General features: G+C 44.4%; 2 protein-coding genes across 5 annotated transcripts in view; both read right to left on the bottom strand.

Moving 5' to 3' along the window:
* Positions 1-37,396: 37,396 nt before the first annotated feature.
* RDH14 (retinol dehydrogenase 14) lies at positions 37,397-50,608 on the bottom strand. The gene is made up of 2 exons (XM_075923446.1): positions 50,165-50,608; positions 37,397-44,329 (listed from the first exon to the last, which is right to left on the bottom strand). The coding sequence occupies exons 1-2, from the start codon at positions 50,519-50,521 to the stop codon at positions 43,712-43,714; spliced, it is 975 nt and encodes a 324-aa protein (XP_075779561.1). The 5' UTR covers positions 50,522-50,608; the 3' UTR covers positions 37,397-43,711.
* A 5,024-nt stretch (positions 50,609-55,632) lies between these two features.
* The window catches only part of NT5C1B (5'-nucleotidase, cytosolic IB), a 23,247-nt gene continuing 6,790 nt past the window's right edge, over positions 55,633-72,089 (bottom strand). The window contains exons 2-8 of one of the 4 annotated variants that reach the window (XM_075923443.1): positions 70,736-70,975; positions 70,115-70,282; positions 64,155-64,284; positions 63,134-63,256; positions 61,650-61,834; positions 58,357-58,753; positions 55,633-55,845 (exon numbers count right to left, since the gene is read on the bottom strand). In XM_075923443.1, the coding sequence (XP_075779558.1) occupies positions 58,391-58,753; positions 61,650-61,834; positions 63,134-63,256; positions 64,155-64,284; positions 70,115-70,282; positions 70,736-70,975 (1,209 nt within the window). In that variant the 3' untranslated portion in view covers positions 55,633-55,845; positions 58,357-58,390. Of the gene's footprint in view, positions 55,846-57,816; positions 58,754-61,649; positions 61,835-63,133; positions 63,257-64,154; positions 64,285-70,114; positions 70,283-70,735; positions 70,976-72,089 lie in introns of those variants that run through there. The other 3 variants (XM_075923444.1, XM_075923445.1, XM_075923442.1) reach the window with 3 other exon arrangements.

Below are 72,089 nucleotides of genomic sequence, written 5' to 3'. Positions count from 1 at the left end.
GGGAAAGGAGAGTGGGACTAAGAATCAGTGGGCAGTGGGAATATGGGTAGGGAGGACACAAAAGCTATGTCTACACTGCACTGTAAACTCAAAATAAGATATGCAATTTGCACTATGGGGGAGCCTCAAAATTAGTCTGAGGCAGGCTCTGTTATTGTGGATGTGCTACCTCGACTTATAGCCCCAGGAAGCACTGGGGAGTAATTAGTTTGAATTACTCTGGGGAGTAGTTATTTTGAAATAGCAGAAGTGGGGCATCCACACTAGCACTATTATTTTCCCCAGGGAAAGCAGAATTACAGATTTTGAAATAACCATCCTATAGTGTGGATGTCCTGCTTATTATTTCAAAATAAGGGGGATTATTTCAAAATAGCCCCCTAGTGTAGACCAGGGCTTAGATGTCTAGACCAACATTCTGGTTAGGATGCCTGCTCAACATTGCTGGCTAAGTGAGGAGTCCAGGCTGATAATATGAGATTTTGTTTGGTCTTCCCGTCATCTGTGAATTCCTTTCCATCTCCCACAGTCCTACATGAGATTCTAGGGAAACTAGGGAAATGTGGTCTATATGAAATTATTGTAAGGGGCATGTGTACATTACCAGTTGAAAAAATGTATTCAGTGGGCAGTTATGAATGATTTGCTGTCAAACTGATAAGACATGTCTAGTGAGAACCCAAAGAGGACCGCCCTGTGTCCTTTACCATTCAAAGTATTTTCATTAACAGTATGGATTATGGAATGGAGAGAATACTTATGAAATATGCAGATAACCCCAAGATGGGAGGGGTTGCAAACAGTTTGTGGAATAGGGTTAGAATTCAAAAGGACCTTGAAAAAAGTGGTGGAATGGTCTAAAATCAGTTAGATGACATTTAATAAAAGACTAATACAAAGTACTTCATGTAGGAAGGGAAAATTAAATGCCCTGCTACTAAATGGAGAATAACTAGCTTGGCAGAAGTACTGAAGAAATGAACATGGAAGTTATAGTAGATCGCAAATTGAATATGAAGCGCCAATGTGATGCAGCTGTGAAAAAGGCTAGTCTCATTCTGGGGAGACCTAACAGGAGTGTCATTGCTCAGATACAAGAGGTGACTGTTCCTTTCTACATAGCAACGTGAGGCCTAAGCTGGAGTATTGTGCCCAAATTGGGGAACCACACTTCAAGAAAGATGTGAACAAATTGGAGAAAGACCAGAAAAAAGCAACAAAAATGATACAAGGTTTAGAAAACCTGAACTATGAGGAAAGGTTAAACAAATTGGTGTGTTTAGTGTTGAGAAAAGAAGACGGAGAGGCAATTTGATAGCAGTGTTCAAATATATTGAGGGCTGTTAAGAGGATTGCTCTCCCTGGCTACTGAAGGGCACAGAAGAGAGTGATATGATGTCAATGGAGATTGTCTATCTCCTAGAACTAGAAGGGACCTTGAAAGGTCATCAAGGCCAGTCTGCTGCCTTCACAGCAAGACCAAGTACCATCCCTGACAGATTTTTGCTCCAGATCCCCAAATGGCCTCCTCAAGAAGTGAGCTCATAACCATGGGTTTCACAGGCCAATGCTCAAACCACTGAGCTATCCCTCTCCCATATATTATTTTAGTTCATCCATGAATGAATCTACTCCTTTTTCCACTATGTGGAAAACTGAGGCAAAGGACCACTGAGGAGAGGAGTTACTAACTGTTTGCATTCTATTGTGTCACTGGCCATGGCTAATTTCTAGATGGGAGTTCCATCTGGTTTTGTAATATTAAGAGGGAACCCTGGGTATGTAACTCAGCCCTTTTTGCTACCAATGGCACCTAGCTCAAGGATTACATATTAATTTTGTTTTCTTACCCACTCAAATTCAAAAAGGTGCATATTTATTTTTTATTTGCTTTCTCTTGTATATCCCTGTAACAGTGGGCCTCACTGCCACAGCACCTCCTGCTGGACAATCTGGGAACTTGCCTTTCAGCTCTGGAGTGTCCCCTTTCAGCTGGTGTCAAGCCCACTGTTACCTATTTCTCCTCCATCTCTGTGTTAGGACCCATGTCCTTCCCAGACTGTGGTGTCCTCCCCTATGAGTAGTGCCCTGCCACAGTGCCCCCACACTGTGGGGTCCCTCCCCCCTCAAGGAACTCCTAACTGCCTATACCCACCTTGCGTCAGTGATCCACTGTCAGTCTTCATCTAACCCCTGCCTCTGGGGCAAACTGCAGTCTGAAACGGCCACAAGTCATTAACAAAGAGGTGTGGACCTGCTGCCTTTGCCAACACTGGCTGCCTCTTCACAGCCCTAGTACACTGAGGCCTTGCTTCAGGCCCTGCAGCCTGGGCGCTTGTGTGGCCAGAGCTTTCCCAGATCTGCTTTCCTTTCCCCAGCCCTGCTCTAAGTCAGGAAGCCTCTTGCTTCCCTGGCAGCCAGGTCCCTCCTGCTTCTCAGCTAGAGCAAGTCTGTCTCCATCCCTCCAGGAGCTTGTATTTATTCTCTCCTCAGCTGGGGCCTAACTGGCTAATTCCTGCCTCAGCTGCTGGCTCCATAGCTTCACTGCTCCAGCCCTCTCCCATGGCTAGGTTTTAACCTTTAAAGGGCCAGTGCGGGGCAGATGCCCCATCACAATTGCAATCAATACATCTCCAAAGTTTGACATGAATTTTCTGGCATGTTTGCCATGCGACTAAGGAGGTCAGTGTACTCCAAATTCTCATTGGCTGTGTCTAGACTGGCAAGTTTTTCTGCAAAAGCAGCCGCTTTTTCGCAAAAACTTGCCAGCTGTCTACACTGGCCGCTTGATTTTGCGCAAAAGCATTGACGTTCTACTGTCCGAAATCAGTGCTTCTTGCGCAAATGCTTTGAGGTTCCCGTTCGGGCAAAAGCCCTTTTCCGGAAATGTTTTTGTGCAAGAGGGCCAGTGTAGACAGCTAAAAACTGTTTTGCACAAAAAAGCCCCGATGGCTAAAATGGTGATCGGGGCTTTCTTGCGCAAAACCGCGTCTAGATTGGCACGGACGCTTTTCCGCAAAAAGTGCTTTTGCGGAAAAGCGTCCTTGTCAATCTAGATGCTTTTTTCCGCAAATGCTTTTAACAGAAAAAATGTTTCTGTTAAAACCATTTGCGGAAAATCTTGCCAGTCTAGATGTAGCCACTGTGTTTAACTGTTTAATACTAATGGGATCAGTTTAATATCTTTGACTGTGCCCACTAATTCCATCAAAATTAAAATAATAGGTCTGATCTGCAAAAGTGCCTAATTATTACAGATGCCAGGAAGCTGATAGGAGCTATGAAGTATGATGCCAAGTTCTCTGAAAAATACCATCCTAGGCATCTCACATTGAGGACTCAAAATTAGTGACTGCTTTTAATTGTAAGTTTTCTGGGCCTCAGTTCTTATGTGTCAAACGAACATAGTAATTCCTACTCACCCCACCTGGGCTGTGTCTAGGATGCATCCCTTTTCCGTAAAAGGGATGCAAATTAGACACATCACAATTGCAAATGAAGTGGGGATTTAAATCCCCCCCACTTCATTAGCATAAAAATGGCTGCCGCTTTTTCCGGCTCGGAGCTTTGCCGGCAAAAAGAGCCAGTCTAGACACGGATCTTTTGGAAAATAAAGCCTTTTCCAAAAGATCCCTTATCCCTCATTTTAAAGGCTCATTTTAAAGGCTTTATTTTCTGAAAGATCTGTCTAGACACAGCCCTGGAGTTTCTGGAAGATATATTAATTAATGTTTGTGACTAGTGTGCAGTAAATAAGCAATAGGGCCACATACTAAACAATGTAGGACTCATTAAGTGAGACCTATCTACTCTATGTACTGAATGATGCAGAGGTCCTCTGGGAAAATAGTATGTGAATGCTCCTTGGATTTGCAATCTTAATATTCTTTTAACACGGTTTTTGTCTGTAAATGTATACATGACAGTAAATCTTCCATCCATAGGTTATAAATGTTATATAAGTAAAGAACTACTTATGTTTTAGTAGATGCACCAAAAACCACAACATTTTAATGGATTTTTTTTCCAAAATATAGTTCAATTTTTTCATATTTTTTTAAACAAAAATTAGCCAACCTGCTGTAATTTACAGTAACTACTGCAACAGATTATTGTAAAATATACACCTGCAGGGCTATGCAGCTGTTGCCTCTGTGGTGCAAGTTATTCTGTAGGGGTATGTCTACACTACCCCGCTAGTTCAAACTAGCGGGGGTAATGTAGTCATCTGCAGTTTCAAATGAAGCCTGGGATTTGAATTTCCCGGGCTTCATTTGCATGAAGCTGGCCGGCGCCATTTTTAAATGCTGGCTAGTTCGAACCCCGTGCCGCGCGGCTACACGCGGCACGGAGTAGCTAGTTCGGATTAGGCTTCCACGAGGAGTACAGCTAGTTTGGATTAGGAAGCATAATCCGAACTAGCTACTCCGTGCCGCATGTAGCCGCGTGGCACGGGGTTCGAACTAGACAGCATTTAAAAATGGCGCCGGCCGGCTTCATGCAAATGAAGCCCGGGAAATTCAAATCCCAGGCTTCATTTGCAACTGCGGATGACTACATTACCCCCGCTAGTTTGAACTAGCGGGGTAGTGTAGACATACCCTAGGTGATGTGCTAGAGAGTGTTGGTGGCTGCTAGAGGTCTTTTAATCTAGAAGCAATCATAGATTTCTCTGAAGCTGATGGTTTTGCTAATCACTTTTCACTCAGGCTAAATGGAAGAAGTAATTAAACTCCTTTATGGTGTAAGAAAGCTGAAACAATAGAACCTGCTGCCCAAGTTGCTGAGCCACATGAGAAGAACTGAGCAAGCAGTAATGCAGGGACAATAACAGGTTTCCCTGGGACTGCTTGACAATGCAGGGTCTGGGACACACAATGATGCAGCTGTATGTATCAGAAGCAGAAAGGAATGAGAAAAACCTAGAGAACGCAGGAGACGCACTGGCAAGCATGATCCCAAGAGGAAGCAGAGATAGAGCTCCTTGGACCAGAAGAGTGGTTGGAAAACAGTCTTGAATAATGAACAAGGAAACTGCCTCCTTGTACTTGGTTCTATTTTTGTTCTGGGAAACACGATTGTCTATATTTTTGCAAATACAAGGATTGCACCAAAGGAATACCAGGCTCGTACTAACAGAAACAACTCAGCAAGGTTCACCACTCATGCCCGTGGCAACAGTAACTCTGAGTACATGTTGACTCAATAACCTACCATAATGCTAGGAGTCACTACTCCTGAGCATTAAAAGACCCCATAACATTTTTGTAGAGGAGTAGATGTGTTAATGTTGGTGTCCTTGCCAGATTCCAATAAGAAACATATTTTTAAAGCTACGTGAGGCCAATATTTAACAATGAATTTTACAGGAAATTGAATGTATAATCAACTGTCTACAAGTCAGATACATTAGGTAATGATTACCACATACACAATAATAGGTACAAAAGAAGAGAAGTGCATCCCCTAATCTAGATGGTGGTGATGTCTGGGTGAAGGTTGCAGGATGGAGAGAGAAGCAGTCCTGCTCAGGTACCTATGAATAAGATGGGTTATGTTCTGACTTTCCCAGATAGTAAAGGTCAGCACAATTTTGTATTTTGGTATCAGGAAGGAAGTCTCAACTATTCTTGCATCAGGGTTCTCTGGGACCCTGATATACTAATGGGAGCCAGGGTCATGTTCATCCCTCTCCACTTACACTATGCTGAAGTCTCTTGCTCTTTACCCCCCTACTCCTGGGCCTTCAAAATTCTATTCTCCTTACACTGATCAGGCTACGTCTACACTGGCATGATTTTCCGGAAATGCTTAAAACAGAACAGTTTTCTGTTATAAGTTTTTCCGGAAAAAGCGTGTCTACATTGGCAGGATGCTTTTCCAGAAAAGCACTTTTTCCGGAAAAGCGTCCATGCCAATGTAGACGCGCTTTTCCGCAAAAAAGCCCTGATTGTCATTTTCGCGATCGGGGCTTTTTTGCGGAAAAGAAATCTGTGCTGTCTACACTGGCCCTTTTCCGGAACAGTTTTCCAGAAAAGGACTTTTGCCCGAACGGGAGCAGCAGAGTTTTTCTGGAAAAGCACTGATGATTTTACAGTAGATCGTCAGTGCTTTTCCAGAAATTCAAGGGGCCAGTGTAGACAGCTGGCAAGTTATTCCGGAAAAGCGGCTGATTTTCCAGAATAAGTGGCCAGTGTAGACACAGCCTGAGTGTTGCCTTCCAGGTTGCTTTCCCTGAAATCCAGGACTTCCTCCCAGGTTCCCTGCCCACCTTTCCTCCCTATAACCTCGTTGCTTCCTGCAGAACCTCCCTCAGCACCTCCCATAGGGGCCCAATTTGCTCCCTGTAATTTCTCTCAAAGCTACTTCTTAACTGGACTCTCTGAAACCTTTTTCTGAGTCCCAGGTATTCAGAATGCTAGTGCCTGACCTAGTTAGTCTATCCTCCAAGGCAGGGAGGCAATTTATCACGCTACAGATGGGGTCATTCAACAGGGCAGATTGATCCAAGGCCTCTGGCTATCAAAGCTACAGGTTGTCCTAGGATAGATCCCTTGAATAAGAAATTGGATTTTATAATTTTCTGTCCTCTAGTCCATGAATGGACATAGTTGTAGGTCTTTTTCTGTGGCCAATGACTGAGTTCAACATACTACCACAATACAAATATATAATAATATACCTACACTGGCATATCACAGAAGAAGTGGTAATGGAAGATGAGGAACCAAGGAACAGAAATAAAATACTGCATCAGGCTACTTTAAGGCACACACTGAGCTCTGTGTAGAACATTTGCCCACCCAAGTGTAACATAGTAGGAGTCTAGCCAGGTTTTCTTAAAGAAAAAATAAACAAAGACAGTTGAACCTCGCTTTAGGCAGAGGTAGGAACTAATAGACTTTTACTTACAATAACCCTGTTAAACAGCATACAGAGCAGAGGAGCTGTTGGGAAAAAAAGTAACATTTTCGTGGGAATTTTTAGAAATGCTGTAGCTTTTTTTTTAAATGAGCATTTTGAGGAAATGTTTCACTAGTTTAAAAATACAATCATTTCTGAAGCGAGTAGAAACGTCTCCAAAATGGCAAGAAAATGTTCATCAGCATTTTTCAGAGTGTTACCAGATTTGCCCAATACTCTGGGGGATGCTCATTTATTAGGGTTACTCTTATGGGGCTCGGGGGAGGTTAACAATTCTGTCAGTATGCTGCTTGTGCTTACTTGTGCTCTCATATTGAGCTAAATTCTCCCTGCTGCAAATTCCCCTTCCCACTGGAGTTCTCCTGCAGGAACTAGGTTCCTCAGGATGGAGGTTCTTCCCACCTAAGCAACACAAACAGACGCTCACACCCACTAACAGAGCACGCCTGAGAGGACTGGGTAATCAGCACTCACAAGTTGACCCCTCACAAGTTGACCTCCCATAGGGGCCCAATTTGCTCCCTGTAATTTCTCTCACAGCTACTTCTTAACTGGACTCAGCAGGCTGGATTCAGCAGGCTGGGTTAACAGCAATACCACACTGCACCCTCACGAGCCTTTGGAGTCCATGAGCTGGATTAAACAGCACTTTAAGCTGCCATCCTCATAAGTCCCCAGGTTCAGCACCCCCTATCCCCACTTTCACACCACAGTCATTCACTGGTAAACCACACGATGAGCAAACCCTACAGGATTTTGGGCACTACAGGGATCTTTAGCTTGGGTACAAGAAGCATTGTTGCAAAGCAAACGGGAAAGCCAAAACACTACCCCTTGAGGAAGAGTGAGTGAAAGAGAAAGAAAGAGAGGGTATGTCTACACTGCCACCCTAGTTCGAACTAGGGTGGCTAATGTAGGCATTCGAAGTTGCAAATGATTTTTAGATTACAATTTTAATGGAAAACTTGACATTTTGAAAATTTCATCCAGCTTTAGATTACGATTTTTTTGATATTCCGGTACCTCACTGACTAAGCACATGAGTTGTCTGGGCTGAGATTTAGGTTTTCCATTCAGAATTTAGCTCCCAGGATTAACAGTAGTTAATTAGCAGAAAAAAATGAAGGACTTTTGGAAATAAATTGTCCCATGTGTATTTTTAACATGCATAGTAATAGGAATGAGCATCTATAAAGAGCAATTGTGAATGTGTCAGGATGCTAGAGTGAGGGATTGGTTTTAGGAATAACAATAAACGATTTTCCCCAAGTGTAAGCTTTATATAAGCATAAGCTCTATCCCCAACAAGAGCCCCAACAAAGAATTCAGCAGATCAATATTCTTGGCATTATAGAAAACAATCCAATACTGAGTGATATAAAAGTGCAGGTGTACAGGACGTGCTAACATGGAGATACATATGGAGATTAATGAGAATATGCTTGAATTGCAAGAGTGCTGCCATCTGGTCCATATAAATGGAATAGCAGGAAAATGAAAGAATGATGGAAAAGAGCAGCATTTCTTTCTCTTAGCTCCAGGAATATTTTAAAGTGTTACAAGATCAATAGACATCATTAACCATGGTAACAGGGCAACATTTTAAGTGTGACTGATGGAGGAAGAACAGTATTTTCTGATAGATGAATGTCTTCCAAAGATTCCAGGAGGATCTTGTGTTAAAGCCAATCCAAGGCCATAATCCATTTGAGATTGTAAACAGGAAGTGTTTGACTCATATGGATTTTGAAGGTGTCTACATTCCTAATGAAAGTGAAGATGGAAAAGGCATGTCTCTGTATTGATATCAATCTCACAAGGAAGTTAACAAAACAGAGTTTTTGTGGGGACCATAGGCTGACCATATTAATAACTTAAGTATATGCCCGTAGTAAGTTTTATAGCATTGCCAGAATGATGGTTCTACTGCATAAAATAGTGAGGTCTGAAAATGCCCTAACAATGTAATTGGTAACAAAACTGGGTAAGTGTGAGAATGCCTCTGTAGATCCACTCCCATCACATCAGAGGCATTCCACCTGTGACACCTGATTTACCAGATAGAAAGGTGTCCACATGCAGCGTGGGTGGGACTTTATGAGCCTTCCTTGCTTTGCGCAGATCTTTCTGGTGGCTTAGAAAAAGAGCTGACAGGAGCATGACAGCAACATGAAGACCCCAGTGGGGCAGGTTTAATAAATTACTATTGTATAAATATCCAGCATTGTGTCTTTGACTAACTCCTAGAACTAGAAGGAACCTTGAAAGGTCATCAAGTCCAGTCCCCTGCCTTCACAGCAGGACCAAGTACCATCCCTGACAAATTTTTGCCCCAAACAGCCTCCACAAGGATTGAACTCACAACCCTGGGTTTAACAGGCCAATGCTCAAACCACTGAGCTATCATTCCTGATTCCAGTGAAGGGACTGATAGATGGACAATTTAGACTCTTCACCAAAAACAGTGCTTATAATAAAGTAAATTTGGAGCGTACAGACTGCGAGGGAGTTCTGTGAGGTCGGTAGTCAGGGCAAGTCATTCATCTTAACATTGACCCACCTTTTTAACTGCAGAATGAGTGCTTGCTTTTTTCAGATTATTTTATATTTCTGCCCAGTGATAGATAGTTTAGGTACACTGCTGCAACCCAGGAAATATGCCAGGGCTCCAGTTGGAGTTCAACACAACAAAGCATTGTTGCTGAGTTTTGAAATTCAGAGTTCCAAAGAGGAGGGATCAAGGATTGTGGCTCGGAAAACGATATGAAAGTGTCAGTAGCCTCCAGCAGTCTTCGTCTATCTTCTTAATCCCACATCTGTTGACAAAAGCGGATTGCTCATGTTTCCAGAGAGGTAACAAACAAGAGTGCAAAGAAGGGAATTCCTACTTTGTGCCCTGGATGAAAGTGAACTGGCCAGAGGTTAGGTCATTCACTTGGACAGTTATCAACATCTCTCTGCAAAGGTAATTCACTCAGGCCAATCATTCAAAACCATGAGGGTGAAAACAGTTGCTCCTGACTCACGCTAGCAAAGTCTTCCTCATTACTTGAGGAGATGCTGATTGCTATGACCCCGGGAAGTCTTGAGAGATGGATATTAGAGGTGAAAGCCTGACCTTCTCCTGGGAAACCCCCCACTGACTTCAGGGGAACCAGGATTTCTTTCTAGATGTATTGTCACAGATTGACACATTCTATATCTGTTTAAAAGAATCCATCTGACTATGCACATCAAATTGTCCACATGCTTCTGTGTCCACTTTTACTGTAGGAACTGAGTGCCACATAAGCCTTAGGAAATTATCCTTACCATACCAGCAAAGCATCATTACCTGTACTATACAAACAGGTTGTGTCTACACTGCACCCCTTTTCCGGAAAAGGGATGCAGATGAGACAAGTCGGAATTGCAAATGAAGCGGGGGATTTAAATATCCCCCGCTTCATTTGTATAAACATGGCTGCCGCTTTTTTCCGGCTCGGGGCTTTGCCGGAGAAAAGCGCCAGTCTAGATAGGATCTTTCGGAAAATAAAGCCTTTTCCGGAAGATCCCTTATTCCTGATTTTAAGAGGAATAAGGGACCTTTCGGAAAAGGCTTTATTTTCCGAAAGATCCCCGTCTAGACTGGCACTTTTTTCCGGCAAAGCCCCGAGCCAGAAAAAAGCAGCAGCCATGTTCATGCAAATGGAGCGGGGGATATTTAAATCCCCCGCTTCATTTGCAATTCTGACTTGTCTCATCTGCATCCCTTTTTGGAAAAGGGGTGCAGTGTAGAAACAGTCACAGAGAACTGAGGCACAACCAGATTGACTTGCCCACTATCAGACAGGAATTCTGTGGCAGAGTCATATCCCAGTCTTGTGCCTTAGCCACAAGACCATTTTTTCTCTCCGGGGAGAGTTCTCTACAGTCTCTGTAAATAACTTTGCATATATGTTAGTCAGTGTTGATTGATCATGAATATCGGGTGGTATCTGGCATACAGATCTGAGCTTTAGTGGTAATAAGACAGGATGGAAGACATTGTGGAAGATACACCATCCATTCCTTAAGACATATTAAATGTGCAGCAAAAGAGAGGCAACTGGTGGAAGTCTGTCAAGAAACTAGCATTTCCAGGAGCAATGCCAGATTGCGTGTTATGAATTACTCACAGCTGCTACCAGGATGATGGATCTCCAGCTTTCCTTGGTGATTCTCGGATATCAGATGGAGGATAAGGGGATCAAAGAATTCCAAAAGGTTTATCAGATTGGAGGGAGAACTGTTCCACAATATAATTCATCCCAGTGGGGGCATTAGGTGCACTTCACATTTCACAAAGGCTGCGTCTAGACTGGCATGGAACGACCAGCAATGGCTCCAGAATTTCTGCATGCGAAAGCAGACGTTTCTGGAGTTGTGTGCCTGCCTCGCCCCTGCGCTCCAGAGAGCCACCACCCAGCTGCGGGCACCCATCCCCGTCAACAAGAGGGTCACCATCGCAGTCTGGAAGCTGGCCACCCTGGACAGCTACCGATCGGTGGCACACCAGTTCAGGATGGGCAGATCCACCGTCGGTGTCATCGTCATGGAGATAAGTCCCAGGGGGAGTGGGGAGTGGGGTAGGGGGAGGGTGCTGCACTTCATGCCCAGGGGCAGCCAAGACTCCAGGCTGGGTCACCCAGGGGGTTGGGCCGTCCCTCCCTTGCACAGGCCTGCTGGTGGGGGGGGGGGGGGTGACCGTATGGCGAGGGGGCTGAGGTGTGTGTGTGCGTAAGGACAGAGGAAATCATGGGGGGGGGCAAGTGAGCGCAAACTCACCCCTGCCTTATATGATGTGTTCCCCTGTCTTTCTCTGCACCCTTCTGCAGGTCGTCCACGCCATCAACGATGTCCTGCTCCCAAGAGTGATCCGCCTGCGTGACGTGGACGCTACGCTGACCGGCTTCGCTGCCCTCGGGTTCCCCAACTGCAGGAGAGCCCTGGATGCAACCCACTCCCAGTCCGGGCCCCAGAGCATCGAGCAGCCCATTTCATGAACAGGAAGGGGTACTGCTCGATTGTTCTTCAGGCCCTCGTGGATCACTGGAGCCACTTCCTGGACATCTATGCGGGCTGGTCTGGAAAGGCACACGACGCCCGCATCCTCCGCAGCTCCGGACTGTTTCGCAGGCTGGAGGTGGGCACCTACTTCCCCCGGTGGGAGTTGACTGTCAGGGATGTGCCTATGCCCATCTGTATCGTCGGGGACGCCGCCTACCCCCTGCTGCCCTGGCTAATGCGGCCCTACACAGGGTGGCCAGACCAGAACAGGGCCCGGTTCAACGACCGCCTCAACCGGGCCCGCAATCAAGTGGAGTGCGCCTTTGGCTGCTTAAAACCCTGCTTCCGTTGTTTGCTCACCTGTCTCGAGATGGGTGAGCAGAATGCAATATAGGTACTGGCTGCGTGCTGAATGCTCCACAACATTGTGGAGCAGAATGGGGAGGCCTTTCTCCCTGCATGGATGGCAGCCGAGGCCCAGACTTATGAACAGCCCCACACAGCTGCCATTCGCCTGGCGCACCAGGATGGGGTGCGCATCCAAGAGGCCCTGACGGGCATGTTCGCACAGGCCCCATAGTAGGGTCACCTCGGTCTCCCCATACAACTCCCTCCCATCACCTCACCTCCCAATAAACACTAACACAGTTTTGTTTTCAACAGAAAAACATGTATGTTTTTATTTACAAGGGGGGAGGGGGAGGAGACTTTGAACTGGGAGGGGGAGGAGCTACTCCTGGGAGGGGTGGCCCCTGCGACCGCTCCTGCAGGGGCGGACCTGCACATGGGGGGCAGGCTGCACGAGGAGGTGGGTAGGAGGGGCAGGGGCAGGAGCAGGGGAAGGGGCAGGAGCAGGAGGGGCAGGAGGGGCCATTGCAGGAGGGGCAGGGACAGGAGCAGGAGGGGCGAGGGGCAGTGCTAGGGGAGGGATGGCGGGGGCGTGGGGCAAGGCCATGCAATAGTGGACAGCATGGCCAATGTGGGTGGTGAGGGTGGCAATAGAATCCGCCATGCGGACGCACTGGGCCTGGAAGGCGGCCCAGGCCTGCTGGCGCCACTGCAGGTCCGCCTCCATGCGCCAAGTGATGGCTGCCTCATGCGCTCGACGGCCTGCACGTGGCCGGTGGTTGGATGGCTTGTGGTGCTGCTGCTGCCACTGCTGCTGCAGGACTTGAGGGTTCCCGGCTTGTGCTTGGTCCTGCTGCAGGGAAGAGAAGAAAGGATGGGTCAGTCAGGCAGCCCAGCCACTGTCCCCACACTCTATGCCCTCCACCCCTGAGCCCAGGTGACACCACAGTAGTGTGGCTTGGGCCCACTCGGTTACCCCTCTGCCCCCCGTGTTGTATGTTTGCATAGAGGACCGCCCCTGGAGTAGGGTCCTCCTCCATGTATTGTAATCACTGGTGTGTGTCCTGGCCCCATGGAGGGTGGGAGGGCGCTTGTGTTGTGTTCACCTATGGAACTCCCTGCCGGTGGAGGCTGTGAGGCTTTGGGCTAAGCAATGGTGTTTGTCAGGGAGTGAGATGAATCCCCACACAGTGCCTGGGAGCACTTCCCTCCCTCCCCCTCCCGTTAGCCCTCACGCACGTAGCCCAGGGACATGTGTGGCCGTAGTGGGGACTTCCCTCGGGGAGCCAGCCAAGGCAACAGGAGCAGGCGAGGGGCTCAGTGGGGGCCACGTTCACAGGGCTGTGACGCTGTGGTTTTCCCAGGAGCAGCTGGCTGTGCCTCACAGCCAGGCATGGGGCAGTGTGCCGTTCTGAGTGCTGCACCCTTGCGGAGGTGCGGGCTCTGGCCTGAGTCCCTGGGGCCCTGGCTGGTTCCAGCCGGCATCCACCCTTCCCCCTGGTCCTGCCGAATGTGTGTGAGCAGCACAGTCTGAGGCGTGCCCTGGAGCTGCCTGCCGTGGCCACATGCCGCTCGGTCACTAGGTTGCACGTGCTGCCTCCTGCCTAATGCTACACAGCGTGCAGCTCACGCGGCCTGAGTGACGTGCTCTCCCCCTCCCCCTTCTGGGTGCCTGGCTCCCCTCCCCCTCACCCTTGTGAGTGCAAAGTGTAACACTCACCGGTGGATCCTTCCTTGGCCTCTGAGGATGCGCGGGAGACATCGAGGCTGCCGGAGAGGGCCTGCAGGGTGGCAGTGCTGGCCTCATCCTCCGACACACTGCTGTCTCCTTCCCCCACATCGGTGGTCCTGGTGATGGGGGGGGGGGGGGGCATGCTGCTGTCCACCAGGACATCCGGTGCCTCTGGTGCTGGCTGGCCCAGGATTGTGTGGAGTCGTTGGTAATGGGGGCAGGTGTCGGCTCCTGCCCCCTGGCCCTTTCTGGCCCGGATGTAGCCCAGGCACAGTTCTTTTACCTTAGCCCAGACTTGCTCCAGGGTCCGGGCTGGATGACCCTGCTGGGCAAGCGCCTGGGCCATGTGGGAAAAAATGTTGGCATTGCGGCGCCGGGAGCGGGTCTTGTGCAGGGCCTCTTTCTCCTGCCAGAGGTCTAGACGGCTTCCAGCTCCCCTGGGGACCAGGATACGGCTCTTCTTTTTCTCGCCCTGGGGGCCTCCTGTGATGGGGGTGCAGGTGGCTGATCCCCACCTGGAGCTGCCATCGTGCTTGGGGGGTGTCTGCTGGATGACAGGGGCCACGTGGCAGAGCTGTGGCCAGAGGTCTGAAAATGGCTCCTGCCTTGTGACCTCAGCAGCCTGCGTCTGCTTTAAGGAGGCTCGGGTTACCAGGAAGTCCGAGAGCTGATTGTGGCTACGGAGCCTCCGAGCGTCCACAGGGGCTTTTTTCCATTTAGACTGCTTTTGCGCAAAACGTCTTAGCTGCCTGTCTACACTGGCCCTTTTGCGCAAAAGCATTTGCGCAAAAGGGCTTTTGCCCGAACGGGAACGTCAAAGCATTTGCGCAAGAAGCACTGATTTCGGACAGTAGAACGTCAGTGCTCTTGCGCAAAATCAAGTGGCCAGTGTAGACAGCTGGCAAGTTTTTGTGCAAAAGCGGCTGCTTTTGTGCAAAATCTAGCCAGTATAGACGCAGCCAAGGTGTCCAGGTTCCTTCCTGAATTTGGAAGGCGGTGACTGCCTTTACTTTTGTGTAACAAACAGTGTTGAACAGATAGTTACTGCTAAACAACTAGTTAAATAATCCCTTTGTGCAGTGTTTTGAGATTCTTAGAAGAAAGACTAACCCTGTCCAGGGAATCTCTCTGGCTTATTATGGGATACACAGTGCTGTGGGTGAAATATGTTTGCACTAGGTACAACATTTGGACATTGGCATCACATGGAGATTGACTATGCCACATTAAGAACTGAACTTTTCACAAGTCTTAAATATATTAATTGAAATGTTAATATCTGCCCTATAAAGTACAAGAGCTAAGAAAGGACTATAGGAGCAACCAACTTCAATATATTTTTTTAACATTCATGTGACTTTTCCAAATTACTGTTCTTTGAATTTTACACATTGTTATAGCAGATGGTGTATCGCAATGGAACAAACTGAGCACAACTTAGTCATAGGGAAGCAAGTAATATCTGACGATGTACAATAAATTCTGCATGCATCACCTCTTGGTTATGAATGGCTTTGTTTACTAGAATATCTGGTCTGTGTTTTTCTGTCTTTTGTATCTACTGGCTTCAATGCTGCTGGCTTCATTGATTGTACTAATTTACAACATTCCTCCATGCCACGATATTTGTGGAAGGCTTTATCAAGGGTGACAATGATGGATTTGAAGAAAAATGTTTGTGTACATTTTGTGGTGAGGTTTGGCAAAAGTTTCAATTCCAACCTTGCTGTGTCCTCCAAGAAGGCAGGAATTTCATTTAAGAGGCTCTGCAGCTGTTTGGCATAAGATATTTGGAGCTTATTATTATTAGCCATTTGTGATGTCTGGCCAATCAGATTGCTTAGTTCTCTAAACATTTTCTACTTTATTTTGTCACAGTATATGTAAGACTTTCCTCTTTCACTAGAGAAGAAGGAAGGTGAAAACATTTTTAAATTTTAATAAAATGAAATTTTTATTATTATTTCAGAGCTTGGTTATAATCGTATTTATATTTTGCAGGTGCTTCCATACATATTATAGGGTGTTTTATTTGTGATGCAGTAAGGATAGAACAGTTCCATTAAATTTAACAGTTTAATACCTGACCCCATATTGTTTGCAGGACACTATGTAATATTAACCTAGGTTCCTCTGGGCTATGTATTCATTTCTGATTTTCCATTCTGAGGTAGGGATTTTACCAAGATAGATTTTTACAAGCTGAATCTCTCTAGTCCGGCACCCTCAGGACCTGACTGGTTCTGAAACAGAAAATTTTCTGGACCATGGGAGGTCAATATTTTCTAGCAGCACTACCCACTCTTCCACTTCTACTGGGCTCTTAGAGGACATTTAGGGATAAATTAGAGTTAAATAACAGCACAGAACACTGAAAGCTAGTACTGGTGGCTGTAAACAAACTATGGGTCAAAGGAAACTTGGCCACACCCATGAAAAGTGGACATCCGACTAACTAAAATTATTCCGGAAGATGGATGTTTCCGTACCAGAGAGTTCTGGACTACAGAGGTTCAACCTGTTTTTGCAAGATTATGAGTTATGTTCACTTCCAGCATAAACTAGTATCATTCCATTGACTTCAATTGAATTTCAATTTGTTGCACTGGCAAATGATTAGGTCCAATAATCTCTGTCTTTGGGTAAATTTTAGTGCTGGACTTAGTACATACAATTCTGATAATGTAATTCTATCATGCTGTTTCTGTCATGCTGTACACCCAAGCAAAATGCTTCCCTTTGTGCTGAATATTCTACATTGGTTGTATGTGGTGGACAAATAATGTAATCTTGGAACTGAACTGAGACCTACACACATATTTTCACAAATAAACTAGGGGTACATCTACACTTGCTCCCTAGTTTGAACTAGGGATGCAAATGTAGGTGACCAAAATTGCTAATGAAGCAGGGATTTAAATATCCCGCACTTCATAGGCATGATCTCGCTGGCGTGTTACTCTGCTCAACAGCTGTTTTGAAAGTGAACGTGTGCACCGAGACACGTTAGTTTAAACCAAACCCCTTGGTTCGAACTAACATTACTCCTCAAAAAATGATTTTTCGAACCAAGAGGTTTGGTTCGAACTAACGCGTCCCAGTACTCACTTTCACTTTTGAAACAGCTGTTGAGCGGAGTAACGTGCCGGCGAGATCATGCTAATGAAACGTGGGATATTTAAATCCCCATTTCATTAGCAATTTTGGTTGCCTACATTTGCATCCCTAGTTCAAACTAGGGAGCAAGTGCAGACATACCCTAAGACAGATAATGAACTCAGGTCTCCAGAAGAGGAAAGCTAGTATCATCATAACCACTGCATTCTCTGAAGTCTTGTACCTTTTACAATGTTGATCTATGAGGAGTTAATGAAATAAGCAGAGAAGTTACTTACACAGTATGTTTCTTAGGAAGATTCTTGACTACCAGTTTCCATTTTGTGACAGTACCACCTGTAGATGATCAGATTAAAAAATGACAGTTTGGAATCTATGATTCTATCAATCTTTACCACACATATAATAAATGTTGGAAAACAGTACTTCAGCCATTACAACTAATTTTAATTCTTTGCTCTTACTTACCACCTTTCATCAAAGATCCCCCAGCGTCTGTAAATACATTACATACATTATTTAATCTTGAGAACAACCATGGGAAGTAGGTATTATTTTCCCTATTTTACAGATGGTTAAATTAAGGCATAGAGATGACAGACAACAGTATTAGGAATGCAACTCAGCCATTTTAATTCTAGTTTCTTGCCCTAACCATAACTATACATCAAATTCTTTCTCACTTATATCTGTGTGATTCAATGGGACTGCACAGAAGAATCTGAATGGTAGTGTCAGACTACCCAGTGCATTATGCTTTTGTTCAGACATGCTCGCAGATAGATTTGCTGATAAGGAACTTTTCTATCTCATTCTTCATTTTGCTCCTTGGCTTCATTTCTGGGATTTTGTGTTACCTAACATGCATGGAGAGCTGCTCCTTTCAAGATGAGTCTTGAGCAAAAAACTGCTCAGGGCCTCTATTCAATCTTCAGTGGGCTTTTTGCCAATTTTGCCAGCCCACAGGAAAAGCAGACTAAGGTGAAGGCCATGGCCAGTTTTCAGTGGCCTTCTGGGAAAACCTAAAACTACTACAAGGAAATAGCATTACTTTAAAAATAAAGTTCTGAGCCCTTTCAGCTGAGGGTCCATTGCAAATAATATATGTGTGGGACAAAGGCCCCACTGACATCAGAAAAGAAACTGAATTGACTGAATCTATTTTAAAATTAATTAGAACATTGCTTATGTTAACAATGCTAAGAGAGGCACTGGAACTACTGCCACTGGTCTGCTGTGTAATCCTGGACTTCTCTTTGTTGGAGCTTTCGGTTTCCCTCGTGATATAAAATGAGGCAATTATGATACTTTATACAGGCAGTCCCCGACTTACGCGGATCCGACTTATGTCGGATCCGCAGTTACAAACGGGGCTGCCCCGGAGCACATGGACTGCAGGACCTAGCGGTCCCGCCGCCCGTGTACTCTGGGCGAGAAAAGCTGCTCCGCATCTCCCTGGTATGCAGACCAGGAAGACGCGGAGCAAAGCCGTGGAGGGGCTCGGGCAGTGGGGCAGCCCAGGCACGCCTGGGCTGCTCTGCTGCCGGCTTCCCCGAGGCTTTGCAAAGCCGCGGGGAGGGGGGTGGGGCTCGGGCAGCGAGGAGGCCAGGCGCACCTGGGCTGCTCTGCTGCCGGCTTCCCCGAGGCTTTGCAAAGCCGCGGGGGGGCTCGGGCAGCGAGGCAGCCCAGGCGACCCTGGGCTGTCCCGCTGCCAGCTTCCCTGAGGCTTTGCAAAGCCGCGGGGGAAGCCGGCAGCGGGACAGCCCAGACGCCCCACGGCTGTCCCGCTGCCGGCGTCCTCAGAGGCTTTGCTCCCCGTCTCCCTGGTCTGCTGGTGTCCAGCAGACCAGGGAGACGGGGAGCAAAGCCGCGGAGGACCCAGGCGGCGGGACCGCGGTGCGTCTCGGTCCGCCGCCCACGTCTTCCTGGTCTGCTAGGTTGGGGGGGTGCAGCTAGTACGCCCCCCCCCCCCCAGCAGACTATGCTTTTCTCTGGACGCCTGTGGCAGAGCAGCTGGGGCGCTGCTGGTTGGTCCCGCAGCGCTGCTCTGGGCGCTACTGGAGCAACCCAGCAGCACCCCAGCTGCTCTGGTCCTGATTCGGCCACTGCTGGTCAGTTTCAGCAGCGTCTGAATCAGGACGCCTGGGGCAGAGCAGATGGGGTGCTGCTGGGTTGCTCCAGTAGCGCAGAGTAGCCCCAGCTGCTCTGCCCCAGGCGTCCTGATTTAGCCGCTGCTGAAACTGACCAGCGCTGACTACAGGAAGCCCGAGGCAGAGTTGTTCTGCCCCGGGCTTCATGAAATCAGCTGCTGATCAGTTTCAGCAGCAGCTGACTTGGGGACGCTTGGGGTTCTTAAGTTGATTCTGTATTTAAGTCAGAACTGGTGGTCAGTTTCAGCAGCGGCTGAATCTGGATGCCAGTTCCGACTTACATACAGATTCAACTTAAGAACAAACCTACAGTCCCTATCTTGTACGTAGCCCGGGGACTGCCTGTAGAGCATTTTGAAATTCACACATAACAACTGGAGATTATTATTATAATCTATTGCTATTCTTATAGTTTACCTGTTGTAATGGTACGTGAGTGTCATCCAAAGTTAAAAATAAGCAAGGAGGCTAATGGCAATCAAATATTTTTTCCTGCCAATTCCTCCATCGTAAGGGGGGCATTAATGTTGGTTTTAATTCAATATTCACCAAACACATGTACCGTGTGGTGGTTCAGGAAAGCAAAGAAGAAGAAACAAGTTTTGCATCTGGACTGGAAAGTAATGAGCTCTGTGGGCACTATTAGTTCCTACAGGAGTGAATTCCATGGGCTTAGGCCAACCCCTAAGAAAGATTGCCTCGTAAGGATAGGAACTACCCTCTCCTGTGGGCTCAGTGCCAGCTCCTGCAGCCAGCCTCACCCCCTTGCTGCCTCCCCACCAACATGGACAGCTCATTAGGCAGCAGGGAGTGGTGTGAGCGCAGCCTGGAGGACTCTGAATTAGCAGGGGGAAGCCACGCAGCCAATGGCTGAAAAAAAGTGGTGGTTTGTCTTTCAAAGTGCTGCTTCTCTCTGCCCAGCAGTGCAGCCACTCTCTGCTCCTCCAGCCCATGCTCCTACCACTCACTGCCACCCAGACTGCCTGCCTGCTGCCCTGAGGCTGCAGAGGACCCTCCCTCCCTGTCCTGCTCCAGGATTGTCAACTCTCCTAGACAGGAGAGACCAGATGCCATTGCAGAAACATCGGCAATTCCCTGCCTCCCACAGCTTCTGCCCCTGCAGTCCCTCACCCTGTGGAGCAGCTGCTACCCCCACAGGGACAGAGATGAGGGTGTTGGGCTGCATAGGGCACCAGCGTTGGTAGGGATGAACCTGTTAATAGCACTCCTAATAAGAGCAAATATTAGAACCAACACTGTGTCTTTCATTAGAGTATTTCAAAATGCTCTATAAACATTTCTGTTAATTAAACCCCACATATCTAGTGCCTGTTATATAAACAGTATTATCCCCAAGGGGGAGTAAGGAACATGCCCCCCCCCATCTCCTGTCATCCAGCCTGTGCTCTATTATTAATTTTATTTGTACACTCCTCTTAACCCTTAGCCCCATACCATCTGTGAAGGATAATAATGTGTCACTTGCTGTATTTGAAAGAAGTAACTGCCATCAGAGAATTACTCCTCACTATCCCTTCTGCATCAGCACAGGAAAGACTTTTGACTATTTAGTTCTTAGCTTCTGCACCATCCTTTCTAGTGAGTTGGAGCACAGTGCTGGATTAAGGCTTTAACTAACTAAGCTACATCTTAGGGCCTTGCAAGATGAGGGGCTTCTGAAAAAAGAAAAAACTGACTCCACTTCCAATTTTATCAACATGGGTTGATAAGTAAAAGGAGATATGGGGAAAAGAATAGTCTCAGTAAATACAGACCTTTATTTTTTCAAATATGATACAAATATACACCGCTGTATATTTCCCTACACTTTCCTTTTCCTTACACTTACCATTCACTAATTGGTCATTATCAACAGGTGGGTAGCCAAGATGGAGAAAAAAACAATAATTAAAATTAGTATTACTATGAGTAAGTCTGATATCGGTCTCCTAAGGAAGCATTTTGTTGGCCAGCTGCTACTGGTAAAATTCTGACTATGCCTTTATAACTTACTTAAATACATAAATAATCTGGCTGTCGATAAAATCAGGAAAAATATGAGGTCAGAAAAGGCAGTGCTGTGAAGCAATCCTGCCAAGCTCATACTCATGTGGGACTCGTTCTAGGAGTGACATAATGTATAGTGTCCCCCTTGGCTGTTAATTGCTGGAAGACCTCCATCTTGGCTCGCTCCTATAGTGCCTTCAATCCTGCTTTTCTCCATTTTCGTAAGTGTTTGTGTGTTCTTTCTTCTTGTGATCTGTTCATGAGGGGTGATGTGTCAGGGGGTACACAAAGAGTCATGTGCCAAATGGTGTGGAGAGGTGGGGCAAAGGTCCAGCAGCCAGCATTAGAAGCCATTCCATCCATTAGATAGTTCAGGGAAACCACCCAAAGCCCCGAGCTTTTGAGGGCCCCTCAGGGCCTAGGGTGGGGGCTTGGTGCAAGGAGTAGGGGTTAGGCCCAACCCCCCCACACACACCAACAGCAGGAAACGGATCAACCTGTCTCCAACCCACTCCACTCTGTTAGCTCCCTGCTGCATTGCTTGGGGAGGGGCTCAAACATAGGTGATTACTGGGGAAGGACACAAGGGGGCCATATGACTGCCCCCCACTTGACTCCTCCCTGTGCCACCCTTAGCCCAGGGAACAGCCATCTCTCAGAAAGTGCAAGGCCCAGGAAAACCCCCCCTTCCCCAGACCCTATCTCTTCCTGTCCCTGTCCCTCCCCCACTCCACCCCTTCCCTCAAAGTCCTGCTCCTGTCCCCTAAGTGCAGAGCCTGGGGCTGTTGCCCCAAACCAACTAACGGATGGGACAGCTCTAACGCCAGCTGCTTGCCCCCCCACTTGGTGTTTGTGCCCCCCAACATGTGACCCAAGAGCTCAGGGGAAGGAATTGGACCACCCCCACACTCAGCAGCAGGAAGCAGAGCAATCCAGCTCTCCTTGCTCTGCTCCCCCAACTCCCTGCTGCATCACTCAGGAGAGAGGGTTTGCAGGAAGGGGTGGAACTGTCATGTGTATCACCAGCAGTGGGAAGCAGAGCAATATGGCTGGGGGCCAGAGCAGAGCACGCTGGAGCCTGGTCGCCCTGCTTCCTGCTGCAACAGTCCAAGAGTGTGTGGGCAGAGCAATCCTTGGGGCTAGCACTAGGTGCCCTGTTACTCCCCTGGGCCACATTGCTCAGGGAAGGAGGTTTTGGAGAAGAGGTGGAGCAGGGGCAGGGGCAGAGCAGGGGGGGCGAAGAGATGGGGAGGGGACAGAGCAGAGATGGGAACTTGGGGAAAGGCTTGAAAAGGGACAGAAAAGTACAGAGCAAGGGCTTGGGGTAAGGGGAGGAGTGGGTGGTGGAGTAAAAAGGTGGGGCCTGGAGTGGAGAGGGGAGGGTTCCAGGACCTGCACTTTCTTAGGGATGGCCCTCCCCCAGGCTAAGGGTGGTATGGGGGTGGTGTCATGTGAGGATGTGGTCACATGGCCGGTGCCTCCCTTGTGTGCCTCCCCAAAAGCTGTGTGAACATACATACAAATATGCAGCTTTCTTTTTTTAGTTTAATGGTAACAGACTGTTCCAAAGAAAAGCCATTTTGGCAGCTGAACTATATCAACAATGAATGGCAGACAACAGTGCTGCAAGAAAAGCTGTCTGCACTAAACATTCATGTGCATTGAAAGTGACAAACTCCAGCGCTTATCCTTTTAGGACATCATCAGTGACTTTGGTCTCCAAAAATCAAAAAAGAAAATGTTTCAACTGTCAGTGTTAAAGGTAATGTGATGTGCAAACAGACATACTACATGTTGCACTGCTTCTATTAAATAAATGGGTCTTTGTAACTGTTGCTGCTTTTGAGTTGTAGATAAAAAGTTTTCAAATTTACTAATTAAGAAATTATTGACAAAATATGTTAATTTGAAACTATTGTAAAATGCAAAAAGGCGTATCACAAGACATGTGTTTTAGTTAGATTGTTATTCTATTTGTACAACTTTGCTTTTGCATATTTGCAAATACAAAGCTTTTGTGTTTATACATTCAATGTCCTTCCTGTGAAAATAATAAATTAATTTTTATGGTATAAGGCTTCTTACACTTGATTTGAGACATCATCTCCTTATTCACTGTTATTAGTTTGGTTATAACTCTTTCCATGATGAGATCAAGCTGAAATCCAGTGTCTGCTCTATACATTTATTAAAACTCATATTATTTTTTGGGTGAGAAGGAGTAGATGGGCTAGAACCAATTATCATGGCCAAACACCCTTAAACTTTGGAGAGGTTTGTATAAGGATCTAAACAGGGGTGGGCAGTAAGTGTTCCATAGGCTGGACATGATTCTTCAGAATTATCCTGGTCACCACCAGATACTGTATTTACCTTTGTATCCACAGGTACGTTGTAGCTCATGTTGGCTGTGGTTCACCGTGCCTGGCCAATGGGAGCCGCAGGAAGCAATGTACTGGTCCATGCCACTTCCCACAGCTCCTTTTGGCTGGGAACAATGATCTGTAGCCAATCTTTGCACTTGTGTCAACTCACAGTGACCAGTTAACAGATGAAATATGAGCACTTCACTGAGCCTTTGAAAACTTTGGAGTAACACATTATCCCCTCGTTTGAGGCACCGTTTATAGAATTGTCTTCCTTTTTTCCCTCCAATCCACAATACTTACCATTCCTTTTAATTTTTTTTTAACTGGGCTTTTAAATGTCTCTTATCCAAAGGAATCTGAATATCATTTTCTCCGGTTTTTTTGAAGCATTTTTCACTCCTTTCTCTGCCATTTCAGAGATCGGCTGGGGAGGCTCTGCTCCGTGCTCCTCCACATATGGAGAAAAGGCTGACATCTACGTGGAGCAGGGCCTTTTCAGCCTTTTGCTCCCAGAATTCTCTCTCTCGGGACATATACCTGGCACCTATTCTGGCATTGTTTCAGTGCCAGGCTAAGGCCACTCTTTTTACCAATGTTTTTATTGGTGCCTGAGTTTGTATGTGTGTCCCCCTCCTCCTGAGGTGTCTTAGTAGGTTATTTGTCTCCTCTTTGGGGACTTGTATTTTATTCTTATATATATATATATCCGCTGCAAATATTTTAACTAGGGAGGCAGGGTAAAATATTTTAAATAAAATAATAAAATAAACAGGAGCTGCAAGCAGCCATGCCTGTGCAGGTAAATAAAGTGCTGGCAGCCTACCACCAGCTAACTCTCTTGAATTGCTCATTGCTCACCCCTGAGCTAAACATAACCATGAGGCTAATATCACTACAATGGGCTTAATAAAACACTGCTGGTCCTGAAATTTTAGGGAAATGCAGATTGGCAGGCAAACTTTGCAGTTTGTACTTACCACTAATTACTTCACAGCATGTAGTGCAAGTGATCATTAGCTTTAATTTAAGTCAATATTAATATTAACATCTTCACATTTACATAGCACCTTTCTTCCGAAAGTGATTTACAAATCATAGGCTACCTTAGTACCAGATACACAAACACAGCTTCTTTTGATTCTGCATACTTCTGCATGACTTCACAAAGGGAATTGGGGAATTGCACCCAAATAAATAATTGCAGAATGTTGCCCAGTATATATAGAATCCACTTTATCCATTACTGAAAAGGAGCAGCTGGAAGGAATCCCCAATTAACCAGTGCACAGCAACAGCATACTACAATTTAGAACAGGAAGTGGAGAAGTAGAAGGTGTCTAATTGAAAATGCAGTTATGCAGTAGACAAACTAAGTTATGCGACGTTCTGCCACCAGGTGATTTTTGTTTGTTTGTTTGTTTGTATCAGTTTATTTTGTAAGCAGAAGCTGCATCTAAGGAGTGATTCATTCAGGAGTACAGCAACAAAGAGGGTCTACTTGTTAAATGAAAGTTTCCCCAAAATAATTGTTCCACAACTATCAAAAGGTATTCTCTAAGAAGGGCTTGTCTACACTTATGGAGGTCTAGTAAAGACCCATTAAACTGACCATTGATTGCTCTTGCATCAACTCTGGTACTCCACCAGAATGAAAAGCATAAGGGAAATCAACGGGAGAATTTCTTCCATCGACTCTCTGCAGTGGAGATCCAGCAGGGCCTCGACCCCAGCTACTTTATTCAAATAGCTGGAGTTGCATGAATTAGGTTGACTTTGACTCATTGGGTACATCTACACAGCAACATTATTTCAAAATAGCTAGTGTTATTTCGAAATAACACAGTCCGCGTCTATACAGTAAGCAGTTATTTCGGAATAATGTCGAAATACTGTCAAGTTGGAGGACTTCTTACTCTGACTTCTATAACCCTCATTGTATGAGGAGTAAGGAAGTAAGAGGAAGAGTGCTCTATTTCGAAATGAGTGCTGTGTGGATGCTCCCAATTTCAAAATAAGCTATTTTGAAATAAGCTACGCAACTGACGCAGCTCAATTTGCGCAGTTTATTTTGAATTAAGCCCTGATTTATAGATGCACCCACAGTATATATCTGCCCTAAGATACATGCAGCCAGTTTAAAAGAATTTGCAAGACTATAATAGTGCCATCCAATAACAAAGAGGGTAAATATGAACTAATCAGTCCCAACCATCTAGATGAGTTAGACGATAATTATTTTTTGAAATGTTAATTAGTAGTCCATCAGTTATAAAATCAAAATATAAGGAAGTTATGTTTCATGTTCAATAATTTAAGCTTCTACAAATGACTCAATTCTAGAAACATGAAAAACAGTGGATAAGGAGGTAGTGAGATTTACATTTTCTTTCCATTCCTTTATTGCACTGTGTTGGGATGGAGCTAAAATCCATTGTGCATACAAAATGACATTATCCTTATAGCTACTTTCTGTCAGCCAAGCCATATGGACTGTACATTTGAAGTCTGACCTCTGTTCGGGTTATATTTTTATAAAATTTAAAAAACAACGGGATCTTTTCCTTTTGTTTATCTATTCCCTTGTTCAAATAAAAGAAGTTGAAATAATATGAAACATGTCAAGTTGTGTTATCAGTTGGACCAACTTACATAGCCCGAGAACTATTCTAAGTATTTAGAGTCTTTAATTAGTATGTTTTCATAACTGGACATTTCTAATCTCCTTGGACTTTCAAGCAGATGTTTGTGAATTAAAATCATTCTATTTCAAAAGAAATCACTAGGTTTATTATAATATTTAAGGAATACATTCCTTTTGATCACAGTACTGTGACATAACTCAGACATCATTGTTTGTGCTATTCCTCTAACACCAATGAAAGATGATATCATTTTGGCACTGATCCAGCCGGTTATACTGGGCACTGGTCTATGTTACATTGTGCTTATTGAAACCATCCTGATAAACAATTTAAAGTTAGGGTGATTACACTGGAGGTTTTTAAATTAAGTTGTGCTGACAGAGAAACTACAAATTATCTGACTGATTTCAACAGTCTGGTTGAGAAAACAGTTTTTAATGATCGATTTAAAAGGAATTATCCTGTGCTACCTAGCACCTGTTCCAGAAATGACATATGAATGAGTAGGATGTTTGACGAAAACAATCATTATGGCTTTATAATCACTCTAGGAGCCAATTAGAAGCTACTGTATACATTTCAGACTAATCTGGCAAGGTCACTTCAGCTTTTACTCTGTCACCCTTCAAATTAAAACCCCTTTATTAATTAAAATAAAAACCACACAGCATATGCTTCTTTGCTCATTGTTACTGAAATTCTATCCTTTTTCTTGTGAAAACACAAATGAAGATCATTTGGAATTTCTCTGTGGATGAATATTTACTATTGCTGAATTGCCATATGGAATACTTGCTTTAGTTGCTGAAAAGCAAACATGATTTGTAACTGAAATGTCCTAAAGACTGCACTAAAAAAGAGAGAATAATTACTTGAATATCTTGATTTTTGTAGGGCTTTTGATAATGTCTCGCATGACTGTCTCATCAATAAACTAGGGAAATACAACGTAGAGGGAAATATAACCTAAAGGTGGCTGTAAAGCAGGTTGGAAAACCATTCCCAGGCAGTAGTTGTCAGAGTGGTTCACAGTGAAGCTGGAAAGCATATCAAATGGGGTCCTGCAGGGATCAGTTCTGGGTCCAATTCTGTTCAATATCTTCATCATTGATTTAGATAATGGCATAGAGACTATACTTACAAAGTCTGTGGATTATACCAAGCTGGAAATGGTTGTCACTGTTTTGGAGAATAAAATTAAAATTCAAAATGGTGTGAAGTAAATAGGATGAAATTCAATAAAGACAAATGCAAAGTACTCCTCTTAAGAAGGACAAATCAGTTGCATGCATACATGGGAAATAACTTTCTAGGAAGGATTACTGCAGAAAGGGATCAAAGGATCAGAGTGGATCACAAGCTAAATATGAGTCAACAGTATAACATAGTTGCAAAAAAAATCATTCTGATATGTATTAGCAGGAGCTGTAAGCAAGACACAAGAAGTAATTCTTCCACTCTAGTCCATGCTGATTAGCTGTAGAATTGCAATCAATTCTGAGTGCCACATTTCAGGAAAGATGTGGACAAACTGGAAAAAGTCCAGAGAAGACACACAAAAATTATTAAAAGTCTAGAAAACATGACCCATGGGTTTGTTTAGTCTGGAGAAGACTGAGAGAGGGTATGATAAGAATTTTCAAGTACTTAAATGTTGTAACAAGGAGAGAGAAAAATTGTACTCCTAATGTCTGAGGATAGGACAAAAAGCAATGCAGCAAAGGTGCTTAAAGGTTTGGATGTTAGGAAAAAAAATTCTGTCAGGGTGGTTAAGCACTGAAATAAATTGTCTAGAGAAGATGTGAAAACTCCCTCATTGGAGATGTTTAAGAACATATTAGACAAGCATCTGTCAGAAATGGTCTAGAGAATATTTAAACCTATCATAAGTTCAGGGGCCTGGACTCGATGTCCTCTTGAGGTCCATTCCAGTCCTATGCTTTTATGAATGAACAGTTTGTTAAGATGACTTCTTGGAGCTTTGCCTCTGACAAAAACAAATAACTAAAATATAAAGGTGCTCTTTGTTGATCAAAGCTATTGACATACAATATATTTTAATCCATTTATTCTAACTCCATAAAAGGATTAATATATAATATATTGCACCTATTTCTGTGTGCAGGAGTCTCAAATTTTGATGGAGAAACAGTTTATTCTGAATATTCTACAGTATTTTATGTAAAGAGAGGCATGTAATTTCAAGATACACAAAGTCCAGCCTCCATCTGAAAGCAATTTAGCACTCTTATTACAGGTTTATGCAAATATGCTTAACATGATTTCAGTGGATCTTAATCATGTGCTTCAGTTTTTTGGTGTATGTCTTCACTGGAGAGTTAGCTCAGGCAAGTCCATCCTGGGTGGAGCATCAGCACTGTAAATTCCTACCTGTGTCAGACTGTAATGAGTCATGGACAGCAACATGGCCATTGTCTGATCCAGAGGAGGAAGTGCCCTCTAAGACCCTTCGGTGGGTGGGTCCAACCTCCCCCAACCCTGCCTACAGTAGATAGAGGGTGGGATTAACAGTATAAGAGCGGAGGGCCCAGTCAGAGCCAGGCAGCCGACCAGGGCAGACACTTGGTGCCCGCTCTCACCTTGAAGGGTGCGGCCGCGCCACCCCCAGCTGGATTACTGGGTTGGGCCACCTAGACCTCTACGTACTCCCAAGCCCTGGCCTGGGCTGCCCCAGTCCTGTCCACTGCCACCTAAGGACACACCAAGCCAGCCGGGACCCTTGCCGGGCCCCGCCACTTGGGCCGACCCACCTGGACCCCTGCCAGCACCCAAACCCATGGACACCCTGCCAGCACCTCCATGCCCCGCTGTCCCACCGGAGCAGCACCAGAGTTGGGTAAACCCCCTGAGGGACTTTGGAAGTGGCCCAGGGACAGCCAACCTTGGGGCGGCTGAGGAGATGGAAGTCGGGTGGGCAGTGTGTCCACTGACCCCTTGACCGAGCCTGTGTGTAACAGCCCAGATCCCTGCCAACTCAGTGGCCACAGGGCAGCCACCATTAGGGCCCTGGGCTGGGACATGGTGGAGTAGGGAAGGCCCATGTCCCCCGCTGCCACCCTGTCCCTTGGGTGGCAGATTCTCCCAGTGGGGGTAAACCCCCTGCGCTGGTGGGCTCTCCGGAAGTGAGGAGATCCACCCCCTGCCCTGCCAGGATGTGGCCGGACTGTGTTCTGCTACCCTGCTGGTGGTAGCCATTTGTCACCCTGATTCAGGGCTGCGCCTTAGACTTTGGATTCTTGACTTGTGTGGGTGTTAACCCTTTATCTGCTTGCCCCGCCCTGGCCTAGGGCCGGGCCCTACAGATGGTCTCTCAGTTCGAGGCTTGGCCGAGACGAGCCACACGAACTAGTGGTCACCTGAGGGAGTCAGCGGGGCTGCCCGCTGATGGCGGACCCTGTACACGGACCTTGGACACAGACGCTAAGTCCACAGTGGTGATATATTAGCTGGGCTGGATTTCTATCAGGATATCCCATAGTTCTTAGTGGTGCTATAAAAGGGGCCATTCACTCTGAATTAATTTGCAGTGCACTGTGGGAGGACCTGGCTGCCCTTCCTGGGCTCCTATGCAGAAGTGCTCTACTGGTGATATCATACCACAGCTTTCCCAGAAGATTGGTGTCAGCTTCTGGACAACCAGCAGTATGGAAGAGGATTTTTTGGCTGGAATCTCTGTTCAAATGCGGTCAAAGTGCAGCAGAAATGGAGCACGCAAACTTGGGGTTAAATGGCAGATGATAGGAGCTGGAAAGAAAGTACGGCCCAGGTGAAATTCTGGGATAGGACTTAAGGACTAATGATTAGGCTGCATTTTCACTACTAAATAGGTCACCAACCTGAGTTCAAGACTGTACCTTCAGCCATGCCTGCTAGCTTAAAGCATTCTCAAGCCCATATTAGAGGTTTTTGTATGTGAACAGAAGTTAATGGACAACACGAAGGCTATAATCTGGGCTAACTCTGTACTGAAGACATACACTTGTTGAATAGAGATGTTTTCCTGATCTGAGATCTTTGCTGTTGAAAGGCTCCTTGTTGGCTTATCTGGCAACACTGCTCAGTGCTTATTCAAAAGTAGGCTCCAGATTTGATTACTTTAGGATAGAAGAGGCAGGATACCTACATATTGAGTTTAACCAGATGGGGAAATTTTACTAATAAGGCAAAACTGTAATAGCTCAGACATTTAATTACAAATAGAACAAAGAGCATTCCTATGGAAGACTTCTCCAATAGCACAAGTCCCCACTAGTATGTGGCCTCCATCACTTGTGTTACTATGTGCCAACACATTTTGACAAATATTTAAAGGTGATCTGTAAAGGATTTTCTTTTAATGTAACTTCTGCAATTTTTTCATTCTTTTTATACACAATAAAGGCCTGAATGTGTTTGTATTTATTATCAATAAAATAAAAATTTTATTTTAAAGCTGCTGGGTTTTTTACCTTAGAAATACCAAGAACATACTGTTTCATTCCCCCTGGCTTTGTTGGAGGGCAGGTGAGAGATATTGTTTATTGTGACCTAGCTGAATGGGCGAGAGAATTTAGTAAAGGCTCCTTTTCTTCAAAATGTTAATTAATATTTGATGTTAAATAGGTGTCAAGAACAGAAACAACTGTTTTAAGAAGCCTTACTCAAATTCTATACCCACTTTACGCTCAGTTTTTGCTTGTTACACTCTTGTGATGTCACCATTTCAGACACTCTCCAGTCATCAGTCTATATATATTAAAACTTTGATACGCCATCAAGAGGGAAAAAAGGGAAAAAGCCCAATTTTTAAAATGTTGCTAGTTATCATTAATAGTGTTTCCAGGGAGCTAAATGAACATGGCAGGGAGATATCAACTGTTTCTTCCTGGGAAACCAACTAGCTAAAACACTAAAATCAAGCTAGAGATCAATGCATAGGGAGTAATGAAGCAATGTTATAAGTTATGAACAGAAAGCAGAACCATAAGTGAAGCCTATGTACAAACATGTGGAAATGCCCCACTGCAAATTTCAAACAAACAATACATTTTATAAGAAACAGTCAGTTTGCTTATTTCCAGGAAATTGGCAACCACTTTGACTTGCTGAAAGATCCAAAACAACATGATTTAAGCTCTATGTTTAAAGTTAATCTAGTTAACAAAAACCAGGACTAAATTCTCCAAGATTCAAATTGTAAATTAGATGCAAATTGACAAGAAAAGTGGTGTTTTAATGAAGTACAGTATCATATACTGCAAAGAAAGTTAATGCACATAAATTGAATGCAACAGTTAACATATTTAATGTTATGAATGTTCTACACAGACAAAAACCCATTGGGCCTCATTGCCTACCCTCCAGCAGCCAGGGCTGAACACGTCAGTCATTAACAAATTATCAAAGAGATTTTTCAAAAGCACTTAGCAGATAGAGGAGTAAAAATGTCATTGAAAGTTATTGGGATTTATACTTCTGCATTTGTAGATACTTTTAAAAATCTGCCCCACTGAGAAGTGGGAAAGTGTTGCTAACTAGAAATTCTGAAATTTAAAAACACACTTCTCTAAAGTGTACAGTGCGTTAGGGCTCACCTCTGGCCAAGTAAGTGTGAGGGCACAGGGACATAAGCAGGTACATGGCACAGCAGAGAAACTTACAGGGTTCAGAAATTTGCTTCTTTCCAGAGCAGTGAGGGAACCCAGAAGGGAATTATGACTTGGTCTACAGTAGGATACACAAAGAACAAGTTAAAAATCACTTAGGAAAGTTAGATGTCAGCAAGTCACCAGGTCCTGATGAAATGCATCCCAGGATACTCAAGGAGCTGATAGAGGAGGTATCTGAGCCTTTAGCTATGATCTTTGAAAAATTATGGCAGACAGGGGAGATTCCAGAAGACTGGAAAAGGGCAAATATTGTGCCCATCTATAAAAAGGGGAATAAGAACAACCCAGGAAATTATAGACCGGTCAGTTTAACGTCTGTCCCAGGGAAGATAATGGAGCAGGTAATTAAGGAAATCGTATGCAAACACTTGGAAAGTAATAAAGTGATAGGGAATAGCCAGCATGGGTTTGTGAAGAACAAGTCATGCCAAACTAATCTAATAGCTTTCTTTGATAAGATAACGAGCCTTGTGGATAAGGGAGAAGCGGTGGATGTCATATACCTAGACTTTAGTAAGGCATTTGATACGGTCTCGCATGATATTCTTATTGATAAACTAGGCAAATATAACTTAGATAGGGCCACGATAAGGTGGGTGCATAATTGGCTGGATAACCGTAGTCAGAGAGTTGTTGTTAACGGTTCTAAATCCTGCTGGAAAGGGATAACAAGTGGAGTTCCTCAAGGGTCTGTTTTGGGACCCGTACTATTCAATATCTTCATCAATGATGTAGATATTGGGATAGAGAGTACTCTTATTAAGTTTGCAGATGATACCAAACTGGGTGGGGTTGCGACTTCTTTGGAGGATAGGGACATAATTCAAAATGACCTTAGCAAGTTAGAGAAATGGTCAGAGGTAAACAGGATGAGGTTTAATAAAGAGAAATGCAAAGTGCTCCACTTAGGAAGGAACAATCAGTTCCATACATACAAGATGGGAAGCGACTGTCTAGGAAGGAGCATGGCGGAAAGGGATCTAGGGGTCATAGTGGACCACAAGTTGAATATGAGTCAACAGTGTGATGCTGTTGCAAAAAAAGCAAATATGATTCTAGGTTGTATCAACAGGTGTGTTGTAAGCAAAACTCGTGAAGTCATTCTGCCGCTCTACTCTGCACTAGTTAGGCCTCAGCTGGAGTACTGTGTCCAGTTCTGGGCGCCACATTTCAAGAAAGATGTGGAGAAATTGGAAAGGGTACAGAGAAGAGCGACAAGAATGATTAAAGGTCTAGAGAACATGACCTATGAAGCCAGGCTTCATGAACTGGGCTTGTTTAGTTTGGAAAAAAGAAGATTAAGGGGGGACATGATAGCGGTTTTCAAATATCTAAAAGGGTGTCACAAGGAGGAAGGCGAAAATTTGTTCCTCTTGGTTTCTGAGGACAGGACAAGGAGTAATGGGCTTAAAGTGCAGCAGGGGAGGTTTAGATTGGACATTAGGAAAAAATTCCTAACTGTCAGGGTGGTCAAATTTGGAATAAATTGCCAAGGGAGGTGGTAGAATCTCCCTCTCTGGAGATATTTAAGAACAGGTTAGATAGACATCTGTCAGGGATGGTGTAGACGGAGCTTGATCCTGCCTTGAGGGCGGGGGGCTGGACTCGATGACCTCTCGAGGTCCCTTCCAGTCCTATTATTCTATGATTCTATGATTAGCACTTTTGTTGGTAAAACTTTTTTTCCAGTTTAGGTATGATAAAAACATCCAGACAGGAAGTATTTCACCAACTAAAGAGCTGGTATGGATAGGAGGAGATGCTCTCCGCCCAGACGTAGCAAGTTAGGGGTGGTTTAATTATGCCATCAGGAGACCTCTCCCCCATTGGTGTAGAGTGGACTACCCGGGCGACCTTAGCAGCACAGCTGCAGCGGTACAGCTGTGCCAGCCTAGTGTCTGTATAGATAAAGCCTATGCCTGCTTGAATTGCAATATCCTGGTTTGCTTCTGTGGTAGCACAATATTCTGCTCTTTGCTTTTCTATACTCTCCATGGTGTCCAACCAGTTCTGAAGCAGTAGCCACTATAGTGGCTTCTGATACAGCGAATTAGCCAGACTCAACCGGCCAAATAGCCAGACTCAACCAGCCAAATAGCCACATGTGGCTAGCAGTTAGAGTGTTGGACATCATAGATTTTACAGGATAAGAATGTGGTTTTTTCCCCAAAAATATGTATTCTCTTGTTTCACTTAAACAAAGATAAAGGAATAAAAGGTTAAAAGAGATAGGAATAAACATAAGGGAAGAGAGGGAGAGAAATAGGTCCATAAAAGGCTCTTATGAAAACAGTTTTGCAATGCATATGTCTGTCTCAAAATCTATTACCTGTACTCTACTGAGATCAGACCTACACTACAGAAATATGAGTTCAGTCCACCAAACACTGTTACTGTAATACATTGTATATATATATTAATGAGTCTATGTTGTCTTTGCTAGAATTCCTAATTTAGTGTTCAAAGAGAGATCTAAGCAATCTTGATAAAATGTTGAACTTAGAGTGCATTAAATATAGTAAAGCATCATTACTTGCAGATGTCTGTGTATACATTCATGTCCCTAGCAGTTTCATATTGTGGACTTTCATTGTCAGAGCTCTGTGGAATCAAATTAGACCAAGAATAATAAATTTGCCTAAGGATGCATTAATTATAAGTGAACTCACCACCTGGATCACATGCAGACGTGCACATCAAAAATCTGCAGGGGCAGAACAAACTATAGAGGGCAAAGGTTAATCAGAGAGCCAGGTGCTAGGAAGTATTTGTCATATAATGTTTAAACATCTTATAGAATGATATAATAAACATTGTATTTGCCATTGAGATGATGGTAACAAAACTAATGAAAATGATGATGAATATACATCGTGAATCAACAGTGGGCTTTGTGAATCAGCTACCATTTCAAATGCTTCACAACACAGGTGCTCCTAACAGTCACAATTAACAGCAATGCTAGCCTTGCCAATAATTAACATTGCGTTTAAATTGATGTAACAAAACCATTAAATTGGTGCAAAACCCCATGTAGGTGCTCTTAATTCAATTTAAAACTGCTTCATATTGGTATTTTACTTAACTTGATAAGGAATTGATATAGAATAGTTTTAAAATAAAATAAGAGAATCCAGACAGGCTTGTGAACCACTTTAAATTATTTTAAAATCACAAATTTAGTTAAACTGGTTGAATTTTGAAAGTAGAAAAAGCCATGGTAGTTTCAAAAAGCCAGATATGTACATTAAAAGCAAACATCCGAACTAAGCAAAACACTTCAGCACATGGTTAAAAACGTTGAGTAAAAGGGTTGAACTTAAGCATGTGTTTAAGGTGTTTTGCTGAATATGAACTTTCCTTTACTAGGCTGATGGACAAAGGAAGAAAAGTGTATGGGCCTTTCCCCCTCCATGGATAGGAACCTATCTGAGCGCTCAAGGTGGAACCATAGTAATTGGAATTTATATGAATCTTTCAGTTTATTTTATTGGGCTTTGGATCAGAATCTAGGACAGCAGATAAGTTAATGGTAGCCTGTTACCTGCACGCTCTTTAGTGAACCTACCTTTACATTTCTGTGGGCTCAAGCCATAACCCTATTAATCTAGGCACCCTATCCTTTCCCAATTCCTAAGGTTCTGGGTATAAGACACCCAATTTTACCTCTCTGTGGATTCAGGCTTTACTCCTCCAAGGACTCAAGATATAACACCCATTCTTGGTGGACTCAGGACAAACACCCATTCTTTATGGACTCAGAGGAAAACACCCATTCACAGTGAACTCAGCTCTATGGGTCTGCAGGGACTTTTTACCAGTGAAAGAGACTTACACAGTAATATCCTTAACCCCAATTTATTAACAATCACCAAAACTTAATGCACACACTAAGCATACTATGCTTAGCATTCCCAATAAAGCAGATGAACTTTTCCTGGTGGCCAGTCAAGGTCAGATAGGTCATCCAGGAACACCAGCTTCTGCATGGTGTAACTAGCAAGGCGTTGAGGTTTGGCAACTTTGGGTTGTGTCTTAAAGTTGGTTTCAAAAGAACTTCTTTTTGGGCTCCAGTTTCTACAGTGAAACTTGAATGCTACTTAGTTGCACTGTAACCAATCCCTTTACTAAAACATTAATAAGCAATATTTCTAACCAACCTTAACATATTGTAAAACAATTCTTTAACCAATGATACCCTACCACCATAGTAGATTTATACCTAGCAAAATTAGTTATGCAACAGACAGAAACAAAGAACCAGACAAAGACCATATGGATAAACAACAAAGAAGTGGGGACCATAAATATAAAATAATAAACAGGTAGGGATTTTACAGTCCCAACTGTTGATAAGTGATTTCTTGACAGACAGAATGCTATCCTCATTTTCATTAAGTATGTTAATATCTGTTTCTTTATGTGGTGATGGTGGGTACTATCAGGACAGGATCACCTTCTTAAGACCAAATCCTACATTGTTTAAATGTAATTTACATGGAATGTGAGGACATGACTTTCTGCTTCTTGGCTCATGGCTGCTGCTCTCCCAGTGTGGCAGGCAGAGAAAACCCTCAGATCTTACAATATGGCTGCAGGAAAAAGCCTCAGCCTTTCAAGCCCATGTACCACATCTGCAATTTAAAGGTTGTCTAGTCCTAAACCATTCAAAAAGTAGGCCATGAGCAGATAGGATAGTGAGTTAGAGATACGTCTGCTCAGTGGACAAATGAAGTAACACCTTTCTCCTCCCCCCACTTTCACCAGTCTGTTGTGAAGAATGCGTGAAGTGAGCAAAAAATCTACAGCATGGGGTCTGATGAACAGTGCTTCTGCTCCCTGTCACTGCACCAGCTTGGGGAGGATCTGGCCTTAAACTTTGAATGTAATGAATTCAAACCCAATGCCAAAAGAAGGGAAAATGAATTCTATTTCCCACCTTTCCACATTGTGTTCTTGTCCTATTTGCAATCAAACTGATAGCAGAAAAGTCCACTTCCTAACACTAGGTATGTGATTCTTCCATATTTACTCAATTCTTAGGTATAACAAAAAACTGAACTATATAATTAACAAAACTATTAAACAAATCGAAAGGAGAAAGCATTGTGAATGGTAAGCAGTAAGTCCAATACACGAATGTGTTATTCTAAGGTTATGTTGGTATTGATTTCAATTAAGTAATCTGCATGGAACGAGCATTTATGTGGTGAATTAAGACTACAGAATTGAGGCAAAATGTTGATATGAATACAGGGAGACACGGTGGGTGAGGTAATATCTTTTATTAATATCCTGAGACCAACACGGCTACAATTATACTGCATACAACAATTTGAATTAGTGTCAATAAAAGGGAGGATTCTTAATAAAAACACCATGAATTTGGCAGGTATGTTCTATATCATATACATTTCCTTAACACTATGCTAATTTTAAATTATCTACACTACCACTGTTGATAGTATTGCGTGAGCCCTCTAAAGTTCAATTAACCCAGCTGCATAATCAGTACAGAGACAATGGTTACCACACACAGGGTTATTTGGATTAGTGAATACCATACACCAGTAAATCATCTGCCAGATGGCATCAGAAGAAAGCCGCAACTCTCACACTTTCATTTCAACAGCAGCAAACAATGTTCTGTTTTTAAAATAAACTCTTCCAGATGAGCAAAAGATAAACTTTGTGGTGCCTTTGCTCAGTCTTCCCTTTTGACTCTAGCTTTAACAAGGGTTCTGATTGGTTACATTAATGTAAAATCCCAATTTAGACCACCATAGTACAAAGCTGTCCCTCTAGGCTGCATCAAAATTCCATGGTCCTTATTGAATACAATATTTTCACTCATCAACTTCTGTCAACAAAATCCTTAAAATTGAACACCTCCCCATTAAGCCATTTCCTGTCATTTTATGTGTTTTCCACAGCAACAGTGTTCCTGTTTTGTTGAAGCAATGACCATTTACATTTTCCCAGATGTTTTAACCCCTTTTTAAAATAATAAGTGTCCATAAGCTCACTATTTAAATAAATAAATTCAAAAGGCAAAGTAGTTTGATAGAACTTAACCTTTGTTCCAAATATGCTTACGGGGACACCACTGTTGCCTTTGTTTTGTGATTACAAAGGACAATACATCATCTCCTAGTCTGCTTCTACTGTGCCTTGGCCCCAGGCTTGGTGGGAGCCTTAATGTTACTGGAATACAATTAACAACACATGACCATGGATACATATGGAAAAAATGCAAAACTTTTCACACAAAAAAGTCTTATGTTTTTCACTGAGAAACTTTGGAATTCAACGTTTTTCTGCCAATGGGAGTTTTGAGCAACTGTACCTTCTGTTGACTTCAACTGACATTTTAGGTATTCAGCATCTCAGAAAATCAGGCTGGGTTGTCTCAAGAACCCTATTAAGTTAAATCAATTAAACCTTTGGAAATGTAGCTGTTCATCTTCAATGTATGTGCTGAAGCCCCTGTTATCCACATGCATCTCACCCTACAACAATCTCTATTCGCACACAGAGTCACTTGGGCTCCCATAGAACTACAGGATGATGGTTATAGCATTGGGCCCTTCATATGCAGGAATCACTTCACTCACCACTGACCTTCCGTCATCTCTGGCATGGATGGAGAGTAGTAGCTAACTCGAGAATTGACTCACAGAGCAACAGAAAGTTGGAGGTAATAATATTGGCAAAGGATAATCAAGTGGAGGACCCTCACTCTTACAGAAAATGCCTTCGAATCTTTAATGTCCATATAATAAAGACTTGGATTGTAAAGTCTTTTTGGAAAGGGACATGCACATTAATCTGCCCAAAACTTAATGTTTCTAACACAGAAGTGAGCAGGAGGGAACCTGGGCACATAGACTTCTAAGGAGTATAATGGCCTCATCCTACAATGCTTAGAGTCACACTTGAATGTCCACTGACTCCACTTTAAGTGAATGAGAAGTGAAATCTGGCCCAACTGCAAAATTATCAGATTTCAAAAGGGCCAGAATTTCATCCCGGGAGTTTAGTATCCCAGGCAGCAGGCAAACCTTGCAGAATTGGGCTGTATTTTAAGCCTAATGCTCACGTTTGCAGCTTTCATTGTTGCTTTAGTGTTTTTATACTATGCCAGGATGTCAGATAGACAAGGTGATTGAGGTAGTTTTTATTGGGCCAACCTCTGTAGGTGAAAGAGACAAGCTTTTGAGTTTCATAGTCAGCTCAATTTCAGCCAACTGAAGAGCTAAACATCTCTTTTGCCATTAAATTTGTCCAAGAAAAGATATTACCTCAGTACATTGCAGAATTCATGGCATGCAGGCCATCTGACCATTGTAACTGAGACTTCTAGTTACAGTAAGTCTCCTTCATTTTATCTGCAAATATTTAATAAGGAGAGGCCTGCACGGATACAAACTTTTGTATTCGCAAAAATGAGCCCTAGGTGTTTGTATCCACATCTGATCTGGATGCAGATACCCGTGGATATAAAGCAGAGATCCATGGATTTGCAGGGTTCTATTAATAAGTAAAAAATTCCAACTGGAAGGAGAGGTTTGTTAACATTATTAGACAGCTAGTGTGACAGCCTTTTTGAAGGATGATTAGAAACATCCTTTCTTCACCGCGTTGTTTAGAACATTTTGAATCAATTAAATATTCAAATATTTAAGCTCTCAAATTTGAGTCCAGTCACAACAGGTGCGAGGGCAATGATGGTAGCTGAGGTAAGAAGTCTGTAGGGAGACTTTTTTTTTTTCTGTTATGAGAAATAGCAGCTCCACTCTGAGACACATCAAAAATGATTGTTTTCTAGGCCTCCTGGATCTTTTTGCCAAATAGCCCCTTCAAGATTAGCTTGGGAAAATGTATATGAAAAGGGGAACAGGCCTTGCACACTAAAATTATATGAACAACTTTTACAAGTTGTTTATTTTCTTTATGGCCTGAGGTGAAAATAAATCAAATGTACTTAAACTGAGAACTATCCAGTTGCAAAATCCCGTCATGCCCTCACAGGATCCAGGCTTTGAAGTCTGTGATACTTTTTATAGTAGAAAACTTACATGGGCAAACTAAGCAAACATAAAAGAATGAAATGAGAGTTTAAATATTTTTTCATTGCATCATGGGAAAAACTGATCATTTAGCTCATATTAAGATGGACAATTTGTACTGGAAGACTCATGATATGTATACCTGCCTCCTAAGTGGTAGATTTTGGGACTTCATACAATGTGTGTGTCCCAAGAGATAATTACTTGGTATTTTCTTGTGTACTTTTTCTTTAATATGTAAACAGTTTGCAAATAACAAAAGCTGGTGGCAAATTAATTTGCAGATAACCATTTTGATAAGAAGGATGGTCTACTGATTAGGGTACCAGACTGCCCTTAGGAATATTGAAGTTCCGTTCTGCCAGTCTGACCTTGCGCAAATCTCTTAGGGTACATCTACACAGCAGCGTTATTTCGGAATAATTGTTATTCCAAAATAACAGTCTGCATCTACACACAAGCAGTTATTTCAACATAATGTTCAAATAATGTCCAGCTGGAGGACTACTTACTCTGACTCCTGTAACCCTCATTTTATGAGTATTAAGGGAAGTTGGAAGAAGAGTGCTCTCTCTCTCAGACTTCCTGCTGTGTAGATGGTGCCAAAATCTGAAATAACTTATTTCGACTTAAACTATACAACCGACATAGCTCAAGTTGCATAGTTTATTTTGGATTTAGGCCTGCTGTGTAGAAATACCCTTAGGAAAATTTTCAAACTTGCCTGTGCCTAGGAATTAAGGTGCAGAATTACCACTTATGTACTTTAGAAATGTTCTCCTTTAAAGTCTTATTGCCTGTTCTCTCCTCTTGAAAATGGTTTTTTTTTTTTAGCCCAATCTTTGCCTGCCTTGTCTATTCTGATTGTAAGCCACTTAGCAGAAGGCATTTGATTGTAACCTTGAGATTTTCTATGTAGATGCTTGGCACCTATCACAATATGACCCCAAACTCAGCTGAAAGCTATTATATGTATTGTAGTAATGAGATATCTGCATTTCCTGGAAAACTTTTCTACCTCTAACTTTGCAGTCCTGGACTCAACACACTGTTCTTTGGTTCTGCGCACCTCTGTTAGTCCTCAGCTTAGTTATGCTGCCCTCATTCTTAATTCAGGTGAGGGCATGTTGGAACTTTAGTCACTTGTACCAAGTTGCCCCAAACAACTATCTGAAGAAGTGGGTTGTGCCTACAAAAGCTCATGATACCATCTACATATTTTGTTAGTCTTTAACATGCTGCAAGATTATTAGTTGTTTTTTAAACTTTTCCAGTTACAGACTAACTTGGCCACTTCTCTGAAGCTTTCCATTGAAAGCTCAGGGAATTTGGAATGGGATGTGTGGAACCTTTCACCTCCAGATTGCTGATTCAAACCCAAATTCAGGCAGGAAAAACTACTTTTTGAAGTACTTTCATATAGCTTCTAGGGTCCTGATCCAGGGCTGAGGATAATTCATTTTCTGAAGGACAAAGGCTTTGGCTGACATCTGTCCAGTTGCTCACATCAAAACCAACACTCTCTCTCAGTAGTCTCCAAAGAGAAACCACAACTCAGTATCACACAGCCTGAACTAAACCGTCAACCTCATAGGCAGCAGATTAAAGTCAGCTCTAGTGCAGATGAAGGAAGCTTGCACTATTGTTTCCAAGGCACACCAATTCACCTTTGACAGGACTTTTCTTTTTCAGGTATTTTACATACACATGATAAACACGGTCTCATCTGAGCCACACAGCAAATATATCCAGAGTATTCTCACTTGCTTCCAGTTCTGAGCAGACAAAAAGATCTCCTTTCTGCAATAAGTCAAATTATCACACCCTATGGTCAGTGTTTGATAATTACAGCATCTTACCTTCACTCAGCTTTACCTTTGCTTTTCCTGAGGTTGCTCTGGCATATGCTAGTAATTTCACCTGGAACACTATACAGATTCTGCTCTTTATGCAACTTCACCGCCCAAATTATTCTCACATGAACTGCAGGTATGTATAGAAAGATGATCAATTATTTGAACATGGCACTTTTCTTTGCAAGCTATGCCCCAATACACATCCATGACTTTCTTATAACATGCACACAGTTGTGGATGGGAGTTGCAATGGAAAAGCAGATCTCAGATAATAAATTTGAGTCCTATTTACTTTACCTTTAGTTCTAAAGTATCTTCTGGCCTGTAACAATTTGAGAGAATCTATCTTGTTTTTTTTAAAAGATTGTGCCCTATGCAGTTGGTCAAAACTTCCCCTTGCCCGAGCACTATGCTGCCTGGTAGCTGGCTGATGCTTTTCACTCCAACCCGGCTTGCATTTCAATGGTATTTCATATAGTCATTTGGGGATTGTTTTACATGAAAGACTCAGGATAAATGTAAAACAGTACTTCACAGGTTGAATACTTGTTTATTCTCTAATCATATCCATCCTCTCTAGGGGATGGTTCTCAGTATTATTTATAAAAAAGCATTTTTGTGTCATAGGGAGAGGTGTCAGATGGACCATATATGACCTCCCCTGGTCTGGCAAAATCCCTCATGCAGGATTGTCAGGTCCCAAGGGTGGTGAACCAGAGAGGTCCACCCTGTAGTAATCAAGACCCCAGAGTACTTCCAATTAATGGTAACATTATTTTTTAAAGAAATATAAAGGTAGTGTTAAATATAATTACTTAAAAAACTAACAAATCATAATTAACAAGAAACAGTTACTGAATTTATTATAAACAATGAAGGAGTCATTTTCATGTAATTTTCCTAGATTTATTTCTGGCTTACTTTAATTCTATCATCTCTTTATAGTAGACTCTCCAAACCTCTGTAGGATAGCTGCCAATGCTATTTTTGTCAACTTTGTGTAAAAGTTTATTGATCACATTTTTACAGTTTATACACTAGTAGGGCTAAGAAAATGAGCATTTACACAGAAGCTACCAGGAAGACCTGTTGGCCATATTACATTGAGCCTAATGCATTGAGGCTTATGGACCTGATCTATATCTGCAAAAGAACAGGTTTGGCTCAAATGAAAGAGAACCTGCTTGACAAGTTGATATATCAAATAAATGGAAGACAGATCACCGTGAAAAATATCTGACTTATGAGTTGTAATATGGCTTGATATAGTTCCTGTTCAAGGTAGCCAATATCATGTAGTTGTGGAAAGTCTTTGTTCTATGAAACATTTGTGAGAAGCTTAGAAGATTACAGTGGAAAAGAGCTCAAGTCCCTGGTGGAATTATCCATGCTAAAATTGCATGAATTGTTCACTAACCCTTTTGGAAAGATTTACGAAACCTACAAGAAAAACAGCAAACAGCCATGTATTTCATGTACAATACAGTTCAATTTTATGTTTGACATCACAGTGGAAGACAAGCATATACATTCCATAGCAAAGAACTTATTTGTAGAACAAGTAGCTTTCCAAAGCAATTTAATGATAAAAAAAATAAACCAACAGTCTGCCTCTGTATTTTTTCCAATATAGGTTTAAGAGAGCTGTACAAATTACTCGAGCAACTTTTCAAATCTATGAACAAAGTAAATTTGTGTTTCACACCACTGAAAGGGGAGATACCACTGCAGAAAATGTCATGATGGCAAAGTATGTTATATTCATTCTTTTCAGTAAGCCTTTCCCCACCCCCCAAGCATTTATTTTAATAATCCAACCATCACTTCACTGATATCCCACAGTTTTCTTGCAACAGACTCATCCATGGCTTTAGGCAGCAATTCCTCCTCTTTGCAATCCCCAAAATACTTGCCTGATACACCCTCTACTTCTGCAGAAGAGGCCAAATAAATAGAAGTCTGGGCTCCTTCCAATGGGGTTTTGAAGAAAGCCCATGACACCAAATTAAAGAGGGGTTTTGCCAGCAAAGGAATATTTATATATCTGCCTAGATTGGTTCGGACAATACCAGGATGAAGCACATTCACAGTGACACCTGTGCCTTCCAATCGGCGAGCTAGCTCCCTTGTAAATAGTATGTTTGCCAGTTTACTCCGACTGTAGCCAAAACTTTTATTGTAACTTATTTCACTGTTCAAGTCTTCAAAGTTGATCTCTCCATATTTGTAAAGTTTGGAAGAAACTACCACAATCCTGCTTGGGGCAGAACTTTTGAGAAGACCAAGGAGGAGGTTAGTGAGCAAGAAGTGACCCAAGTGGTTGACACCAAACTGCATCTCGAAACCATCCTCTGTCTTCATGTATGGACACTGGAATATCCCCGCATTATTGATGAGCACATCCAGCCTCGGCTCTTCCTTTAAATAGCAAAAATAATCAGATTTATAAAGACAACAACCTGTTAAGATTAATTGTATTAATTGACCTTTATTAGAAAAACGGTTCATCCTCTAAAATGGGATTTTAAGATTATTATTTTTAAATATCTTGAAAGAGTGTGTTTTGGTAGTTGTCAGGAAAAGGAATATCAAATCACATAGAATGTGGGGGGCCTGTGTTACTCTGAGAACAGATAAAATAAACATTTTTTAAGCATAGCATTTTTTAAAATGGAAATCACTGAAGTTATTCTTATAATACCAGTTTCTTTCCACATCAATAAAATAAATTAGGATGTGACATTTGAAACAAGCTGACTGGATAGCATTAAGAAGCCTAAAATACACTGCCTAGCACAATAGGCTCCATGACTGGGACAACGAACTAAAAGATAATCTAGGTCTTTGAGGCAGGGACTTGGAGTTAAACACCTCCAAAATGTTTTAAATCCCTCATCTGATTACAGAAAAATTATCTTTACAACTAATTTTGAAAACATTGCTATTAAATGATTTCAAACAATGATACCAATTTGAAATTTGACTCAACTATGTTGGATGAAGGTATTATGTTGTGCCAATGAACAATAATCAGAAAGTAAAACAGGTAACAGACAGCTAAGGTCCAAATCCATATGTTCTGAACCCGGTATAGTCTGTGCACACAAAACAACAATAGGATTAGGAGTTTCAAATGTGCTTCCACTGTGATAAATTATTTCAATCATGTGAAAATGTTCCAATCTGAATGCTCAGTTTATAAGCAAAGAATTCCCCCTTCCCCCCATTTTTCTACCTATCCTGCATCTTTAACATAGGATCTGGAAATCAAGCTGAACTCTTTTTTTCCTTACCAACCACCAGTAAGAAGTTTTCTGCTGGCCAGATTCTATCCTTATTTATACCTTTGAAATGTAATAGTCCCCACATTCTGTCAGTGGCACAAGAATAACAAAGCAGAATCTGATCCTGCATTTGGAATTTAGTAAATAATTAAATCTAGCCGAGGCTTGATCCTACAAATCATTAAGTCCCCTTAACTGCTACTAATTTCAGTTGGAGCTGAGGATGCTCAGTATCTCACAGGATTGGGTTCCTCATGTGTGAGGCAGAAATAATCCAACAGTCTTTCCCCTAGCTTCATAGTGAAATGTATCACTGAAGCAAGCATATTACTTTGCAAACACAATGCAGAGATTCTCTTTGTACAGTAAGATTAAAAAGCAAAAAGAAAATTTCAAATTAGAATTCTAGTATCTGAACACCCATAATGTAAGTTAGGCTGTGGGAGTGCCAGCTGTGCATCATCCTATCAATCTATGAACCTCCTTTATCTTATAGACAGTTTCAACAAGGAGTCAATTTCAGAAAAGGAGAGGAATAATATAAGTGCATACATACTACAGTCCTTTAGAAGTATTTCTAAAACTGGTCATTTCAATCATTTTAGCCATTTTGAAAATATTCTAATATGGACGATACCACTAGAAATAAAGGTGGTACTCCCCAGTGCTTCCTAGGGCTCTAAGTTGAGGTAGCACATCCACATTAAAGGGCCTGCCCTGGACTAATTTCGAGGCTTCCCCATAGCGGAGACGAGCTATTTCAAAATAGTTTATTTCAAAATAATTTCCTAGTGTAAACATGCACTGAGAGGCCTACAATTGTAGACTTTTTGACCATTCCTTCTCATTTGGTATTTCTTTCACTGTTAAATTCAGTTTGACAACTGTTTCAGCATTGTAGTTAGTTACCCAAGTGTGTGGTGATCCTATTGATTTTCAAGGAACATTTAGCCTTTTTCCTCTAAAATATAAGCCTTTCTGTCATGATTTCTTCCAGGGAATCTTGGATTAGTGTTCAGACTTAAAATAGTGCTATGCTTTTCTGTCTAGACACATGGGTGAGACATCTTTAAAATACCCCATAAATAGATTTATAACTGTCCTTTAAGTATATAGTTACAACACAGTAAAATGTTCACAAAAATATTCCAATCCAGCTTTTCATTTAAAGTAAAAAACAAGTGCCTCAAACAGTGTCCTATGGCTCAGAAACTGACTGAATAGTGGATTTTTGCATCAAAATTATTCAGTTTGAGGTGACCCAGGAGAAATTTGATAATTTTGACTGGATTTTCTTTATTGTTCTTCAAGTTAGAAAGTAGTAAGAACTATCACATCTTGAAGTGAATCTGGCATGTCATGTTGACATTCATGCTTAGATCTCATCTTTATTTAAGCCAAGATTATTCACTTTTTGTCCATATTAACAAGTATCAAGAAGAGAAGGAGGTTGTTAAGCCTCCCAGTTCTCCAGCATCAGAGAAGCCATCCCCTGCTCCTAAGACTGGATAGTAAAATCCTAAAAGTGACAACTGGGACCTGATTAATTTCCTTCTAGTTTTCTTGCTTACATGTATGTTACGCCTCACTTCCAAGTGCATGGACATGCCCTGTGAATTGTGCCCAGAAATCTGGCGGCCAAAAAAACCAAAACATCTCCCCCCCCCCCGCAACCCTCTTGGCCCTATCTATGTGAAAGGGTACAGGATACAGTTCCTTTCTGGTACCTCACAATCACTATTGTCCTGCAAACATGTAAGAACAGAAATGACACCAGCCTCCAAGCAAATTACATTATAGGATCAAAAGGATGAATCAGTGGTCACCAATCAGTAGACCAGGATCTACTGCTAGATCCTGGAGCCTCTTACAGGTGATCCTGACAAGTTTGGCCAAGAGGTTATCATCAAAAGCTGGCACTTCAGTTGCCCCTACCCTCACTGCTGTGCATCTCCTGCCCTTTGTCTTGGAGCTGTCTTCCCCCGGCCCCCATGCTTGCTGGGCAGGGTAGGGCAGGAAAGGAAGAGGAACGGGTGTTGATGTCAGGCTGCCCACTCTCCCACCCTGTATTCTATCACCACAGAACAGAGGGGGTCACAACAGGCCTTGGGATGAAGGGAGTTTGTCGGCTGCTTTTCAGAGTGGTGCAGGGCCAGGGCAGGGGTGAGCCTGCTTTAGCCCCACTGCACCAGCTATGGAAAGCAGTGTCTAATGAAGGCTGCATCCTGAACCCTTGCTTCAGTGATGAACCCCCCTCCTGCACCCCAAGTCCCTGCCCTAACCCTGAGCTCCCCCTAAACCCAAACTCCCTTACACAGCCTGTACCCTGAACCCCCTTGTACATCCCAATTCCCTGCCCCAAGCTCAGCTCAGAGCAACTCCAAATCTCTTAACGCAAGACCAGAGCCTGCACCCCAACCCACTGCCCCTGCCTGGGGGAAATGAGGAAGGAAGAGAGGATGGGAATGAGCAGGAGTGGAGCCTTGGAGAAGAGGTGGGAAGGGAGGTGGTGCAAGTTGCAGGCAGATCTTGGATTGCACTTAAATTCAAAAGGCTGAAAAAGGTTGGAGACCACTACATTACATTATTAATGTGAAATTAGGTTGAAACATCAAGTGTTAAGATGTTTCATGGGTTTAAGAAAGTTATATAAAAATATTTACTAGTTTTACAGGAAGGCAGTTCCAGCATTTGCTTATTTTCAACCATTATGTACAATCTCCTGCAACATACATCATTTCCTCTATTTTGTAATACAGTAAAATTCCAGTGGTCCGGCATCCAATGGTCTGGCAGGCACCACCTGGAACCTGGAAGTGCTCCAGGCAGCCGGACAATTGGAGCTGCTCTGCCCCCGGCTTCCCCTATTCAGCCGCTACTGAAACTGACCAGCAGCTGACTCGGGGAAGCCGGGGGCAGAGCAGCTGGGGTGCTGCCAGGTTGGTCCCTTAGCGCAGTGGTCCCCAACCTTTTGGGGCTGCCGGGCGCCTGGGGGCGGGGCCGCTCACACGCTGTGCATATGGGGGCAGGGCCACTCACAGGCCAGGTGACTGGGGGCGGGGTCAAGCATGCGCCGCACGCCCGAGGCCGGCAGCGGCATGTGCTGCGATCCGAGGCAGGGGCTGCCCAGGTTTCATGCGGCCGGGGCTGGTGCGGGCACGCGCAGCGCCCCCAGGGCCAGGGCCAGCAAGGGCACGTGCGGCGCACCCGGGGGCAGGGCCAGGGCCGGCAAGGGCACGCGCGGTGCACCTGGGGGCAGGGCCAGGGCCGGCAAGGGCACGCGCGGCGCACCTGGGGGCAGGGGCAGGGCCAGGGCCGGCCATGCACCCGAGGCTGGCAACTGCCGCATGCCCGGGGGCAGGGCCAGCCCAGATTGCTCCGCGGGCGCACGTAAAGGGCCCAGCGGGCGCCATGGCACCCGTGGGCACTGGGTTGGGGACCACGGCCTTAGCGCCAAGGGGCAGTGCTAGGGGACCAACCTGGCAGCACTCCAGCTGCTCTGCACCGGGCTTCCCGGAGTCAGCCGCTGGTCAGTTTCAGCAGCGGCTGACTTGGGGACGCCTTGGGCAGAGTAGCTGGGGTGCTGCTGGGTTGGTCCCCTAGCGCCGAGGGGTGCATCCCTCCACTCCACCCAGACCCCTCATAGCCCCCTCCTTTCCAATAGTCTGGCATATCTGATAATCCGGCACCCCCTGGGTTCTAAAGGTGCCAGATTATCAGAAGTTTACTGTATCTCTAAAACAATGTAGCCTGTATCTACAAGATGCCTAGTGAAACCGTCGGTTAACTTGCTCATGCCCTTCCACAAAGTCTCTTAGTAAACCCTGCATGACCCTAACGAGCCCCTCACAAACGAGGATCCAGGACAGGCCTGACAAAGTCAAAGTGATCAGAGACACAGTACACTCTTGATATTACCCCTCTGTAGCCAAGCTTAAAAGCCGGCTTCTCCCACCACTGGCTTCCTGATGCTGCCTGTCCCTTTGCCCCCAACTGCTGCTGAAGCAGCCTCCATCCATAGGCAGCCCAGGCCACTGTGAATAGAGGCTGCTTCATGGTAGCCTCCCCCTCCCCTCATCCCACCAGCCTGTCTGTGAGAAGCTACCACTCCCCCGCTGCCTCCACCACCGCCATGGACAAGGGCTGCTGCCACCTGCCTCTGTATCAGAGGCAGCAGCATGCGATGGCAGGCAGCTCACCTGCAAGTAAGAGTTTGTTTTTAAATTGGCTCCCCTCAGGAACCAGCTCCCAGCCTGCATCCTGTGCTGCTGCCTTTGATACAGAAGCAGCAACACAGGGTAGCAGGGAGCTCTCTGGGAGCAGGGCCAGGAGAGCACTGGCTGCCACCCCCAGGGACTACAGAATAGTTGACTAACAACTAAGATTCCATGTGGTTAGTTGACTACCTTAGTACCTGCTATCTAACATCCCTAGTGCATCCTCTTGCAAAGATTCCCTGCATCCAGGTGTTGACTCACCCTATCTCCAGGTAGCTGGGTATCCTCCCCATCCCTGACTATCACCAAGGTTCTCTGCCCTTAGACCAGCGGTTCCCAACCTTTTCCTGATGGGGACTCATTTTGACAATTCAGGAAGACTTGGTGACCCACGGCAATTCAAAAAAATGTGTGAATGGCTTCTGAAGAGCCACCTGGAGACCCTTTTGAAATGTAAGGTGACCCATATTTGGGTCTGGACTCATGCGTTGGTCTAAGGCAGGGTTTCCCAACCTATCTTCACTAAGGCCCTGTATAACCCAAAGCAACTTCTCTCTCTCCTGAGCACAACCCTCTCCTCCTTCACCCTTTCCTCCCCCTTCACTTTCCTCAGCACCCCCCCCCCCCCCAGGTCTGCCCTTAGCTCTTCTCAGCGCCCCACTCTCCCCCAGCCCGCCCTCACCCCTCCTTTCTTCAGCCCCCATTGCCGCCGCCTAACTTCTCCCCAATACCCCCCCCCCCGCCCCCCGTACCTGCAGCACCCTCTGGCAGAAGCGGCGCACGGAGCGCAGCGAGGCCAGGTCCAGCTCCCTGACCACCAGCTCCCCGCCCTCCGCCTGGGCGCCCAGCTCGGCGCGGATCTCGCGGGCCGCCTGCTCGGCGCGGCCGTGGTCCCGGCACGCCATGATCACGCGAGCCTGCCTGCGCAGCAGCTCGGCCGCCGTGGCCCGGCCCAGCCCGCTGTTCGCGCCCGTCACGATCACCGTCTTGCCCCGCATCAGCGCTGCGGCCGCGCTGCGCGAAGCCCGGCCGGCCCCGGACAAGTAGCGACGAGCGACAAGCAGCAGCCCCCCGCCCAGCGCCGCGGCCAGCAGCACGGCGGCGGCCATAGCCCAGCTAGCGGGGCCGGCCGGGAGCAGCGGCCAAGCGACACTCGCCCCCGCTGTTCTTCTTGGGCGCAGGCGCCGCCCACTAGCTCTGCGCTGGGGCGGAGAGGTTCTATGTTGATTGGCCAGCGCGTTCTCCTACGCGCTGCATTCTGGGACTTGTAGTTTCCCAGACGTCGAACGAGGCCTGGACCGAGGGCTTGTCTTAGCTACGCGAAAGACGCTGCGGCGATTGAGCCATTGGCGGTTGATTTATTGTGTCTGCATAGTCGTGACAGATCGACCTCCGAGTGCTCTCTTGCCCGCTCGGGTTCTTCCCTAGGAGGAGAAGAGTAGGCGGGGTGGACGGGAGAGCTGACCGGGAGCCCCCAGGGAGCGCTGGTTTCCCTTAGACCAGTCGCTTTCACGCTCCCCCCGTGACCCAGTCGAAGAAAATGGCCGATGCCTGTGACACAGCCCTGAGGCAGCCAAGTTGCGGGTCTGAGGCCTAGGCAGAGGGGCGCAAGCGGCTCCGCGCGCGGCTCTCACACAGGCACTGTCATCAGTTCCCATTGGCCGGTTCCCAGCCAATGGGAGCGTGGAGCCGTGCTGGGGGGGGGGGGAGGGCAGGCTGTAGAGTCGCGCTGTAGGACCCGCTGCTGGCCACTTCCCAGCCTGCAGTGCGGTGTGTGGTGCCAGAACAGGCAGGAAGCCTGTCTTCACAATCCTGGCTAGTCACCTGCTCGCTGGACAGCAAAGCCACCCAGACCCAGCACTGGGTTGTGACCCCTACTTTGAAAATCACAGGCTTAGATTAATGGGGTTGACTAAGCCTAAGAGCTCCTGCATGAGTCCTTGCGCTGGGTATACAGTGATGTCCTGCCACAACAGTACTAGCTGTGTTGGGTGCTATGCAGAGAGCTGGATTAAGAAAGGGGCTTCAGGGACTGTGCAGCCCCGGGCTAAGGTGACTCCCACAAAAAGATCTCCAACTGCCAAAAGTGCTGATCTTATTGCAGGGCTTCCTTAGCCCAGTCTCTGGGCCACCGTCTTTAAAAACCCTGAATTTTGGCCCTTCCTGGCCAAGGGAGAGGAGCCTCAACATGCTGCTGTACCTCCCTACACCTGTGATGGCCTGAAGCTGCGAGCCCCGAGAAGGTTAGGCTATGTCTACACTTGCAAGTTTCGGCGATTAAAGTGCTGTCTACAGGCAGAAGTTGCCAAAACTGGATACTTGCCAACTCATGGCCTCATCTGTAGTTCCCTCGATAGAAAAAGTAAAGCATTGTGGGTATGCATCCCACAGTTCCTTGGGTCATCTTCACTCACTAAGTCCTATAGGAAAGTGCAAAGGTAACACTAGGCATGATAGTAATGTGAAATATGTCCTATCAGCCATCTCTTTTCTTCTCTGGGTTTGTGTTTTACATTCCTGCCAACTTGAGCAACTGTAGACAGAAAACATGGATCCCAGCTTTCTGGCCCTTATTTAGCTTTGGGAGACTCATTGGATATACTCATTGGATATTGATATATTCATTGGATCGTCATTTTTGGGCTAGGGAAACTAGCTCCGAGTGGTGAGATGGCATTGTCATGCAGGTTTGGGATGAAGAGCAGAGACTAAAGAACTTTTGGCTGCGTAAAACAACCTTCCTGGAGTTGTATGCTGAGCTGGCTCCTGAACTGAAGCGCAAGGATACCCGAATGAGAGCTGCTCTCTTGGTAGAGAAGCATGTGGTCATTGTTTGTGGAAGCTGGTCATTCCAGGTTGCTACCATTCAGTTGCAAATCAAGGCAGTATTACTGCAAGTATGCATGACAATAAATCTAATTTTGATTTATCTCCAGGATGGTGACTCTAGGAAATGTGGATGACATAGTGGCTGGCTTTGCTGGGTTAAATGAGGCAGCCAGGCTGGAGGGGCTCCCCTCCCTCCAGCAGACAGGGGTTGCGTTAGCCAGGCTGGAGCTTCCCTGCCCGCAGCAGGGCTGGGCCTGTCGTCAACGGGGCTGTCCTGGCCGGGCTGGAGCACCCCTGCCTGCAGTGGGCCCAGGCTGGGCCTGGTGTGTTCCAGCCCCCAGGAACAGCCCCCAGCAGATAACTAACCAATACGTCTCACCCATTAAGCTTAACCATTCACATTCTTAGAGTTAACTAAGGGTACGTCTAGACTACATGCCTCTGTCGGCAGAGGCATGTAGATTAGGCTACCAGACATAGTAAAATGAAGCGGCGATTTAAATAATCGCCGCTTCATTTAAATTTACATGGCTGCCGCGCTGAGCCGACAAACAGCTGATCAGCTATTTGTCGGCTCAGCACGATAGTCTGGACGCGCGGGTGTCGACATCAAAGGTATTTGTCGACCACCCAGGTATGCCTCCTGGAATGAGGTATACCTGGGTGGTCGACAAATACCTTTGATGTCGCCACCCGCGCGTCCAGGCTATCGCGCTGAGCCGACAAACAGCTGATCAGCTGTTTGTCGGCTCAGCGCAGCAGCCATGTAAATTTAAATGAAGCGACGATTATTTAAATCGCCGCTTCATTTTACTATGTCTGGTAACCTAATCTACATGCCTCTGTCGTCAGAGGCATGTAGTCTAGATGTACCCTGAGATTGTTATTGTATTGGTGTGTCTTTTATTTGCCACACCACTTTATCCTAATGACTATAATTATTATTGTCTTGAAACAAAATACAGGACTATGTAGCACTTTAAAGACTAACAAAATGGTTTATTAGATGATGAGCTTATGTGGGCCAGACCCACTTCCTCAGATCAAATAGTGGAAGTGGGTCTGATCTGAGGAAGTGGGTCTGGCCCACGAAAGCTCATCATCTAATAAACCATCTTGTTAGTCTTTAAAGTGCTACATAGTCCTGTATTTTGTTTCAGCTACAACAGACTAATACAGCTACATTTCTATCACTATTATTGCTTTGTTTTTATCAGCTGCACCGTTTCATTCTTTCGCTGTGAACTCTTATTAAATCCATCTCTACTCTTTTATTGTAAGTGTTCACTTCTAAATAAATATTATTTTTGTTTTAAAAGATGTACTGCTTGCTTGTCTATTCTTGATCAGAAGGCTGTATCCATGTACTTGCAAAGGTCAGCAAGTTAGCAATTCCTTTGAGGGTAAACCACAATCTTGGTTACTGCTTTAGCTAAATTAAGAATTAAGGTGTCTTTTCAGGCAATATCACTTCTATACTTAAATTGGATCAAAATCTTCCATAACATGGGGATGTTGTGGAATCTCTATCACTAGAGGTTTTTAAGAACAGGTTAGACAAACAGCTGTCAGGAATGGTCTAGTTATTACTTAGTTCTGCCTTGAGTGCAGGGGATTTGACTAGGTAAGATCCCTTCTAATCCTACACTTCTATGATTTTATGAAAATGGCAAAATACTGTCTAGGCAGTAATATTGCAGAACAGGATCTGAGAGTTATAGTGGATCACAAATTAATATAGCTAACAATGTGATGCAGTTGCAAATAGGGTTACCAGGTGTCTGGTTTTGAACTGGACAGTCCAAATGAGTTTTCTGTTCGGGAAACAAATTGAGAAAGTATAAATGTCTGGTATTTTATAAATAAGATGTAATGTCGATTGTGATGTAATGTTGTGTGTGTCTGGTATTTTTGTTGAAACCATCTGCAATCCTAGTTGCAAAAAAGACTGATATTCTGGGTTATATGAACAAAAGTCATTTCTAAGACATGGGAGATAACTCCCACTGTACTCAACACTTATAAGGCCTCAGCTGGAGTATGGTGTCTAGGTGTGGGCACCCCACTTTACTCAGACAAATTGGAGAGTGTCAAGAGGTAAGCAACAAAAAATGATAAAAGGTTGAGAAAATTCCACTTACAAGGAAATTTAAAAAAAAACCTGGGCATGTTTAGCCTTGGGAAAAAAAAGATTGCAGGGGGAATTGATAATAGTCTTCGATACATTAAGGGTTGTTTCATAGTCAAGAGGGTAACGATCAGTTGTCTATGTCCACAGAAGGTAGGACAAATAATAATATGTTTAATCAGTTAGAAAGTTTTTCATTTTATCTAACATAAATCTCTCTAACTAAAACAATGGTTAAGCATTGAAAGATGCTTCTAAAGGAAGTTGTGGAATCCCCATCACTGGAAGTTTTCAAGAACATGTTATACTAGTTTGATCAGGAATGGTCTAGCAAAGGGGCTGGACTAAGTGATCTTCTGAGGTTATTTCTAATCCAGGGGTGGGCAATAATTTTTGATGGGGGGCCACTTCCAAGATTTTGGAAAGTGGTCGAGAGCCACACTCTTCCACGGTATTAATGGAGGAGGTGTGTGGTTTGGGATGGAGGTTGAGTGCAGAAGGGAGCGTGGGGTAAAGGATTGGGGTGCGGGAGGGAGAATGGTGTCTGTAAGGGAGTTTGGGTGAAGGAAATAGTTGTGACCTAGGGCAGGGAACTGTAGTGCAGGGTTTTAGGATGTGACCTAAGGTAGGAGGGGACTGTGATCTCAGGCAGGAGATTGGGATGCCAGATCAGGGAAGGGATATGGGTGCATGGGGAGTAGCGGGGCAGGAGTATGGGGCAGAGGAAGGGAGGAGTTGAGGTGCCAGAGGCAGGTTCTCACCAGGAAACTTACCAGCCTGCCTGCTTGCCTGCAGAGCTAACAGCTTCCAGAGCTTAAAATGTTTCTACCTGCTTGGCTATGTGCTTGAGTGAGTGAACAGGAAGGTTGTGCTTTGTGGCTGCCAGTTATTCAAACAGGCAGCTACCATTGGCCAGGGTCTGTCCAGAAACTGGCCAACGGGATTGTGCTGGGGGTGGGAGCAGCTTCTGAATCGTCCCCCCTCCCCTCCCAACTAAAAGAGAAAGCACCCTGCAGCTGCGTTACTGAGCTGTGTGCAGGGCTGCGGGGCAAGCAGGGGAACCTGCCTGGGGTTCCCCACTGCCTCCGCGGTCTAGTTCCAGTGGCTTGGCGGGCTGGATCCAGCCTGTGGGCTGTATTTTGCCCAGGCCTGTTCTAGCCCTACACAGCCACTGTTATGTGAAGCCATACTCAATGTTTATGCAGATTTGAGCTACTGAATGATATTGCTTAATAAATTAATTGCAAAACTGATGGCTAAATGCACTTTTTACATTTTTTATTAATGACTGATTATGGGTGAATTTAATATATAGAACTAATAGAGAAAAGATCACAAATGCACTTATGGATATGGATTCAGCTATGTATAGGCTGATCTTAGATACTGAAAGCTTCTAGCAAGGTTTCCTTCCTTATTTTTATGTAGAAGTCCTTTTCTTTCTTTTAGGTTTCCCAATGCAAACTCTGGGCCAATCTAGAGACAAAAGCATGAAGGTTAGTCTTACGAAAGCAAAAATGGGAGAACATACAACATAGTGAACCTATAAATGGCTTAATTGCAACTCAATTTCTGTAGAAATATTTCTCAAAAGAACTAACAGTATTTAATGTCAGGTTACCTTGAACTATCCACCCAATGAAAAATAAATTAAATTGGGTTACAAATGCTATCTAGGGCCTAAGGACCCCCTTCAAAACATGAACGATTTAAAAGACACAAGAAAAAAGCCTTCCATCTCGTAGTATAAAACTTCAGGAGAGAGATATATATCTATATTGATTGCTGATTTAATCTAATACATAATAAAGATCTTGCTATTATCTAAGTAGGTTCCTGTTTTTCATAACTCTTATCTCAAGGGAGTACTAAAACCTAGGGCCTTGTTCTACCCTGACTTCATTGGGCTTCTAGGTGGTATAAGTCAATGGGTACAGCTTGGTCCCCGGAGATTAATTTATTACTTTCTCCAGGATCTAGCAGGGATTGGAAAAGATATTACTAAGTCCACTCAGCTGAATCCTCTCTCTCAAAACATTGCCTCCCGTCTCCTCAGACAAAGTTCCCAGAGCCAAGATTTTGCAAAGGTGGCAGTGATTTTGGGTGCCCAACTTGGGGCTCCTTAAAGAGATCTGATTCTATAAAGGGCTGAATATCCACTCATTAAAAATCAAAGCTACTCAAGTTGAGCACTGAAAAAAAAAATCAGTACTCTACTTGGAAAGAAAATGTTGGTCTAGGTTTTTGCTCAGGACAAACCTTTTTCCCAGTCAAATTAGAAAATAGCATAACTGATGACAATTCAGCCACTAAAAGATAAGCATGATCAATCAGGATCACAAAGCATGTTAAATACTTTCAACAGCTGAGTAGTGTAATGACCAAAACCAAACCAAACCAAACAAACCGATACTCAAATGGAAAATGGTAGAAGTGTGAAGTATCTCAAAATGTTTTACAAACATTTACCCTTACAAAACCACAATACTCCTGCAACAAAGGTAGATGAAGTCAAACCTGTACATTCTGGGCCATCATTCATGGGCTCAATTCTGTGAAGTGTCAAGCACCCTTATTTCCAATAGTAGTAGCTGCTAGAGATGTTAAATATCGGTTAATTGAAAAGTCAGGTATCTGCAGGTATGGATATGGATAGCTGCAGCTCATTTTTGCAGATATGGATGCAGATGCAAATTTTGTATCTAGAACCCTGCAAATTTGCATCGATCCGCTTTTTATCCATGGGTATCCACAGACGTCAATGTGGATATCCACAGATCATTTTTGCAGATGTGGATACAAATTTTGTATCCTCACAGAGCTCTACTGATCACTTGTGTAGTTTGCGTTGTGAAACTTTATAAACATGTGAAGAAGAGCCTCCTTTGGAAAGATGAAATGGAATTTGTGCTAACTATCTCAGCCAGAATGTGTTCTTGAGTACCTTACATTACTTACATCTTGCAACATGTAGCTTACAAATCTGAAAGTAAACCTGCATAACTAAAGCATCAAAGAACAGAACCTTCCGTATCAATTTAAAGTCTGACTACTATGATGAACAAACTCATGATTAGTTAAGGGCTGATGGTTCTGGAGAAAAAAGCCCTCTATCTTCACATCAACACAGACTGAAGCAATGCAAGAATGCTAACTATCATCTGGCCAACAGGCTTCATGTTCTTGATAGACTGCTGGTCAGATGGGAAGGTATGTGGTGTGGATAATACCCTTTTCTATACCCACTCCTTCTCTGGTCCTCTGCTGAGCTTATCTGCAATGATGCAAATGAACACTAATGTAGTGTTGAAGTAGACACTGATTGACCAGAAACTAAACTGAAGTCACCAAACTCATTTCACATAGGCCTCAGAAAAGCTATAACTTCTGAATGGTCCTTATTGAGGAATCCCTCCCCATCACCTACAACACAGAAAAATGACAATGTTCTGTAAAGTCAACTTTATTCAAGTAAGAAAAATAGTGTAGAAAAATAAAGGGTTCCTGTAAACACAAGGCCACACAGACTAATATTTTCCACTGGAATTACAAATCACCCATACAAATCAAAGATTCCTGACAAAATCACTGATAACATATTCAACAAACTGACTGTGAGCAGACAAACATGCTCACACTGTGGTTTTGGTCTTTTAAAAAAATAACCTGTAAGTATTCCTTATGAAGCATGATTCATATTAGAAATAGCCCATTTACAACCCTTTCAGAGAAGTCACACAGTTATATATATTATATATGTTTTAAACTATAAAAACAATATAAGACTTTTCCTAATATTAAAAATCCATAGTGCTAGCCCCAGCAAACCAAACCAAACCAAACCAAAAGTGTTCAAGAATAGGAGTATAAAACTTTTAAAACATGCCTATATAAAAAATATTTCCTTTCAAAATTTATTTAGCCACTGAAGTAAAATCCTTAAAGATACTCCTTATAATATACAAATGTAGAGTTTTCAGACTTAACTGATGTGTCAGAGGCTCTCTAAGTTAAAGAGAAGCTATTTTTTAACAGTGTCATCTTTAGGTTTGGATTTGTAGTACTTCTGACCAATGCCATAAGGTACATGTGCTGCTACTGTACCCAATTGTTGTGCTCCTTCAATGTGAAACATCTGATCATCAAAGAAAATATGAGGCCTGATTTTCACCAAAATTGGTCCTTTTGGAGCTCCTGCGAGGAAAAGTGCTTCATCAATCTCCAAACCCCAGCTACGAAGAGTCTTCAGCACTCTGGCTCCTGAACTTGCTGCGCTTCTAGCTGTGACGAGGTAGGTCCGTATAGGACAATCTAATCGTTCATTTTTCGCATAAAATTTCTTCTGCAGCTTGCCTAAGTCTTCCAGAAAACCTTTCAAAGGACCCTAGGCATGAAATACCAGAAACATGTTTAATGTTTTGCACTTTTCCCACAAGCATCTTTGTACAGGTTGAAGCTCTCTTAACCGGGATTTTCTGGTCTGGCAACATCCGTGGTCCAGCACAGATGTTGCAGGACCAGAGAGTCCCAGTGGAGGGCCAGTGCCATGGATCCCTGCAGGACTAGCACGGCAATGGGCTACCCACAGCAAATTGGCGAGGCTGTCCAGGGCATGGCAGCAGGTCTGCCCAGCGAGGTTGGGAGACATGTGTGTAGCTGCCCTATGGGACCCAGAGCCCCAGCGCGGCACACGCAGCTGCCCTATGGGTACTGGAGCCCCAGCATGGCACGTGCAGCTGCCCTACGGTTACCGGAACCAGGGCAGCAATGGCTGCTCAGCAGAGTTGGCAGAATAGCAGGGCCAGTAGGAGGTGATGAGCTGTCCGGGAGGCCAGAGGGCCGGCGGGGGAGGAGGTGGGGCAGCAGTAGGGGATCCAGAAATGACCTCCCCTGGTCTGGCAAAATCCCTCATCTGGGGCCGGTCAGGTCTCGAAGGTGTTGGAACAGGGAGGTCCAATCTCTACTTTCTTCTATGCATGATTCATAAGGCTCCTCCTTGGAATCCTCTCTCAACACAATGCCTACAAATCAAACCAACTAGCAAATGACAGCTTGGCTGTGGGGCAGTTGTTGAATACTGATATCTATCTGCATAATAGAATTCCCTACACCACAAAGTTATTTGTATATAATAATTTTGATATAATTCAGTGCATCCCTCTTAAACTCTTTGCATGGTGCCCATCTTCTTAGATTATATGATCTTTATGGCAGGAATTGTGCAAATCTGTCTATAGTGCATAGTTCAGGGGGATCCTGACAGTGACTGGGTATGGGGAGTAGTGTTCCCTGTTAGATGAGCGCTGGGTCAGCCACCCAAAAATGATTCAAATGCTGCCCCACTGTTTAGCAGAGTGCCCTTAGAAGCATATGTTTCTACTGGTGGTGTGCATCTGCACATGCCTTCAGTGCATGTAACAAAATTTATTCTGCACATGGATGGAAAAAATGAGAGGGAACATTGATGGGGAGCCCTAATACACAATTATAATTTCTGTCCAGGGTTCATCAAATAAAAAACATACCTTTTACTTTTTTTCTAATGAAACCTAATTATATTCTCATACTGATTTTTTTACACTTGTGTAAGTATATTGACTTCTGTGGAGTTTCTTCAACTTTACATCAGTTTAAGTGACAGAGGATGAGGCCCAGAATTTTAAACTAAAACTATTTTGGGTCAAACTCTAAGGCTACATTAGGAAACTATTTTGAAATTACTAAATTTGACTTAAGAACTCCGGATTTAATAAATTCAAACTAGTGTGTACTCACTAGGGGGAAATATCAAAATTAGTCTGAGGCAGGCTCAGTTAAAGTGGAAGCACTCCGGGGAGCTGCAGGAGGCCTACCAGAGGCCAATAAGTTTGAATTAACAGCTCTGAAGCATCCACCAGGGATGGCTTAGGCTTATCAGTTAAACTTGTTGACTACACGTATTTCTTGTTGACTACATACATCCCCTTCCCGCCCCCCCGCATATCAGAGGCAGCAGGCGGGGGAGTGGGGAGAGCAGGACCCAGTGCTTAAAAGCTGGTTCCCCCCAGTGCTGGCTCCGTGGTGACACCTGCCCCCGCCCCATGCTGCTACCTCTATGGGGGGAGGGGGAGAGGCAGCAGCATACAGTGGTAGGGGGCTCCCCGAGAGTGGGGCCAGAGCATACTGGCTGCCGGCCCCGCCTCCGTGGACTACTGAACAGTCATGTAACTGCAAAGATTTCATGCAGTTACACAACTATTTAATTACCCGATATCCAACATCCCTATCGATCACACTAGCATTATTTTGAAATTACTGTTTCGGAGTCAGCAATATTCCTTGTGAAAAGTAGGTATACATAGTTTGAATTCCACGGTCCATTACTTGAAAATAATGGGCTTGGTAGTGTGGATGCACCACTTATAAATTCAGACTTGGGGGGGGGGTTATTTCAGAATAAGGGCCTAGTGTAGACCAGGGCTGATATACTAAGTACCCACAATTTCCATTGCTTTCAGTGATCAGGCCCTTATTCTAATTTATGCCAGTGTAAATGAAAGTAAAGCTGGTTAAGTTGATTCTAATGTATTTGCATTCTTGAAGAGACATCATAATTCCGCTTGACAATGAGCACAAACAAATATTACACTTAAACCATTCTGGCATGTGAAACAAATTCCATCGCATTAATAATACGTTATTGGGATGTATACATTAGCTGTTCCACATGTTAATAAAATGTGCAATGAAGAATGAATGGATATTACATTTCAAGTCTAGGCATATGAATTCTGTTACATGCACAGAAGGCAACAAAGGATCACAAATATTGACGAAATGTTTCAGAGTACTATGTTTGGAGGCAGGACTGATTGCTGTAAATGGATAGAGGCTACCATGCTCACCTCAGCTAGGACCACACCCAAAATCCATTGAAATCAACACCAGTCTTTTTGATAAATTCAGTGGGCTCTGGATCAGGCCATTGGGATGATTAAATGAAAATACCTCTAGAGGTAGCTACAAGAACCTCATGTTCTTTCTCATGCGATATTTCTAATAAAATGGGAATCCTGTGTAAGGACTGAAGGATCAGGCCCTTAAATATCAAACATGCAATCTAAAGACTGTCTTAAAAGGTTCTTTGAATCAAAAATAAAACACCCATGAAGAACAAGACATGTTAATCTATAAACTTATGAGAAAAATAAAGTATCTAAAGCAAAATCAAGGCTCACCATTAACTATAATCTTAGCAATACAAAAGCAAAAGTTGTTTCAAAAGTTCAAGAAGCAGATACCTGTGCAAGGGGCTTATTCTCATTCATCTGTTCATGTTCAAAAAATCTATCCAATCCATGCTCTTTGACTATCTGCTCTGACTCATCAGAAAAGAGAACAGCATCCCCATCAAACGCCACCCTCAGCTGCTTATCAGAGTAAGGTACATCTTTATTTGCAGTGAACATTGTAGCAGATGCAATGCCTGAAAATACACCAACTTCAGTTAGCAGTTTCCAGTGGACTCAACATTATTATTTGTTATTGCAGTGGCATAGACACAGAATGAGCACAAAACTTCACTGCCCAGAGTCACAGTCTAATCCCAGATATATTTACATTCAGGAGTAACTGTATATACGCAAGCAGTCTCATGGATGTAAGTAAGATTATTCTCATGCATAGTCTAATATATAAAGGAGGAAGTTTGTAAGTTTGTGCGCTAATAACTTGGATACTATAAGAGCTACCGCAACCAAACTTTGCATGGGATAACCTTTCATCCAGGAGAAAGCTTTGAGGTACTTTTGGACCCGATCGGGCCCGAGCTTAACCTGTAAATATAAAAAAGTAACCTGTCGCACTGCACTGCAGTGGCTTCCCTGCCCACCCTAGGTCCCATAACCAGCGCCTGTGGCCCCCAGCGCCATCCGGGACTCGCCCCCTCCCGCCCGCAATGTTACATAAGCAACCCTCTTTCCCCCACCCCGTGCCGGCACGCAGTGCCCCGACCTCCACATGCACAACGGCTCGGACACCTGCCCTGCCCCCCGCGGCACCTGCAGCCCCTCCTGCATGTAATCTCCCCTCCACCTGGGGCCACATTCCCCCCCCCCCCCGGGGATGACGCAGACCTATATTTTAATCCCTATAGAAATCAGTGCAACTTTTCTACCATTCAAAACAAGATGATGAACTGTTTTTCTACATTTTGTTCCTCCGGTTTCCTGAGCAACGCTGGGTAACTCCAGCTAGTTACTTTATAAGTGTTTGAAGGATTGTACCCTAAGACACATAGAAGATAAGAAATTTGAGGACAATATTTACTCAAGATTTGTTTTTATTTTAAGTGGTCTCTTTCTAATGTGGTGGTGCAGACGGCACTGGATGTTAGGTAATTTTTGGCATCAGAGAACGGGGTCACATCAGGAAGAATTTGGATGAGAACGGAAGGGAGGACTGGCACACTGGTGGTGGTCATGCCAGGGAGAGGAGCAGGATGGATGAACATATGAAACTGGGAGCAAGACATAAAGAAAGGGGTTGGCTAGGCTGGCATTACTGCCACAATGCTGGGGTCAAAGAGAGGAGTTATAAGAAACAAGATCAAAGGAGAAGGATAATAATTAAATAAAATCAGTGACAAGTTCATATTACATATATATATTGCACTCAATATTTATTGAAATATTTTCATCTCCTGTGAAAAAGATACGTATAATTATGAGTTCATGTGTTAATAGGCTTGAGTGAGAAATAAACCAAGGTAAGAATCAATCCAAACCTGCTTCTATAGCTTCCTGGACTTTTTCAGAGTCGGCAGAAAGGTATAAGTTGGTAAGATATGCTGTTAGGTAACCAATAGGGCTTTCTCCACCAGTCATACAGAAGCGTTCAATCGATAAACCTAAAAACAGGCATGAAAATCTCAGATACAGAGGAAATAAACAGTGTGAGACAAGGTGCAACCCTTGTGCTTTTATTCTAACACAGACAAAATGCAGTTATTAGCTGAACAGAGCGAAATTTCTTAAATGTTAAGACCTGTCTATGATGTACCTTTGTCCCAATTTCTTACCGAACAACAGCTACTTTGCCCCCTTCCTCTAAACATGGGATCATCTGGAGTTGGGATACCAGCTTAGATGCACTCATGGTCTAATTTGGTATGACAACTCTTGTAGTTACATGTTGGTAAGACTGAAACTTAATGTGAATCTTGAGATGGACATAGTGGCCAGATCTTCAATTAAGGACTTCCTCATTGTCCTTCTGAACACTTCCAGTTTTACAAAGTGACTATTCAGAATCAATGGAGTGACACCAATTTGCATCAGCTGAGGAACTGGCATTGCAGTCATATAAGAGGAATCTTATTTTTCAATTAACATTACATTTTGAAGCAGTTTTCCATCTTCAGTAGTAGTCTGACTTTTAACAACAATTTTAAGAGATTTAACTGGACACAATGTTTGATCGTTCTTTATCTCCCACTAACCCCCTCCTCCCCGTCCCTCTGAGACAGCTCTGTGATTGCAAGTGTAGACATAAAAAATATGAAATAAATAAACATTCAAGGACTTTGTCTTAGAAACTGAGATTCGGACTTGACAAGTTAAGTCTAGAGCTTTGGGCCAAATCCCGTTTAACAAATTCTCACTTGTTCTGACACACACAAATAAACATCATTCACCTAGCATTGAGTATCTGTATCAAAGAAACTACCCATTCCAGGGTCAGAGCAGGCAAACTGAACATGCTTTAGTTTATAGCATGCTCTACAAAGTGTTATTTATTTTACTTACCATAGTGATTGATGCTGTTTATGAGTCTCACTCCCACTTGGGCATGGTTATTAGTCATCAGAACAATATCAAATAGCTCTTCATCCTTAGGGTACAGTTCACGAAGCCGGGCATTGACCTGTTCCAGTGCCTGCAGGTTAGAAACATTTAAGTGCATAAACATATGCATTCTCTCAATCAGAGTAATTTTGGTTATACATATGGGCCCTGGCTTGAAGAAGAATGTGGAAAGCAGTTTGGCAGTTTAAACCTGCCAAACTTGTTTTATTCATTTCTCTTCTTCACCTCCCAGGAACAATATTCTAGGACTTGTTATGACATTTTATGAAAGTTACAAAATTCAACTGTATAATGAGGGGTTTTTTTACTTGGGATTCATATCATCAACTAGAATAAATGTGTAAAAATTCTGTACGCCACCAAAGGTCTTCTTTTAGTTTCCAGATGAATTGTGGAATCTAATATTTCTAGATTCTGAAAGCTGACATACATTTGTTTTAGTGTGATCAGTCTTTGACTGGAGTTTATCCTGATTTAGGATAATGAGATTTCTCAAGGGACCAGCTATTTGTAGATGGCACCTGCTGGTACCCATTGGTAATTGTTTATGATTTTTTTTAATGGATACAGCTAACATGAAATATATTTTCTAAACTCAACATCTATATTGCTCCTGCAACATTCACAAATAAGTATAAAATGTCTTTTTGGTGTGATTACTTGCTTTGTATGCATAAATGGTGTGCGCAAGAAGTATGCAGGCACCTTTTAGAAAGGCAGGTCTGATAATTTGTCCCTAAACAATGAGCATTAAATCCTGCCCTATCCTATACCTATTTCCCTTGAAGGTTTCTAACCCAAGTAGTGAGCTGAACAAATCCTGATTACCCTAAGGCAGAAGTTCTCAAACTCATAGACTCATAGACTTTAAGGTCAGAAGGGACCATTATGATCATCTAGTCTGACCCCCTGCACAGTGCAGGCCACAGAATCTCACCCACCCCTCTAGAATAATCCTCTCACCTATGTCTCAGATATTGAAGCCTTCAAATACTTTGAAGGCCCCAAGATGCAGAGAATCCTCCAGCTGTGATCTGTGCCCCATGCTACAGAGGAAGGCGAAAAACCTCCAGGGTCTCTGCCAATCTACCCTGGAGGAAAATTCTTTCCCGACCCCAAATATGGCGATCAGTTAAACCCTGAGCATGTGGGCAAGACTCACCAGCCAGACACCCAGAAAGTTCTCTATAGTAACTCTTATCATCCCTCCATTGACCTATTTCCCACTGATAATGAATGGTCAATTAGTTATCAAGATCATGTTCTCAAACCATCCCCTTATCATAGAATCATAGAACTGGAAGAGACATCAGAAGGTCATCAAGTCCAGCCCCCCGCTCTAGGCAGGACCAATCCCATCTAAATCAACCTGGCCAGAGCTTTGTCAAGCTGGGACTTAAACAACTCTAGGGATGGAGACTCCACTACTTCCCTAGGTAACCCATTCCAGTGCTTCACTACCCTCCTAGTGAAATAGTTTTTCCTAATATCCAACCTGAACCTCTTCCACCATAACTTGAGACCATTGCTCCTTGTTCTGCCATCTGTCACTACTGAGAACAGCCTCTCTCCATCCTCTTTGGAACCTCCCTTCAGGAAGTTGAAGGCTGCTATCAAATCCCCCCTCACTCTTCTCTTCTGCAGACTAAACAGACCCAACTCCCTCAGCCTCTCCTCATAGGTCATATGCTCCAGCCCCCTAATCATTTTCGTTGCCCTCCGCTGGACCCTCTCCAATGCGTCCACATCCTTTTTGTAGTGGGGGGCCCAGAACTGGACACAATACTCCAGATGTGGCCTCACCAATGCCAAATAAAGGGGAATAATGACATCTCTGGATCTGCTGGCAATGCTCCTCTAAATGCAACCTAATATGCCATTAGCCTTCTTGGTTACAAGGGCACACTGTTGACTCATATCCAGCTTCTCAACCACTGTAACCCCCAGGTCCTTTTCTGGGACCTGCCCCCCAAGGGAGGCATGGGAATGTGCCAAAGGAGATGAGAGTTGTGGAGTTGTGATTTTTTTTAAGATCTGTCAGCCCAGGGTGGATGGGACTGCCACTCAGTGTTTCCTCTCCTTCCCCTCAATCCCCACTGGGAGGAAACCTGTGCTCAGGCTTTCCTTCCCTGTCCCCTAATCCCCTGCCTGAAGATGCCAGGGCACCAACTGTCAGCCCTGGGGAGGCTGCAGCAGCACAGAAAAGTGACAAGGGGATGGCCAGTCTTCTGTGAAAATTGGTATTGATACTTCTGTTGTCTTAGCAATGCCTTCAGAGCTGGGTGCCCAACTGCTCTCTGCTCTGCCTTCAGGGCTGGGTGGTAGCATATGCTCTTCAGGGGTGGGAGCATAAACAACTACATACACAAAGACGAGGGGTCTGATCAAATATGTTTGAGAACCACTGACCAAGGGTAAATGTAAAGATAAAAGAACAAGATTTTTTTAACCTACCTTTAAACACTTTAGTTTTGAAATTCTTGGCCCTGTTATATGGATTATGCTTAAGAAAGCTTTAAGTGACAGCTATCTACAGACCTACAGAGAGATCCTGTTCACAGAAAGAGGGGATAAGATCTAAGTCCCCTTTCCATTCTTGTATTCACAGACCTGCAGTGTTACAGAACATTGACTATTTATTGAAGTGATGGGGTGGAAGAAGCAATATCTTTTACTGGACCATTTTCTGTTGGTAAAAGGGATAAGTATCGCTCTGTGGGACAATTTTCACAAAGCAATCACTCTGACCTATCAGTCCTCATCTTCAAAGGAAACATGCACAACATGTTTAAAAGACAATCCTGGAAGCTGAAATTCATAATTAAACACTAAAAATCATAGTCTTCATAAAGACATTGTTATGGCTTATTATAACAATCTGTTACCCACTAACCTCCATTTGTGCCCTATAATTTAGGAGTATTAACCTCGTCTTGAATGTTGCTTTACAGTATGTGCTATTTATGCTGAATAATCTGTTTGATCTTTGTATTTAGCTATGTTATTCTCTGTAGCTTTTTCAGGCCTGCAAAAGAGCTCTGTGTAGCTCAAAAGCTTGTTTCTTTCACTAATAGAAGTTGGTCCAATAAAAGATATTATTGCACCCACTTGTTTCTCTAATATCCTGGGACCAACATGGCTACAACAACACTGTATATTCACTGAAGTATCAGACAAGGGTGAGATGTTAGCATGCTGGCATATTATGATGCTTCATCATGTTTTTATTTTTGTCATTATCTGGAACACATTCCCAAGCAGCTTGTGGATGCAGTGAGGTATAAAATTACATATATGTCAGTGACTGCACTGATCACACTTATTATTACTGCAAATTTCTTGAAATTTATTTCACCTAGAAAAGTTACTTTTCTGGACTTGAAAACTTAAACTGATTTTTTAGTGAGAAACTCGAGGTTTTAGGCTCCAAAAGTCAGCAAACCTTGACTTTTGTTTGACATTAATCTCTTTGGGCAAAGCTGATTTGTACAGTGCCTACCACAATTGGGTTTTGGTGTGACTAGTCTCCTAGGTGCTATGGTAATATAAATAACAAATTAAAATAACCATATATTAAAGTTTTCCCTTAAAGGATTTTGTAGAAAGATACCATTTCAGACCTGATCATTTCTGCATCTAAGCAGAAAATAATCCCCCATTAGACTTACAATGTAGTGATCTATGTGTTCTGCAGGAGGTCAGAATAGATGATTCAATGGCCTTTTTTTGGCCTTAGGGATTGAAAGCAGGAGTAAAACAATTATATATCGCCTAACCAAATACACAGATAGTATGTTATGTATTTTTAAAAAATATTGTGAGCACATTCCAATCCTTTTGTCCTCTGTCTGCCTCATTTACTAGGTTAAACTTAACATTTAACCGTTTAACTAAACAGGATTTTACAACCTTACCCAGTGTACCCATAATTTGGTCAAAAGTGTTAAAAAATGTTTAGTTACGCATAGCGTTTCTGAGGCTATTCTTAGAAACAGTAGGTTTATTTTAAATCCACATGGAAGTGCTATGTCATAGATTTTTTTCCTCCCAGCTGCTCTATTCAATTACCGACAATCCAGTAGATCTTCTCAAAAAACTGCTTTGGTGATGCCTGTTTGTGACAATTCCCTGAAGAAGTTTAATGAATGCTTTGGAACAGATTCTCTATTACACTCAAGCAACCCTGCTGAAGTCTTTATTTGTAAGATACGTGTAAATAACCAAAGATGAAAGACTATTTTAAATATAGTTTACCCTACATCATGAAGGCCTGTTTACCTTTGTGGTATTTCTTAGCTCACACAATGAAAACAAAATAGTCAGTTTCACTCCTGCATAGAGGCCCCTGAATCAGAGTCAATGTCTTAGCCTGGTTCTCCTTGCACCAGCAATGTTTGAAACCAGCCAAAATATTTTAAATAATGCAAGAAATTCTATGAATATTGAACTTACTTCTTTAGTCAAGCAAATTCTAATTGAAGTGAGTAAATAGAGTAAAAACTAAGTTGTTCTCTTGCCCCACGATAATTGTATCTTTTGAGAATTTGACTACTTGTATAGCAGCGATGGGCAACTAAGACTAGTGAGTGGGCTGCTTGAGTGTCCCATGTTTCAATCAGTGGGCCTCAGTGGTGGGCAAGCTGTAACCCAGTGGGGTTCCACCTGCAGTCTGAGCCCCTTCTCCCCTGCCCCTCTCATGCTCTGGGGCACCGGAGCCCTCCATGTCCTATTCCTCTGCCTCCCTCTCACTTTTGGAACACATGAATCTGCTGATTTGTGCTCACACTGTCACCACTCCTCCTCCCTCCCCAAGCCTGAATTGCAATGATGGGGGCAGGGGGGACTGGGGCCTACCTCTGACCAAGCCCACCAGTTCAGCTGGACTTGGAGAGGGCAATGGATGCTCTGGCCAGGGGCTCCCAGTGCCCACATACACACCCAGGAAGAGACACCACTTTCCAGTGTGAATGTCTTTCAGCACCCATCCTGGCCATGCTGCCCCATGCTCCTGGACACAGAAAACCTAGATTTTTTGATAATAGCCATCCCTAGGCAGGCTAGCCACCCGTCCACCCTTCTACAGCTTATCAGGTGCTCTGCTGTTGTGCCACTTCTGTCCCTCCCCCTCTGGTTGGGCCAGGAGTGTGTACACCCAGCATATGGCAGCTTGCTGTTCTGGGCAGGGCTAACACTGTGGCCAGAGCATATCTGGGGCTAAGGGTTACACTTGGATCCTAAGTGGGTGGGCTGGGAACTATCCAGCCCCACATTCAGCTACGCCCCTGGTTTGGGGCCTAAATTATCTGACAATGCCTTTAAAAAAATGTACCTTCTGTCTGCACTGTGATTCTGCTATGCAATCATTCTATCCTAACCACACCTTCTGTATGAAGCATTCTTTATCTTAGGTTGCCAAGAGCTAGTAACTTCCTCCAGCTAAGCTGTGCCAGTTCTTCAGAGAACACTATATGATCTTACATATACTTTTATCTTTAAGGACTCAAGGAGGAGAGGAGAGCAAAATGATTCCAATTTATTTCAGTCCGGAGATAAAGAGCCAAGCTGAGACTATTCAAGCAACTCAAACGGGCACTAGACCTGAAATCATTTTCCAGAAGCCTCACTGTGTTCAGTAGCAGACTCCGCCTCTTCCCCAAATTTGAGTTTGAGCTCTCAGCATCCTCCCTGGTTCTGTGACATCCTGTTCCCTCCCACCATATAAGCCTAGCAGCCATGTTTAGTGTATTTTTGTGTGAGTAAAGGCTAATGGCGACATGATTGTGCAAACAGATGTATTTACCAAGCACTCTGGCTCCAGGGAGGGGTGTAGGCAGGCAGGAAACCCTGCAAGACTGTTTATAGAACAGAAGCTTCCTGAACTTTGAAATGGGGTGTCTTACCTTGACAAAGTAGAAAGCTGGCCCAGGGTTTAGGGGGAGGTTCTCATTTTCCTCCTGGTACTTCACATAGGTTTCCACCCCTTCCTCTTCATAGATTTTCCTGTCTTTCACCATGTCAAAGAGAGCCCGGGAGGAGACTGCCACAGTGATGGCATTTTGGGGTTTAGGCTGTAGACAATCAAAGGATGAGCAGGCAGGCAAGAGATGAAGGAGAGAGAGGGAAGGAGGGAGAGACGACACACAAGGAAAGGGGGAGAGAGGATGGGGTGCCCCCAGAGATGCCAGGGAGAGACGACACACAAGGAAAGGGGGAGAGAGGATGGGGTGCCCCCAGAGATGCCAGGTATTGAGAGTGGGTAGGGAAAAGGATGGCACCCATGGAGGAGAGGACAGTGTGGTGGTTGGATGGGGGTGAGAGTGGTACCCAGGAGGGCGGGGGTGGCACCCAGTGGCCCGGGGGATGCAGGGGGAAGCCAGGCACGGGGGTTGGATAGGGAAGGAGAGGATCGGCGGGGGGGAGGGGGATGAAGGGGAGAAGGCAGGACACAAACACAGCTGTTTACTGAGCCCCGGAGAGCGCGCCCCGCCCGGCTTCCCCGGGCTGCCGCCGGCTGCACTCACCGGCCGGGGGCGCTTGGTGGAGACCAGGTTGTCGTAGAAAGCCTTGGCCGCTTGCCAGTCCTGCTCGGCGACGGCCGCCGCCTCCTGCTGCTGCGCCGGCGTGAGCTGGGTGTTGGCGCAGCTCGGGCTGCTCCGCCGCCTTTCCGAGCTGCCGGAGCTCATGGTGGCGGGCGGCGGCGGCTGCCGGTGCCCGCTGCTGCTGCCGGGCGGCGCGGGGGGGGAGGAGGAGGAGGAGGGTCTCTGCAGCGACAGGGACGCGGCAGCAGCGGGGTCAGCGCGGCGCTCTCCAGTGGCCTCCGGGCATCCCCGCCCCGCTGCTGCCGCCGTGCTGGGGAAGTGGTGACGGGCCGGGCCCTGCCCTGAGCTCGCTATGCCGCGCCCAGCCAGACATTGTCCTTCCGCCTGCTCCCCGCCAGCCGGGGCCGCGCCCTCCGAGCCCCGACCGAGCCCCGGCAGATACACCCAGCCTGGGGGGGCCAGGTGTCAGAGCTATACTCCCCCCCCACACACACACACACATACACTCACACAGATACACCCAGCCTGGGGGGGCCAGGTGTCAGAGCTATACTCCCCCCCACACACACACACATACACTCACACAGATACACCCAGCCTGGGGGGGCCAGGTGTCAGAGCTATACTCCCCCCCCCACACACACATACACTCACACAGATACACCCAGCCTGGGGGGGCCAGGTGTCAGAGCTATACTCCCCCCCCCCACACACACATACACTCACACAGATACACCCAGCCTGGGGGGGCCAGGTGTCAGAGCTATACTCCCCCCCCCACACACACATACACTCACACAGATACACCCAGCCTGGGGGGGCCAGGTGTCAGAGCTATACTCCCCCCCCACACACACATACACTCACACAGATACACCCAGCCTGGGGGGGCCAGGTGTCAGAGCTATACTCCCCCCCCCACACACACATACACTCACACAGATACACCCAGCCTGGGGGGGCCAGGTGTCAGAGCTATACTCCCCCCCACACACACACATAAACTCACACAGATACACCCAGCCTGGGGGGGCCAGGTGTCAGAGCTATACTCCCCCCACACACACACATACACTCACACAGATACACCCAGCCTGGGGGGGCCAGGTTCAGAGCTATACTCCCCCCCCACACACACATACACTCACACAGATACACCCAGCCTGGGGGGGCCAGGTGTCAGAGCTATACTCCCCCCCCCACACACACATACACTCACACAGATACACCCAGCCTGGGGGGGCCAGGTGTCAGAGCTATACTCCCCCCCCACACACACATACACTCACACAGATACACCCAGCCTGGGGGGGCCAGGTGTCAGAGCTATACTCCC

The sequence above is a fragment of the Pelodiscus sinensis genome, chromosome 3 (assembly GCF_049634645.1).
Source record: "Pelodiscus sinensis isolate JC-2024 chromosome 3, ASM4963464v1, whole genome shotgun sequence".
Taxonomy (NCBI): Eukaryota; Metazoa; Chordata; order Testudines; family Trionychidae; genus Pelodiscus; species Pelodiscus sinensis.
Note: the sequence above shows the minus strand (reverse complement) of the source record. Positions and strands in the feature narration are given on the sequence as shown.

Excerpts from the sequence above, each read along its gene's own strand:
- RDH14 (XM_075923446.1), bottom strand. The coding sequence starts at position 50,521 with ATGGCCGCCGCCGTGCTGCTGGCCGCGGCGCTGGGCGGGGGGCTGCTG. Across the intron at positions 44,330-50,164 it reads TCTGCCAGAGGGTGCTGCAG|GAAGAGCCGAGGCTGGATGT; the intron begins GTACGGGGGGCG and ends TGCTATTTAAAG.